This window comes from Equus quagga, chromosome 16 (assembly GCF_021613505.1).
Source record: "Equus quagga isolate Etosha38 chromosome 16, UCLA_HA_Equagga_1.0, whole genome shotgun sequence".
Classification (NCBI taxonomy): Eukaryota; Metazoa; Chordata; class Mammalia; order Perissodactyla; family Equidae; genus Equus; species Equus quagga.
Genome location: NC_060282.1, coordinates 43920516 through 43986405, shown reverse-complemented (window position 1 = coordinate 43986405; position 65890 = coordinate 43920516). Strand labels below are relative to the sequence as shown.

The window sequence follows — 65890 nt, the reverse complement described above, 5'->3', positions numbered from 1 at the left end:
ATTTAATTCATTGTCTGGCCAGAAGGACGCAGAATGAGTAGAGGAAATGTCTTCCTCCTGTACAATATTTTTCCTCTCTAATGTTAGTTCATTGTAAGTTCATTGATATTTTTCTGTAGGTTGTTCTTCTATGACAGGGTTTGCCATCCCTCAGTTGACAGATCCTCTAGTGTGCCTGCTTTTCTTTATTTCCTTCATTGACATAGGTGTAATTAAGTGGCCCCATATTTCAGGGGGAGAAGCAAAATGTGGCCAAGAAAACTGCTCTTCGAAAAAGAACAGTTATTCTGCCAAAATGCACAAACAGCAATTGGAAATTTTGTTTGGGGACCTAGATTTAACTTCTCACTGTGACACTGATTGAGCGTAAAGGTAAGAGGTATTTTACCAGTGTGTTTTTCCTTTAAAACAACCTTCAGTGTCTAATGCTAATGTGAAAATACAATACACATTTTTAACTCCATTTAGATTTTTGTCACTGACAAAAATAGGAAACTCATTGATGCCCGAAAATATCTCCATGTGATTCAGGTAATATCATCTAGGACGAGTCGGTATGAATTTCAAACTCTTGAAAGCGTTAAAGAAAAAGACCCCTCTAATTCCAAAGGGAATGAAGAAAATATGAATAAATCATAATGTTCTGATGTTAAGATATTACTAGAGGTCAAGTGAACTTCAAGCTATGTAGCAATTTCTTATCTGGGTATTTTAGTAGAATTTCATTTCTCTTAAGAAGGAGAAAAAATTTTGCATCTTGTATTATTTTTCAGATGAGGGATACTCATTTGAATTAATATCAAGAGGCATCCCACGCAGAATTTTAAAAAATCATCAATCTGCCATCTTATCCACATTATTTTGTACCTTCAGGCTCTTGATGTAGTTTTTATGAACAGGATTCAAATAAATTGGCTCTTTTTCCTTGGTGGTTTCTTTAATTACTTTGTTATTATCCGAGGAACTGGTTTAATTTAAATGAACACTGTGTTCCTGCTACTACTATCCAGAGAAAACAGACTCAGAACATGCTGTTTTGTAGTTAAAGTGTATTTCTCTGCATGAGGATGCCAGAACCCACAGTTGAAAGGCATCTTCCTATTTCATATAAAGAGCAAATCCAACCTACCTTGTGAAATCAATGACTTCCCCAAAACTCCTATTCATTTCACTAGGTACAAAGAATAAATAGTAAACACAAAGTAATGACTTGCTTTAAATAAATCTGACAGTATTTCATTCAAGCCAAGCAAACCAGCAAATCTATGTGGTTCTTTTCCTCCCAAACATCTTTATAAGAAGTACATTTTAAAACTAATTAGGGGTTGAAGTTATCATGGGTGATTCAATGCACTCCCCCCACAATTTCCCAGATTTTGACATTAGACAAAGTCTTTATTTAACATTTATTTGAAACTGAGATGTTTGCAAAGGTGCAGGATTCCCTCTTCTCTTTGCAGCTTCCATCCAAAGAAAGTATAGCATAAATTTCAGAGGAACCCCCCCCAAATATATATATATATACACACACACAAACATTAAGATGCCATAAAGTATTTTACAGACACCATGAAAATATAAAATTGTATTTCATTTCCTGAAATAGTTAGAGTTTTCAATCCCAGCTCCATCTCTAACTAAAGCCATGTGTGAGAAAAGCAAGTTTAATCTTTGGAAACATTCTATTTTGGACTATTGCATTTGTGATGTTACAAGCAGAATGGAGAGCAGACCTGCCCATCTACCAAGGGATGAGAGGAAATGCAGCACTTGGGCGAAGTGGGGGGAACAGGGGTTCTCTGCCTGTGAACAAACAGCAAACTCATACTTTGTTTCATTTTACACCTTTCCCCTGAGAGTTTACATTCTGTCATACAATAGCCTTCCTTTTTTAAATGTGCAAACAAGTAAGCTGAAAGGTGATCCTTTGCCAGAGGTGACAGCAAAGCCTGTGGCACCAGGAGAGTTGGTATATACCCTTAAAATTGTGGCATAGAATATATATGGCTATGGGAGAGGAGAAACATTGTCAATAATTGTATGTTTCAAGGTCAAACTAGAATTGCTGCCTTTGAAATCAAATACACCTAGATTTAAATTTCATTTCCCCTGTTGCTATGCAAGCTTAGCTCATTTAAACCTCAGTTTCCTCATTTCTAAAATGGGGATATAAATAATGCCTACCTCTTTGGTTGGTATTGTGGGAACTCAGTGTGAAAAAGCACGTGAAAAGCTTAGCATGGCTCCTCGCATATAATGCTCAATATCATCATCATTACTAAAACTGGCTGAGAAAATTCTTGTGATCCCCTGAAGCAGACCATCTGCTATCATCTTAGGCATCTATTACCCCTAGATACTGTTTCTCAAAATGCAGTTCTTAGACTACCTGCATCAGACTCTCTTACAGTGCTTGTAAAAAGTGCAAATTCCTGGGCTCCACCCCAGACAAAGAATCTCTGGGTGTTAAGCTGGGCGTCTCCATTTTAACAAATTTACTAAGTTTGAAAACCACTGCCCTAAATGAGGTCACTTCTTAGCTCATCCTTCAAAGCATGTGACCGTGACACCAAGGCACTTGACTCAGATAGCTACAGTCATTATGGAGACCTGCTGAGCCCCTTTTTACACAGGTACTTATTCAAGTACAGAGTTAATGAGAAAGTGGTGTTAATGGAACAAACTCGACTAAAGTACTGTGCCCAGGACCCCCTGTGCATTTCTTTCCCACTGGTCTTTAGCTAGCTCATTTTATGTGCCCACGTCTCTTTCCTTCTCTCTGCTGGTAAATCCCGCAAATCCTTCAAATCTCGCTCAAAGGCACTTCTTCAGAGAAAACTTCCTGAAAACTGCCTGACCATATTTCTTTCTCTCATTTTTGATTTCCTACGCCAAATAGCATCTGTGAAAGTCTTATGGCTATTAATAATGCAGTACCTTGTTTGTACTGTTTTCTAAAGCATACATTGTTGCTTGTTCACAGCTCATGCACATCTTTGTGTCTCTGCCTCTCCCATGGGAGTATAAATTTCTTAAAGGTAAATGCTCTGTTAGACTTAGACTTCTCAGTTGTCCTTGAGTACTGAGCACACGGCTGTGAAGTTCATTTTCTGGGAAAGTCTCTTGAATGAGGAGGTGTAGACCATCGTGTACACATTTCAAGCTTTCTTTGCAAAGAATGAGAAATGGAGGCCTTGACATTTCCTCTGATTAATCTTAGCAACACTAAGTAGGACAACCAGATATTATATGCCTCCTGATAGAAGGAAATAGGAAATCTACAGCATCACCTACAGAATATTCTTGTTTAAAAAATTGGACCTGAGTCTAAAGGTCCAATTAAAGTCTGAGTTTCTAGATCTAAGTACCAGTTTACAGGAAATATGAGGGATGGAGTAATAAAATATACTCCACCATACAAAGTCAAGAGTCAAATTCAGAGAGTGGGAAGTGCTGCTGTATAAATCGTGAATCAATGGCATAGAATAAAGAGGGAGGAGGAACACTGTTAACAAATACAAGAGATTTTAGAGCCTTACTGTTTGCACTGAATGTGGACCGGGCATTTTAATGAAATGAATAATCACTTTTAAACTTTTGGAGGAGAAAATGGCATACTGGTTATATTTTTACATGCTTGTATCAGTTAGTTATGTATACTGAAATATTTGTAGATTAAATGGATTAGTGTGCTTTAAAATATTCCAGGAAAAAATACAGGAGGATAGACAATGATGCGGGCTTGGTGAGCCCAAGAGGCAAAAGAAAGATTTCCCGGACTCTCAAGGTCTAGTAGAGGTGCTCTTTTATTCAGAGAATAGCATGGGGACAGGAACCCTAGGCAGTGAAGGGCTGCAATGTGTTGAGGGTAGGGCTAATTTTATAAGACATGGGTACGTGACTTATTTTCTACTAGACAAAGGAAAGATGATGTAAAAAGTCATTAAAATGGTATCAGTGCAGGTGGGGTCTGGTTATTGTGTGGTTGTATAACTTTAGCTATGAATAGGGTCATATAGATAGGCATGTAGGCCAGGACGCCTTGGGCTTCTCTCCCTGGGGCAGCCTTGATCCACAATACACAATTGGCAAAGTATTGATAACTGTAGAAGCTAGATGACGGTACATGGGGGTTTATTATACTAGTCTCTCTGCTATTGTATATATTTGAGAATAAAAATTTTAAAAATACGTAGGCAGAAAAATACTTCATACTCATCTTTTCAACGGAATGAGAATAGAAATGCTTGTTTTAAAATAAAAGGTCTTACTTTTAAAGCAGGGAGAGTTTTTTTTAAGCTACCATTAGGAATGTTTTAAATTTATTATTTATGTATATGTTTATATGCTGACTTGTTCCACAGAGGATTTGAAGAGGAAGTTTTTGGAATGGATATAATTGCTACAGAAAACATTGCTTATGCATTTGTTCATTTAGGCCACTTGGAGGAGGCTGCAGTACCAGGGCTCTCTGGTTGCACACACAAAAAAGAAGAAGATAATAATCTAAGGGACTTCTCACCTGGATGATTCTCCCATGTCAATCAGGCAAAAGCTTGATTGAACAGATCGGCCTGAAACTGTGCCCTGAAGGCCAGCGACTGCGTCAGAGCAGAGGGCAAAACAACAGAGTCCCGTGCATCCCTACAGGATCTTTCTTTCTGGTAGAAGCAAGTAAGTGAAGTACAGGCATTAAAGCCCTGGTTGACTGATTAAAAATTTATTCCATTGATACTTCCAAAGCGAATTTAAAGTGGTGTCACAGAAATATGTTCTCAGGGCCCCCTGCCCAAAATCTGACAGGTGCGTGGGGGGGTTGGGGGGTGAGATATGTGGCCACAGGAACGCCTGAACTATGTAAGCACAACTGGAAAGTCAAAATATTTCTATGCACTCCAGAGCACCAGAAAATGTTTCAAATATTGAGAGTTAAGACAAGGTTGAGCTGTTTCCTAAAAGACCAGAATCTAAACTTCATTAGTTTCCCATGCAGCCTGGGAGACAGCTCTGATCAGCTACTGTATTAGAATGAACCATTTGAAATTGCCACTATTTGACCATGTTGACCAAAAAGAATGACAATTTCATGTGGTTCAACTTATATAACTCAATTGTCAGATGAATTATGGGGTGCAAGCTAGAAAGGGGAAGAATGAAACAAAAGTAAGAAAAGGCACAAAGAAGAACTGATAGGAAATAATGACTGACACTAAGAGATAAATAGGACTAAGTCAGAGTTTTTCTTTGTTTTGAGGCTAGAGACCTGAGAATATCATGAAATCATTAACAGAAATCACAGAAGAGGCCAGGACTGGGCTGAGGGGATGATACATTAATCATAGACATGTTGGGTTTGAGATGATAGCAAAATATTTAGGTAGAAATGTCCATTAGGCAGCTGGAGAGATAAAGGTAATAATTTGAAAACAAGATCAGAGCCAGAAATAAAGCTGGCTGCCGAAGGTACAGATAAACATGAGTGAGTGGATATGTTCACCAAGGGAAAGAGTCTAAAAAAAGAACAGAGGCCGAGAACTAAAACCTCACTGGCTAGAAGATGAATTCAGAGAACGAGACTAAGAAGGAGGATTCAAAGAAGCAGGAGAATGCCACGGGTCATGGCGGCCATTGAACTGACACAATTTCTGCAGAGTCCAGGTGGGTTGAATAATGAGGTTCAGGTCAGTGATGCTCCTGTTGACTCAACCTCTTCACAATTAGTTTTTGTTTGTTCATGGGAGGAAAATAGCATATCTGAAATATTTCTGTGATGGCACTGGGGTTTTCCAGAACCATTCCTAAAGTAAAAGTTATTTTCTGTCTCTTTCTCATTTTTACATTCTGTCTGGACATTAACTGCTATTTTTCTTTTTAATTGTCTTAAATCTTATGGCAAGTAGCAAGATGGCAAACTGAGTTGTAAAGAGCAGGTAGTTCCAGCCCCTGCCTGTCTCTACTATTCACATTACATGATTAGTTTGGAGCCTGTCTCAGCTGTCTCAGCTGTCACATCCTCTGCATCATCCAGAGCAGACCGTGTCATCATCAGTGTATCTGCATAGCAAGGGCTCCGCAAAACTTCCCTGATTGGCCTCATTTTCAAGGAGAGTTTTTGTAAGTTAGAGAGATTAGGCTTTAGTGCACTTTTTTCCAGCCCTAGGAGCTACTTGAGTCCTGGAAAAGATGCACATTTTGAAGATTCCCTAAGGTTTTATCATGATTTGGAGGGATGCCATTGTTTAGGTTGTTGCTAGTAATCTCAAGTTTTCCCTAGTTAGACTCTCGCTGCCAGCACACAGGAGGAGGACGGAGAACAGAGGGGGAAGACTTTGCTTTCATTTAACTTGACCTCCAATCACAAAAAGGCCCAGCACGTCTTCCTGAACAACTCAAGCTGGCTTTTCATTCCATCTGACCTCCCAGCAAGAAAGGCTTCTTCTTGAACACCTGGACCCAGCCCCAGCATTTCTGGGCTCAGTCCCAGACCTGGCACATCTCTCAACTACACGTGTCCTGATTTCTGTTCTCCTTTATTTAAATATAACCGTCCAAACTGGAGACAGTGGCTGGGATAAGAAGGAACTAATGGGCCCTACAGAGTGTTTGGTCTTCAGGGTGCCTGGAGATTGTGTTTGCCTAATTAGTTCTGCCCCACTATCAGTGTCGATAACCCAGGAGCATCGTGATTGGTTTGACAAAGTTAATGGATGATCTGCCGTGAAAGCTTGATCACCGAGGAGCCAGCCGCAGCTCCAGCTGGAGGCTGAGTCCCAGCTACAGCCTTTCTGCACTTCATCTCACACTTCTTATTCCTCCACGGTAATCCCTCTTGCAGAAGCCTTGAGCTTCTTTGCTTCACAAAATATAAGCAGTCCTCCTCTTTCCTCCCTTATGCTAAGCCCCCATGGTCTGCAGCTGGCTAAATTGGGAAGAAGTACCATATCTGAGAGTATTCCAAGGTCCTGAAAGAAAGAAACATTTAGAACCCCATTGCCAGATAGACAACAGAGAGTTAAACATCATTTAGCTTCAGGCCGCGCCTCTGAGATTTGTTCATTGTATCAGTGATTGACACAGTGATAGACAGTTCCTCCCAGATCAACAGCACTCCAGGATCCCGTAAATAGGGGTGGCTTGGAAAGTTCATTTCTGTGGATTCTGGATTTTGTTGGATTCTGAATATCATACGACCACAAGCTCCTTTGAACTTGCTTGTGGTTGTGAGTGTGACTGACGAGCATATCACACACAGGTCTCCACAGGCCCTCAGACAACTCTGACAGTAACAAGCCTTTTTCTTCAGGATGACAAAGAACAAAAAAATAGAACAATGTATGTCTATAAGCAGCACTATTTTATACATTTTCTACTTATTCAGTCAGCCAACAATTATTGAATACCTGCCCTGTGCGAGGCACTAGTCTCGTTTCTAGGGATACAATAGTAAACTAGATAAAGCACTTTTCCTGAAGGAGCTTTTATGGTCTAATGAGGGAAACAGGCCTGTGTCTTATATTTTCTGCCACCCTCCGACCATTATTCCAGACATACCATTTATGGGAAGTGGAAGCAGGATAAGAAATGGCTCTGGTTTCTTAACACACAAAGGAAAAAAGATTCTCTGCTTAGTTTTACCCTAGCAGACTGTCTGGAACGTTAGTCCCTGGGATAATTCATCTTGCAATGATTATGGCTAGCCTGTGACTTGTATTTCCACCCTATATCTATAGCTTTGATGTGACTGAATAGTAAGTTCAAACACGGTATAACGACTGTAGAAAGAGACTCTCACCATAACATCAGTCATGAGGAAAATAGACCTGAAATAGTCAATGGTCTTTAGGTGTCTGAAAACTCAACTCAAATTGACAAGGACAAAAATACTTAATGAGCTGAAGAGAACAGAGGTAGTGCAGTTCAGTCATGCTTGGGATATGGGAACTCAAATGATGTCAACAGGCCTCAGAATCTCTATATCTCTTTGTCTTGCATTTCTTTGTATTTGCTCCATTCTCAGGAAAGCTCCCTAAACCACTTGAGGCAAGATGGCTGCCAATAGCTCCCACCTTATATCCTCCCAGCACGAAGTCCATGTCAAGAAGAGTTCCCCCTTCCCCACCCCCAGCAATAGTTTGAACAAAAGTTTGGACACTTATTGGCCTAAATTAGGTCACATTCCCAAACTTGGACCAATGATTTTGGCCAGGAAATTAGATATGTTCATTGTATTGGGTCGCGTGCCCAGTGTGGAGGCAGAGATGGTCACCTAAAGCCACTGAATGAACACTGTAGGGAGATGGTCTCCCAGAGGAAGATGAAATACCATTTTTGGAAGAAAGAAGAGGAAATGTTTGCTGGGTGGCAAAAACCAATAAAACAAAAAAACAGGCAAAAATACTACAAATGTCAACTCCAAGAACTTTGACTAGATAAATGCCAAAGTAGGTTTCTGTGTTCATTTTGCTTCCAAAAATGTATAGGGTATCCATGTAATTGGGTAAAACCTATTAAAGAGAAACTAAGAATAGTTAAATATTCTGAAATTCATAATAAACTTTTAGAAACAGAAAGCCTAAAGACAAAAGAGAAGATGTAAATTGAGGACAGAAGGTCTCAGTGCTAGGAAGACCCGAGGCAGGTTACTAAGGCAGGCTCAAAGCAGGGATCCAGTTAATTGAACTGAAGTGCCCATGAGGCTGGTTCTTAGACACAGACTAAATATCAAAATTGGAGCATTGCACTGACACTGACATAGGCAAGAGTGTGATGAGGGGCTGAGAATCAAAGGGTATAGTCAGATTTCCTGCACTCTCATGTGAAAAGGTCAATATCAATTCTGGAGACATCAGAAGGGCTCAAATGACACATAGCTGTAGGGAAAGTTGCATTTCACAGGCTGATTGGATGTGCATATACTGGAATAAAAAATATAATTCAAAAAATTTCTTATATAACTCTGAATCCAGTTTTTTTTAACCTTATCGTTCTAAGTGGGACTCAGATGTCTTGGTCTTTGTATTTGATGGGACATGGACTCATAAGTCTGGGTCTGAGTCTATGAAATTTTTCGGGTGAGAAATTATCACTTTCTGCTCAAAGAGAATACAATTAGAAGCAAATATCTGTACCAGGAGGTCAACAGTGACCTATTGGCAGGTCAGAGGAGTACAGAGACCTAGTTCTAGGCAGACACAATATAAGCTTCAGTAAGTGGAAACTTCCTGTGTGGCCTCTGGAATGTTGTTCTTGAGACAGTTAGAACTTGATCTCACAATAATTCCTGGATGTTGCCTTCCTGGCAGTGGAGGCAGCCATCTGTCCCAGAGTCTTCAGCAGCCAGGACCTCCTGTTAGCAGACGTTTCAGTGCCCCTCGCTCTTTGGTATCTCAGATAACTCAGAGTAGCATCTAAACCATCAACTATCCAACTCTCCTTCTCTCAGGCTCTAAGCCAGTTCTGACAAGTGCTGAGACCATTTATTCCTTCAGGTTCTGGCAGCTGGAGAACTTAGTTAAGCCCCAAATTCTACACAGCACAGGGACCCAAGTGTAAATCAAGGCATTCCATTAATCTTGAGTACAGTAGTGTTCCCTTATTGGGCGCTTTCACTTTCCAAGATTCATGATTGACTGCAGTTCAAAATATTAAATGGAAAATTCCAGAAATAAATTATTCATAAGTTTTAAATTACACACTGTTCTGAGTAACGTGATGAAATCTCGTGTGTCCCACTCTGTTCCTCCTAGGCGGTGAATTATCCTTTTGTCCAGTGTATCCACTACTACCTGTTAGCCACTTAGTAGCCATCTTGGTTATCAGATCGACTGTCAAGGTATCACAGTACTTGTGTTCAAGTAACCCTTATTTTGCTTATTAATGGCCCCTAAGCACAAGAGTAGTGATGCTGGCAGTTTGGATATGCCAACGAGAAGTTACTGCTGTTAATCTCTTACTGTGCCTAATTTACAAATTAAACTTTATCATAGGTATGTACGTATAAGAAAAAAGAGTATAGAAGGGTTCGGTACTATCAGCAGTTTCAAGCATCTACTGGGGGGTCTTTGAATGCATCCCCTGCAGATAAGAGGAGACTACTGTATTCCATACCATCCAAGGCATATCCTTAGGCTTAATTAGAAATGAGTAACTTTGGGTTTTATATGGCACTGTAAAGTCATTCAGAAAACATATCCTCAATAAGGAAAAAATGATGACAAAATTACTGATGATATAATTTTCACAGGATCTCTCTCTTTTTCTCTTTCTTAATCTCTTCCCTCCCACTTCATGCACACATATTATTTACTCATCTCCACCAAAACAGCTTCTGCCCTATACAACATAAGGGAGCAGAACCACAATTTCCACTGCCTTTTTGTCTGTCATCTCTTGGACACAACCTCTGATGAGAAACGCCACCCATTCAGTCCCAGAACAGTATCTGGATTCTCCAACCTCATAAAAGTATAAGGCTGGTAGCTAACTCCAACTTGCTTGAGCAGGTTAGATACTGAGCTCTTCCTGCAGCTAGTTTCTGAAGCTTTGACAAAGCCTCGAGTCAGTATTTCTCTATAAGTTCCAGTGCCATGATATTATTTGGTAGTAAGTTATCTGTGTCACTCTCCCCAGCAACTGAGTTCCTTCCTGTTTTATGCAGTCACTGGAGGAATCACAAAAATGAGGACTCTCAGCGGCCCCAGGACTGACAGTCACTTAAGGAGTTTGTCATTCAACTTGGGAAATAGTCAACTATGTTTGCAGAGTTGGAGAAATTTTGCAAAAATTTGATTGGTTCAGTAGCTTCTAGGTAACGAAAATTCAAATATAGGTCACTAACTTAAAAGGATAAATGCTAGAGTCATTAGGCAATCTGTCAAATGAGAAGATCACACCTTTTTTTCTTTATAAAAAAGTTATACAATTGATATTCCCTAAAACACTTTCTTCTTCTCACTTTTGATTAGAAAAGTGAGAGTTTGATTTTGCCCTCTGTGAAACCAACACATCACCACACCTCGGATGGTTTGGTAGGATAGAATGGACAGGCAACTTGCCATTGTGACCTAATGATGTCTATCTACATTCATGTACTTATCTACCCTCTATCACCATATTTTAGTACTAGTATGCCAGTAAATTAAAATAAAATCTTATATTTTCTTAAACAGTAGATATCTCCAAAGTAAATAAGTGGGTTTCCAAAGTGTGACAAGGGACCTAGATTAAGCTCATGTCATAGTCACTGGGAGATTTTCAAGTTTAACACAGTTTCTGACACAGAGTCTGTATTTGGCAAATATTTGTTGAATAGTTGAATTGGCCAGCAGTAGTCCAATATGTCTAGGCAGATATGGAGGGCTTGCTGAGAGTCTATTCTTCTCAACAAGGCACTCCAGAAGGTGCTTGATGAAAGCTATTTGCAGAGGGAAGCCTAGGAATCATTTAGGGAGAATTAGAGGCTCCAGGCCCCATAATGTCAGGCATTTATTACTGTTAAAGTGGCTCTAATCTTAGCCAACGCTGACATGACCTGAGGACTCATGGGCTGCAAAAGAAAGACATAGAATGGCTCATCCTTCATCCTTGCCGTTACAGTGATTGTGAAATATACTTTCCATTGTATAAGGAGATAAGGTAGACCTGCATCTGCTTCTTCTTCTGAAAGACTGGAAGCAGCCAGTGCCCTCCCAATCCTCCCCAGGTAGCAAAGAGAGGGATGAAGGCCATTTTGGGACCAGGAAAGACTGTAATGATTTCCTCCAGTAAACTTCCTTTTATGTTCTTATTTATACCCACCAAAAAGTAAAGGTCAGACCACTCATGAAAATATACCCAATTTAAAGCCTAATCTATGAGAGTTGTTGTGTCCTAAAAATTTCAGAAAAAATGAATTAACCATTTGTTAACATTTTGAACATTTAATTGTTGATTGTTTATGCAAATCCTAACGAGCAAACCTTTTGATTTCTAATAAGCAATGACTAGAGGCACACCAGCATCTTGTGTTCCTAACATCTTACCTGGCACGCTACTGAAAGCAGGGACAGTTCTCCTATAACCATAATCTGTCTTCCAAAACTTCCAAACTAAGCTGTGAGCTTGGCAATGAGAATCGTAAAGGAACCTAAAAGAAATCCAGAGTAAGATGACAGAAAACATAGGGTCAGCTTTCTTGGAGATGATCTGGGGCCGAGATATTTTCCTATATAAACCTAGAGAAAATAGCTCTCTTAAATGACTCATGCAGTGATCACAGACACATAGATTAAGACTAGGGTGCATGGCCGCTATTTCCTGGTCATTTGGTCCAGGAGTCTGCCTTTGAGTAGGTCTAGCTTATCAGAAAAGGGATTTTAGATTGGGCTGCCTAGCCTAGTCCAGCATTAAAGAAAAAAAATGAAGTTTTTATTTAGGTCTAACTGGAAGTTGTTTAGTCTGTTAGGGGCCATGTTGGAGAGTGTGAGCATGTGTGGTGAGCGGGGAGGGAATGGAAAGTAGCTAGTGCAAAATGAAGTTTAAAAGATTGAAAGCTCAGGAGATTTACATTTCAGACCCATGCTACACCAGATTAGTGATGTTCAGCTCCAGTGGGACTCAAGAGGGCCACATTAATCTAAAATAAGATGTGAGTCACTCAGGAAGGGTAGAAAGTCTCCCATTTAATCATCACGCCTGCGTAAATGAAACCATGCCACCTTCTGTGATGTTCCTACTACCCTCCAGTGTTATTTCCTGGCAGGAAAGGGCTGATAGAGGACAGGCTTTGAAATTCATACCATTGTTGTAGAGAGAAAACTGTGGACAAGAAATTTTAGAGCTTTGGTGGGGAGGGGGCAGAGGAAAGGACATCTGGGGGCCATACACGACACTGCAGCAGATTTATTCCTCACTGCGCCTGCTGTTGTATCATTTTACCCCTCCAGAAAATGGAGATGAAGTGCTCACTTATTATACCTTACCAAGGGAAGATTCATACATTAATGTAAAATATTTTGAAAATGTCACATAAAATCTATTGTAGAAATACAAGATGTTACCAGTGATTTTTTTCTGGCAGGATATACCAGCAGGGAGAAGCCTCCAAGAGGAATAGAACTGTAGTTTCTAGCCCCCCTTACTGGACAAGCAATGTAAAAACATCAGTTCCTCAGCCTCCCAGCTGCACTGCAGATGTTAGTGGGAGAAAAGGTTGGGGCAGAGCAAATGGTCGGGCTCAGTGCTAGAATTCGCCTTCATAGCCTCATTTCAGGAAATCTCACTGGGTTCCCTTTTAGGCTGGGGGTACTTAGATAGAAAGACTGCCCTTCCTCCCTCCCAAGCAGAGAAAAGAAAAGTAATTCAGCTCATTGAAAAACAATAATATATCTAATTAATTAATTTATTTTTGTAAAGTGTGCCATGGCATTTTTTTTTTTCTTTTTGCCATGGCATTTTTACAACTTGCCTGTGAAATTTTATAACCACATTCAGAAAAACAGCCTCTACTGGAGTGGCAGCTTTAACACAGTAGAGTGAAAGGGGTGGAAGGCAATCACATCGAACCCAAAACAGCAGGAAGCACTCCAGTCAGCAGAATGTAACTCTTGGGTGGAAATTTGTGGCAAGGACGTTGGGCTTTAATAATCCATGTGATCTTAGAAGATGTTACCATCTGATCTTTGATAATGACACAGACACCTTCAGAAAGAGACCAATATGGGATGCTTTTAACAGTGGCTCTCCTCTCTCCTCTGCCACTTGCTTACATGTCTAAAAGAAGTTAGTGAACCGAACCTTTGAAGGACATTTGGAAGACAGCAGATGCAGCTTGAATGTTGGGTGGTTGTTTTTTAATGGACTTGTCAGCAGCCATTCTCATTTGCAATAGAATTCCTTTTCTCCCTTACCCTTTCTCAGGTTTGTGTTTTCCCAGTGCTGTGCCAATGCTGAATAATTCACAGGGATAGAAAAAGAAAACTGTCACTATCACAGTCCCAGGGCTCTCTGCTCACTCATCTGTCACATGGTCAAATGTCACTGGTGCCATTATTTGTGAGGGGTGAGATTAACGCCACAGAGCTACTTGCCACCTTTCTTTTTCTATTGTTAATGGTACTGAACTCCAATGTATTTTTTTAAAAGAGCTGGTTGCCATTTCTGCAACAAATGTCCCACCTTAGGAAATTCAAGTAACTGACCTCCTCATTCTGTCTCACCCTTTCATCTGTCTTCATCTGTTTCTTCTTATCTGGCATTTCTACCCACAGCATAAAAATACAAATCTAGTTAGAACTGTGTTCAGAAATGCCAGTGTTCAAAGTGATCCCAGTTGTGTTGGTTCTGTTCCTTATTAGGAAAGAGAGAAGGAAAAAAAGGCCATCTCGGTTGCAACAATAAGGAGTCACAATGAATCACAGAAGGAGCCGACAAAAGACCCCCTGCACACAGATGGCACTTTGCAGGAGGGAAATCAGGGCCATGGCTCTCTGAGGAATTGCCAAAGTGCAGAAATGTGAGAATTGACGTTTTTTTCCTTTACCAAGAGGGTAAAAGACCAGTATCAATTATAGAAAAGAAAAGGAGAAGAAAATTGTTAAATTATAACAAGTATCTAATTTTAAAGTAATAGAGAAAATAAATGTCATATAGTTTGATGCTGATGGTAATTCATGAAAATGTATTGCTGTGTGCTAAGCATGGACGGGAGAATGCCCATCCCTGATTACAGACCAGTCTCTGCAAAGAATGATGTAAAAATTTTAAAAGTTCCTATCTTTCAGTGTTTCAAATGTGAATATACAGAAATAATAATGATAGCTAATATCAATTAAGTACTTAATAAATGCATTAAATGTATTATTATTCTTAAGCCTTGTAAATATTGCTATTATTATTACCCCCATTTTACAGATAAGAAAACTGAGACACAGAAAGTTTACATAAAAGGTCCAAGTAAATGGTGATAGACCTGAGACCAGCCTATAGAGTAGGACACTAAACTTCCATTTGACATTGTGTATGTATACAATACTGAAGAATTTGGGAAAGACTGAAACATTTTAATTTGCTCTTATGAGCTTGACTCAGGTTTGCAAGCTTGCAAAGACTACATCTTTTCTGCCTCTCCTTGTTTGAGTGCCAATTGACTGAATTAAATGCTTAAGAATTAACTTGCTCCTGGCCTGTTGAGTGAGCTAATTGGAAGTGACTACAATTTATTTGCTTCCTGCTCTTGTTCATGACATATGATTGGATCATGGCTCCAGGTAATTAACAGGTAGGCTACTGGCGCAAGTTATGTTACCAAACCAGCTTTGTTTTTGCCCGCCACCCAGAAAGCCAAACACCGAGAGACGAGATTGCAGCAGAGAGAGGGTTTACTCACAAGGCAGCCATGTGAGGAAGTGAGAGCATGAGCTTCAAATTCGCTTCCCCGAAAATAGAGACTCAGGGATATTTATGGGGTAGGTGGCAAGGCGGTCTGAAATGTGCTGAGAGGTGATTGCAGGTGAGGAGAGGTGAGGTAATTGGTGATCTGTGCAAGCATAGTCAGACTTCATGCCTCTTCGTAGGACCCATCTTCACAAAGTGGCAGCGTTAGCATCATCTGAGGGTGGAGTTTTTAGCCTCTTGATGTCAAAAGGTCGCCTGTTGGACATCTGTGTGGGCCCAGTTGATGAGTTGGTGGTCTCAACCCGCCTGAAGTAGACAAGGAGTTCTAATTCCTCAAAAACAGCTCACACACCCATTACTATGGTGACCCATGCTCCCGGGAGATGTTGTCTATAGGAGCCTAGTGGGAGTCAGATAGCATAGTGCCTAAGCAGCACAGTTAACAAAGGGTGGGTCAAACAGCTAAAAGCTATAATCAGTAATTGCAAAAAGGAAAAAACTTTGATACCTAGATACTTAACCATCAATGACTGATTGCCGATTTCAGTTATCCTGTCCCAGGTTGTCTCCTCACCCGTCAGTGTTTCTTTGTACTTCCTTTGGTTTGCTTTGGGGGAAACCCTGATTCTTATCTCAGGTGATACTTTAGAAGGGTAGATAAAAACCCAGAGCAGCTCTGATCTCATTAGCTGCCTTAGAAGAGCAGAGAAGAATTGAGATCTGCTCTCTCATTCACTGCAGATAAGTGCTCTTAAAGAGCTACAGAGGGAAAATCCCCAAGGAACTTACAACAAAGAAACTTGGGTCATCTTGTGGAGAGATTCAAGCTGAAACTCAGAGCTGTCTTTGTGATAGATAAAGTGATCTGGAGGATCAAGCTTGACCATGAACACACAGCTCACTTTTTCCAAATGCCAAATGAAAACCTGGAATTTCAGGGTAAAGCTCTGGAAACTTCTATCTAGTTAAGGGAACAGAAATTGACAGCAATGCAATCATTTGGGATGCTATCAGGCCTATGAGCAAATGGATGCTGCACTTTGAAAGAGAGACTGCAGTGAACATATTCAGCACATAGACAAGACTACCCCTGGAATCAGTTATTTGCTCCAATTTATCTCTGCTTGTGCTGATGGTGATACAAAGTCACCAGATCTGATGGGAAGTTATCATTATGTAGACACAACTGGAGATGGATATAGGTGTGTGGGAATTAACAAATGCTGCAAATTGGTGGTTCCTTCAAATTGAATCAATCTTTTCTAATTCTAGATACTTAGAGCATAAAAAAAGCTTGGAAAAAGTGGTTGTGCAAATTAATTGTAGGAAACCACTAATAGTTGCCCTTAAAGATATTAATAAATGTAGGTGTTCTCAGGAGGAAAATGAGCCCGTTCTTACAAAACTAAGAACTGCTGAAAACGTTTTTCCATCAAGTGTCCCAAACCCCTTGAAAAATAATATAGGCAATGTGGCACTTCTTGGGTAGGCTCACTAAAGCATGATCCTTTGCATTATGTTGTCCAGCACAATATTACTGTTGCTAAGACCTAGCCAGGAAACTCAACTTGAGAAAATTTGGAAGGGCCCATTAGAGCAGAAATTCTGAGAGCACAGAATGGCTATGTGGTCTTGCTTCAAAAATGTTTCTTCCTGGTTTCTGATTAAGATTCTTCAGCATTGTTCATGGGACTAAACTCACTGTTTTCTAGACTAATAAACATGGATTGATAGAAAACCAATTGCTTAGGAATATTTTAAAGAATCTATGCTGAAAATCATTTCAGGCCCTCTGAGCCCTGTAGTGTGTGATAACAATTCTTTACCTCACTGAGAAAATCCGTGAAAGTCGTCAGTGAAAACCAAACACTGATTCAGTCATTCAGCAAATGATTACCATTGCAGATATTACATGCAAGACACTGTTGTGATGTACTGATGACTAAAGGAATCAGACCCATTCCTAACCTCAAGAAGTTTGTGGTCTACTAGGGAGAAAAGGACACGCAAACTGAAGTAAAATATGATGGAAATAGACCCAGGGTATTAGGGGAAATACCAGAGTAGAGATTTTCTGTGAGTTTTTTTTGTTTTGGGGGAGACTGGACTGAGCTACTTGCCTTTGCACCATATAACCAAGGGTATCATTTTAAAAATGAGTATAACCATGTCTGTAACACATCTACTTCAGAGAGGAAGTATTTTTAAGTATCTTAGCATATTCATGCATGGCAATGAAGGTGGCTTACTAATAGTTAAATTTATAACTCATTGAAGCAAACTTGAAAAGAATGCTAATTTAATAAAATGCCATTGTTTATTATATAAAATCACATAATTCATACTTTTTCACTAATTCATACATGTCTCCCTACAAATTAGTGAGGTTGTAATACATACTTGATTTCTTAATTCAGTCATCAGTGAGCTAGGCTCTGCCTACTCAGGTGTGCAAACGTTTTTGATCAAAAAGATCTTTAAAAAATAGGCTACAGGGGCCTGCCCAGTGGCGCAAGCGGTTAAGCGCACATGTTCCACTTCGGCGGCCCAGGGTTCACTGGTTTGGATCCCAGGTGCAGACTGGCACCACGTGGCAAGCCGTGCTGTGGTAGGCATGCCATATATAAAGTAGAGGAAGATGGGCACGGATGTTAGCTCAGGGCCAGTCTTCCTCAGCAAAAAGAGGAGGATTGGCAGATGTTAGCTCAGGGCTAATCTTTCTCGGAAAATAAATAAATAAATAAAAATAAAAAATAGGCTATAGAAGGTAATTGTATCACTGTAAAATAATTCAGAAACAACTGAATTGTACATTATGTAGGGTGCTTATAAGGGGTCTTTCTGTATTCATAAACACATGTATAATATATTTGTGCATTCACATTGACCCTACAAATCAGAAAGCTCAATTTGATGTATGTGCTATGTTACCATAGGCTTCAGATCCTTCAACACTATTTTGGTTCCATGTCAGCCTGTGAGCCAGCAAATGTGTTCATATTTGGAGTTTCATAAGTATATATTACTTTATTTTACAAAATATTCTTGGTTTTCAATCATTGTCACTAAAAGAATAGGCATTCCAAGAGAATAAGCTTCAGTTTTGCGGGAGTTAATTGTGCGGTAGGATTATGTGGAGCAAGATGGAAATTATACATAGCATTGGTAACGTGTTCCCAGGAATTCATTAACACGTATTTTTGAAATATTAAGGCAGCAACCTTCTTAAAGGTTTTTATAGTAGTCAAAGATCAGTATGGAAATTTACAAACATTCCAGAAGATGACTGGTCAAAACGATGGGAATAAACATTTTCTGTTATTGGAAGATTTCTTTTGTCTGATTAGTAACTTGGATACTGCAAGCTTGTGAAAGGGAAAGTGTTTCCAAACAGATGGAATTCATTTAAATAAGAAAGGTGAGACGAGTGCAGACAGAGGAGCAATGGCTGCTGATATTACCATATGAAAGTACTGCCTAGATCATAAGACTAACAGCCCAGCAAGTCCCTATGATGGCCCATATTATAATAATCCGCTGCTGAACATTTCACACAGCCCATGAGTAGAGTTTTTAAACCTTTCTGATTTTTACTAAGTACTGTTATTACTATTGTTGGTATATTACAGTTATCATTTTACTTCATATAATGGTTCTTGGGCAAATCACCATATAGATGTTAAACACAACTCTACAAAGCAAATACACCACATGCTTATGAAGTGAGCTTCATGTGTTCAAGGTTGCAACACAGTGTTTTTCTTTAACCATAACTGTCATTCAGTAATAGAGCTAACGATCTCCAATTATATATACAATAATAACATAATACAATATAATAATAATAATGTATTAGGATTCTTTCTTTGTAATAGAACGGGAGCCAACTTTATTTAACTTAAGAAAGAAAGGGAAATTTATGATTAAGACAAAGAATTTATAATTAAGACAAAGGTATCAAATGAGGCTAGACCTAGGGACTAAAAACCCACCCTGAATTCAGGCAGCTTCTCTCTACAAATCTGTTTCATCTTTTGTCTCTGTTGATTGGCTTTCTTTGCTTTACATGCTTTGCTTTCATGTGGATTTATGATGACACCCTATGGCTTCTGGGTTTAGGCCTTTGTCATTCAAAAGACCAGCTTGGACTGAACTAGCGTCTTTTGGTCCCAATTCTAAAATCCATGGACGTAAAATCTGACTGGGCAAGCTTGGGTCAAATTTCCTCTCTTTGTCCAAAAAACTCTAACCAACGGGGTGGGATGCAGAAGAACAAATATGACCCCTGAGGCATTCAGTTGTGTAAACAAGGGAAGAATTTAAGGGCTGAAGGACATCATTATAGGATAGGCAGACCATTCCAAATGTGACCATGACAAATTAATAATTTATAGCACTTTATATTTCACAAAAACACTTTTATATATATTTTCAAATTTTACCATATTTGATCATCACAATACCCTTCAGGAGATATCATTATTCCTGTATTTCAGATGAAGAAATAGGAGTTGAATAGACTGTGTAGCTTGCCCCAAAGCACACAACAAGAATTTGGAAGAGTAGAACTAAAACTCAGATATTCTGACTTCAAATTCAGTGCTCTAGAACAGTAGTTTCTGAATTTGTTAGCCTGTGGATAAACTTGAAGACATGTTGTCTTGTTCTTTATTTTTTTCCTAAAACAGGACTTCCAGTCTCTTTCCTGAGAGGGTTCCCCTCCCTGCACCCTTACTGAATAGATCTCATGATCCTTGAATGATTGTCCTACACGTGTTCACAAAGAAGTTTACCAACCAGACCCATCATGAAGTGTCTGCTTTATTCAACTTTTCCTGCTGTTTCTCCACCCATCAATTTCCACTGCCCTTGAAGGGGCCTGAAGACTCTCATTGTTGCCTCTATCAGCAGGGCCCATCCTGGGGAGGCTGAGGGTCTGTCTAAAGGAATTCTCTCTGATGTTTCCAAAGCTGCCTCTCAGTGAAGTTGCAAAGATCATGCTAAGATCCTTGTCAAGGAGATAGTGGCCATCCCTGTCTCTCATTACACTGGTTCACCTAGGCCATGGAGCAGCTATGCTAAAGCCAAGTCCTACCAAATTGATCAAAAACAAATTTCCTCTTCTAATCCTGACCTTATTCTTAATAGCAACTCCAATAAACTCAAAGGGGACACACAGGCAGGGTACATGTTCTGGACATAACTTGCACCTGTCTGTCTCTCCCATGCACTACTTCTCTTTCATTCATTCATACACCCTTCCATCTTCATTCATCCAACAGAACTTTACTTAGTGCTTACTGTATGTAAGAGCGTGTGCCGGGAGTTGGGAGACACAACGGTCAACAGGAGAGTCAAAGTCTCTCCCTTCGCTGGGCTTACTTCTAGTTAAGGGAGGGAGGAGGAAAACAAACAAACAAATGAACCAACAAATGGAATAATTTCTGATAGCGAGGGAAAAATGCATCAGGGTATTGGGGCAGGTAGTCATTGGGGAGGTGAAGAGCAAGGTTAGATGCGGTGATTTTTTTAAGAATTGGCATAATCTATAAATCTGATTTATATGAAACAGATTCATCCTTGCAAAATATGGAGGCAGAAAATTCAGGCAAAGGGAAGAGTGAGTTTAAAGCCTTTGAAGAGGGAATAGCTTGATGTCTTTGAGGAACAGGAAGACTAGAATCTCTGGAGAATGGTAGGAGGTGAGGTCAGAGAAGCAATAATACATGTCAAGTACTATGTTACGTGCTGGAAAGGTGACGTAAACATAGTTCAGGCCCCGTCTTCCAGGAGACTTCAGTCCATAGGGAAATACAGGCAAGAAAAAAAGGCAATTCGAATTCACTATTATCATGTTACAAATCACTCCGAATACAGTGGCTAAAATCAACAAACACTTATCATCTCACAATTTCTGCGGGACAGGAATTTGGATGCTGCTTAGCTATGTGGGTTCTGGCTCAGGGTCTCTCATAAGACTGTAGGAAAGATGTTGGCCAGGGCTTCAGTGATCTGAAAGCTTGACTGGGGTTTGAGAACCCGGTTCCAAGATGGTACCCTCACACAGTTCTTGGCTGGGGGCCTCAGTTCCTTGTCATGTGACCTCCCATAGACGTGCTTGAGTTTTTTCATAACATGGCAGCTAGCCTCCTTGGACAGAGCAATCCAAAAGAGATGAAGAAGGAAAACACAAATCTTTTTATGACCTAATCTTGGAAAGGATACACGGTGACTTCTACCACATTCTAGTCTTTAGAAATGAGTCACTAAATATGGCCTATCCTCAAGGGAAGGGCCATTAGGCTTCATATGGGAAAAGGAGAAGTATCAAAGAATTATGGACATCTTTTACTGTTTTTTGTCTTTTGTTTCTTTTGAGGAAGATTAGCCCTGAGCTAACTACTGCCAGTCTTCCTCTTTTTTGCTGAGGAAGCCTGGCCCTGAGCTAACATTTGTGCCCATCTTCCTCTACTTTATATGTGGGACGCCTACCACAGCATGGCTTGCCAAGTGCTGCCATGTCTGCACCTGGGATCCGGGCCGGCGAACCCTGGGCTGCAGAGAAGCAGAACATGCAAACTTAACCGCTGCGCCACTGGGCCGGCCCTCTATGGACATCTTTTAAATCACCACCCACAAATGTGATAAAGTAGTGCTATGGGAGCAAAAAGTGGCATCCTTAAACCAGCCCTGGAGAATCTTAAAAGTCTTCCCACAGGAACGTTGAGCCTGAGAATTGTAATAAAGAGGAGTTCAAAGAGCAGCCCAGGCAGAAGGCAGGACCAGGGAAATAGCCCTTCAGATAAGAAAGTGTGGCACTTTATGGAAACTGAAGATCAGCATCTCATTGAATCTATAAAGTTACTAACTGTCAGATAGCCCTTCTTTTTATATACCACCAAGAAAGGAAAAATGCTGCCACTTAAATATGATGACCCATTGATTGTAAAACACATCTTCATTTCAGAGGTGTAAAATTATGAAATGAAATAAAAGTGCATTTTAGAAACAATGAAATTGTTAGTTTGGTATTGATAAGGCCTAGAACGAGGTAGGAGAGTGTGGAGTTTGAAGCTGGAAATGTAGCAAGGGCCAGAAGGTGCGGGATCCCAGAAACTTTTAAGTTCATTCTTTACCCTACTGTCAGTGGCAAGTCTTAGAGGTTTTAAACTGAATAGTGAGTAACTAGATAATCATATCAGCATTTTACAAGGATCATTGAGGTTGCAGTGCACAAAATGAATTGGAGGAAGGCAAGGATACCAGTTAGGCATTGATTGCAGTAAAAATCCAGAGCAGATAAGATGGTGACTTGAGTAACAGGTAATGGCAGTAGAAGGATTATGAGATATTTAAGCAAGAATCAAGCAGAGTCAGTGATTAATTGGATGTGGGGGTGAGGGAAAGGAGACCGGGCGCTATAGTATTAAAACATTGCACCACCGTAAATTTGACACACTGACAATATGTAGAGCTTTAATACCTTTCTGATAGTTATTAATTACCATTATTGGCATCATTATTCTTATCACTTAATATTTTATTATCTTGATGGAACTGGCTGAATTCATGTTATTTAGAGAGGCAGTATGATACAGCGAAAAGTACAGGGACTTGGGAGACAAAAGAGAGATCATTATGCAATGCTGGCTTTATCCTGCCTAGTAGCAAGTGAATTTGGGCAAGATGTATGGCCTCTCCAAAATGGTTTCCTCACATTTTATGTGAGGATGCACTACCTCTTCTGCTAGCTGTTGCATAGAAGAGGGTAAGTTTATATTAAGTGTCTGGCTTAGTGCTTCATCGCCTGACAGGCAGTGGGTACTCAATTAACGGTTGCTGTTATTGTAACGTTCACATAGCACTTAATTTGACAAGACAAATGACCATTTAGTTGGTCATTTCTTCACACCAAATTTATGAAATAGTGAAGAAGGTAATGAAAAAGGAAGAAGTCATCAAGGCAGGTGGAGAATAGACGGATTCATTGTTGCTTCTACCCTGGTCTGCCAAGGGCATTACACGGTATTCACCATATATGTTAAAGTCCAAGAGTCTGTGTGCAGGATCTCCTGCCCATGGGTAAGGGATAATTTTGCAAAGGATATAAGATTCTAATTTCCCCACAATTAAGCAGGATGTTAATGGATATTTCATGAATTTTTAAAGACGAGTTTCATTGTCAAGTAAGATTTAAAAATACTGGGCTTTGTTAAACCAGTTTCTTTCCTGCAGAATTTACCAAAGGTTTAACTATTCTCAAGTGTGCTGTTAATCTCCAAGAAAGGAGATAAGATGCAGCATCTTCCAAACTTATTTGATGATGGAACTCTTTTCAGACTGGTTTTCCACAGAACATGAGTTTGGGGAATTTTGCAGTAGACTGAATTTTCTGTTTTTTAAAGATTTTATTTTTCCTTTTTCTCCCCAAAGCTCCCCTGGTACATAGTTGTATATTTTTAGTTGTGGGTCCTTCTAGTTGTGGTATGTGGGATGCCACCTCAGCATGGCTTAATGAGGGATGCCATGTCTATGCCCAGGATCTGAACCGGGGAAACCCTGGGCTGATGAAGCGAAGCTCGTGAACTTAGCCATTCGGCCACGGGGTGGCCCCAGACTGTATTTTCTTGACTATCTGCATCTTGTATGTGTCCTGTCTTTACCCTTCTTTCGAAATAGCCACCGTATCTGAGAGACATAGTAAAAAAAAATGTTCATGACTCAGGAAAAGAGAAGCTTGAAACCACCCAAATATAAGGAACTTTTTATTCCTTAACATTGTCAGAAAAAATAAAAAAGGAGAAACAGTAAAATTGATGGAAAATATGGAAAAATTAATCAGTCTCATTTTATGTTTATTTGTATATAAAATAAGATAAATGATTCCTATGAGTAACAAGATTATACACCCAGGTAAGGTATAAAGAAACTTTTCCATGTGTATATTTAAACCTGTGGAATTTATGAAAATACCAAAACAATGAATGATCATCTTTAAAAATATGCATCCATCCTTCTTATCTATTTATCTGGAAGATATCAGATAGATATACAGGGATATATGAAGCATAACTGCTAATTACAGCAGTATACCTACAACACTGGACTATCACAGAAATCAGGGTGAGCTAAGCAATAGTACTTAGGAAAAAAAGAAATCAAACCAAATGAGTGGTTGGCTGTTAAATTTCATTTTCAAATATCTATGATACTAACGTCATATCTAATATCTGTGATTGAGGAAGGATTGGAGAGTCTGGTCTAGTTAGTACACTGACTCATCCCACATCCCATAATACCTTTGAAGGTGGTCTCGCTTTTCTCCTCAGTCAATCTCACTGACAAGGCTGACTGGCCTTATTCTTGGCATTTTACTGTATGGTTTTCTAGGTTGGTCTATACCTTTAGTAAACTATCATATTTTTGATTTGGTATCTCAATGTATAGACAGGCATTTTCCCCTGACTCCTAAACAGACTTTATGGAATTGACCTTTCTTCCCAGATAACATTCATCGTGCAAAAGAGAGTTGCAAAGAAACCCTCTTGCTCCAAAATCACGTTGTTAGTGTTACAACAGGTTCTCTATATATTTCTAGAAAGATAATGGCTCTGAGTAGCCCACTCGTCTTCTTTGTAAACTCATGGAGTAAGTCTTTGGGTTGATCTTCGAAAGTATATGTACTGTACATTAGATTTTGTCCAACAAGCTCTCCCTGTGTAGTGATCCCTCATATCATCACTACAATTTGTCAGTGTGCTAGTGAAATGAAGATATTGATTTCCCGTGCTCCTTTCACCACCGCTATAGGAGGCTCTTTCTTCAGATACGGGAAATGCATTAAAACCCCATGCTGTCATGATGTAGATGAATGCCCTTGTGTCACAGCTCTCCTTGGAAACTGCATCAAATACCAAGCATTAGAACTGGATTAGGCATCACTGAGACTTTTGAACACCCAAAGATTGCCATTCTCTTCTGTCCCGTATGAACAATGACTCCATTTGCAAATCGAGCCATGGAAATGAAAATGCCTGGGGACAGGAATGCACAGATGCCTCATGTCAGGTCCTCACACACAAAGCAGAGTGGATAGTCATGGGGATAGTGAATCAGGCAACATAATCAAACTGGAAAACTTTTGCCAGAAAAGGTAGAAACCTGGAGGATGTCAGATCCTGAAAATACTTTCAAAATATAGCACAATAAAAAGACACCCAGGAAAAGAAATGATTTACCTGAGTGACTTCTTGACCCATCAGAGGTTCCATTCTCTTGAAACTTCATCCGTTACTTGCTTCTTGATCTCAGCCTTCTGGGATAATGACAGTCTGTGCTGCTTCCTAGTTAAACCTTCACTACTTGCTTACTATCGCTTGGAACTGATCCTCACTCAGGGTTCCTGAAATACCTCTTAAGCGAGCTTATTACCTGATTTTGTATTCTCATTTATAATTTAGCATGACGCTAATTTCAGTTTCTTCCCAGAACCATTTAAGGAAACTTGGCATTTTTGCCACCATACAAACCATTTCTCTCACTTCTTTTTATGATAAACAAAGAGCTTCTCCTTCTGGACAAAGGGATAGTGTCTATTAAGGAGGCTGTAATTCTGCCCGGTATGAACATCTAAAACAGTTTGATAAAAATCCCTTGGTTTCCATTTTCTGCTAATGACTTTCATGAAGGCCCAAGGAGTTGGAAGCCCACAGAAGAGAAGCAAAGAAAGTTTATATGTGTAGCCTTGCAGGCTGTTTAATATATAATGCCAATGGGCACTATGCACATGTGCTGCATTATAATTGGCGTCTACTGTAGTCATGCAGTTCATAATCAGAACTATCATATATGGCAGTTCTATTTATTGCCAGCCACATGATAAGACCAGTGAAATGTTGGGTAGTCATTGCAGGTAGGATCTACCTTTGGGTGAATTTGAATTTTTTTTTTCAGGCATTTCAGGAGGCATTTGTTAATTTAAAATAAGAATTTGTTGGGGCTGCCCTGGTGGCGCAGTGGTTAAGTGCGCACATTCTGCTTCAGTGGCCCGGGATTCACTGGTTCAGATCCCGGGTGTGGACATGGCACCTCTTGGCATGCCATGCTGTGGTAGGTGTCCCACATATAAAGTAGAGGAAGATGGGCATGGATGTTAGCTCAAGGCCAGTCTTCCTCAGTGAAAAGAGGAGAATTGACAGCAGTCAGCTCGGGGCTAATCTTCCTCAAAAAAATTAATTAATTAATTAATTTAATTAAATAGGAATTTGCTGGCCTTCCATCATATTCACCTACCATGCCAGGGTGAAACACATGTTACTAATCTATAACTTCCTTCCTTCTCATCTAAGACCTTGGACAAAATTAAATCATGCTCTGACATATATTTCAAGAGGACTTGGATGATCTAATCTGGGACAAACTGACATCCAGAGTTGTGTTGGAAAATTTGTCAGACTGAACTGGGGGACCAGCCCCTAGGACCAGCACTTCTATTGCATCCTATTCAATCCTTGAAGTTTATCTCCAAAAGTAAGTAATTAATATGGTGGGGAAAATAGATATAATCTACTATGGCCAGGGTGGGCAATTCACAGAAGATTGTGTTACCAAATGGGCATATCTGGGAAGGACAATAACAGCCAAGGAAGCCAGTTAGACCATGTTTTGTCCTTCTCACCTAGACTATTTTTGGTTATGTGCCATGAGATTGATTCTCAAAATTGGGGCTGGAGATTGCAACTCCTGTGAATAGACATCCATATTCTAGTGTTTCCAAAGAATTTCATGAACCTAGGTTTTGCCCTTTAAGAGTATCTGCCACCCACATGGAACCAATCATTTGTCAATTGATTCTCCATTGATCATTCCACCAAAGTGGAGTTATTGGTACAGGAAAGGCCCTTAATAGTGACATCTGGCTGGAAAGGCACATCTCTCTACATTTCTCTGTTAGTAGGCTCTGGGTATGCAGATACTTCTACTATCATAGAGCGTAGTAAGGGAATTCATAACACTAATTAAGCTCATCAAGATTGGGAAAGACCTGAATCCTCCCCCAAGATAACAGGAGAGATTATTTGCAATGCCTTTGTGAGAAATAAGAATCCTAATAAAAAGCCTAAATCTATTTATTCTTTTACCTAACCTCGCAGTTGGTCCTAGAAGAATGTGTGAATTGATTTTATCACAGCTTGCCACTATTTTGGGACCTTGGTCATCTTGGCTTATGGGCCTTCTCACAAAAGCCAATACAACCAAAAAAAATTTAAAGAAATCAGATTTGGAATTCTCCAAACCAGGTCATTTTGGACTACAGACTCTGTTTCTGAAGGACTTGCTTTACCTAGAAATCAATATACCCATGACCTCTGCACACTCACAATGCCCAGTCTAAGGGCTGGCAGAACACATGCATGGATCTCTAAAATGTCTATTGGGCTATATCTCATATCACAAGGATGATTATGACACCTGTTCTTGCTCCACCTTTTCTTCCCTTTGACTTGACCTTAGCAATACAATTCCCACATCAAATTCACCTCTTTTTGTACCTGTTAATCCCTATGATGCCATCTGTGAAATGCTAGCAGTTCTGAATGACAGATTGTAAGTACAAGGGGAGGAGCGGTCAGAGATGAAACTGGACATGAGATGAATAAGATCATCAAGAGCCTGATATGCCATATAGACAGGTTTGGGCTTTATCTCATAAGCAAAAGGGAACCATTGATATTTTCCAAGCAGTAGAATAATGATTGTATTTTCTCTTTGTAGGGATTACTCTCATAGGACTTGAGAGGGCAATGGGGAAAACAGTCAGAAATCTATGGTAATCGCAGTCAAGAGATGTGACCTGGGCCAGAATAGAGGTGGTGGGGAAAATAGAATTGGGAATATATGAGAGGAAGACATGATGGAATTTAGGGACTAATTGGATTAGAGGAATGTGAATAAAGAAAGGGGAGACGTTGGTGCTGACTAAAATTTCTCACCTAGGATAATTACATAATGGTATCATTCACCAAGATAAGGAAAACCTGAAAAGGAGGACATTTTGGGGCAAATATAATAAAATAAGGGTGTGTCTATAGGCAGGTGGAGATGTGTGGTCAGCAGTTGACCATGTGCATCTGTAGCTCAGGAGAGAGCTACAGACTTGGCAGCCATTAGCCTAGGTATGATGGGTGGAATAGTTTGTTTGGGCTGTGATAACAAGATATCAGACTGGATGGCTTAAACAACAGAAATTTACTTTCCCACAGTTCTGGAGGCTAGAAGTTTGAGATCAAGGGGTTGGCAGAGTTGGTGAGGGCCATGAGGGAAGGATCTGTTCCAGGCCTCTCCCCTTGGTTTGTAGATGGCCCTCTTCTCTTCTGTGCTTCACATGGTCTGCCCCCTGTGTGTGCCCATGTCTAAATTTCCTCTTCTTATGAGAACACCAGACTTCTTGGATTACAGCCTACACTAATAACTTTATTTTAATTTAATTACCTCTGCAAAGACCTTATCTTTAAATGCGATCACATTCTGAGGTTTTGGGGGTTGGGACTTCAACACATAAATTTTTGTGGGGGACACAATTCAGTCCATAAAGAGTGATCCAAGCCACAGGAGTAGAGGAGATCCCTCAAGCAGGTGTGAGGAGAGAGAAGAGAGAACAGACCCAGGAAAACATTTGGATTTAAGAGGGGGAAGGAAAGGGCTGGCAGCACAGCCGACTTGGGAGGCCTGGGTAAAGAGATCATGAGGGGAATCAGGAGAACGAGACATTTTAGATGCCAGGAAAGTTTCAAGAAGGGAGTGGTCTCAGAGCCAAATGCCTCTGAGGAACCACATAAGGTGAGACTACATTTGGGAATTGGGAGGTCGTTGGTGGTCGAGCACGTTAAGGTACTAAATGGGCTTATGGGCTGGATTGAACTGAGTTGAGGATTGGAAAACGAGGAACATGGCATTGGTGTGTGTGGAGACTCTGACTCTGAAGGGAAGGAGAGAGACAGAGTTAACAAAGGTTGAGGGAGGGTGGGGATTTTGTTTGTTTGGGTTTGTTTTCATTTTCTAAGATGGAAGAAATTTATAAATTGGGAGTAAAGAGTCATACAAGAGAAGATTGAAAATAAGTTTAGATCTTTCTGAAACATAAGTCCGATGATATCATTTCCCTGCTTGAATGCTTTTGGTGGTTTCCAGTGAACAGAAAGTAAGGTACAAGCTACTTATCATGGCACACAATCTCAACCCCTGCTACCCTTTCTGTTCTTGTGCTGTTCAATTGCCAGCCCTACACTCCAGCTATGTGGAACCCCTCACCGCTCCCTGCTCAGGGACCATTCAGGTCTCCACACATCTGCACCTGCCACTCTCCTGTTGCCTGGGATGCTCGCTTTCCTTTCTCCTCCTGAGAGATTTCCACTCAACCTTCAGAGATCCATATCTAGCGGCACCTCCTCTGCAGAGTTTCAACCGATCTTCTTCACCCCGCTTTCTCCACTGCCCCTGACCTTTGCTCCTGTTGCTTCCATTTGCGTTGTATTACAGAATATATTCCTCTGTACTGCAGTTATTTATATCCACAATTATCTATTCCTCTAGACTGTGAGATCCCCAAGCCTAGGAACGGGGTCTTACATATTTTTATTTTCCAGCACTTACTCTAATGCCTGGCTGCTACCAGTGCTCTGAATTTTGTTTGAATGAATGACTTAATGAATAAATAATTTAAAACTTCATTATACCTTTATGGCTCAGCTGACATCCCAACTCCTCCTCCAAAGAGCCTCCAGCCCCACCCCAACACATGTACACACACACATACATGCACAGATTCCAAATTACACTGAACTTACCTTGTCCTGACCTGCCTTTCAGGCCCTTGTTTGCTTTCAGTTTTATTTTACCTTCTAAAGACCTAAATGTAAATCTTATTTTATCCCTTAATTTGTAAGGTAACCCTTAATCTTAGAAGGTAAAATTTCAGGCTTAAAGCATGGATTGTAAACTCCATGCAGGGAAAAGATATGGTGTGTTTCCTGTCTTCTAAACTACTTAATATTGTGCCCTGAACAGGTGTGTTCTCAAGAGCAAGGTAAGGGACATGAGTCCCATGTTAACACAAAGTAATATTTGTAAGAGGAGTGAGAGAAGGAAGGGAGAGAATGCCCTCTGGCCATTGTAGGGTGAGGGGTAGGAAATAGAGAGGTTCTGAGTTCTCACGACACTGCTCAGTTTGTCTTGGTTGTCTAAGTCTCATCTCAGAAAATCCCTCCTGGTAAAATCAGATTCATCCTACGTGTTTCTGCTTAAATCAGTCCACTGGGGTGCTAAATGAGGCTCCAAGGGCTTCTTTAAGAATCCAACTTATTTAAAGGGACTGTATTTCAGGTGGCATAGACATAGATGTCGATAGTGATTATGAAAATTGAAATTTGTTACCTGCCCATTAAAACTAAAAAGTTAAAATGATTTTAATTAAGTGAACATCAAGTAATTTAAAGTTAAAAATTATTTTCTTTATGTTTATTCTATTTTTTAAATTAAAGTAATATAAGCGCATAGTGAAAAATGAAATATGGCAGAATAACTCAGGATGAAAAACAAAGTCGCCTATTACCACTGCTCACTTCATCCTAACCCATCCCCTCATCCATCTCCCTAGAGGCAATTGCTTATAATTCTTTTCATTCGTTTTAGTTCCTTCAAAGTTTCTGCCAGTCTCCTTGATTGATGGATTCCATCTACAGTCTCCGTATTATCACCCTCAGGATTTATATATTGGCTATGTGTTATGATAACCAGAGGGAGCACACTTATGCCGCACTGATCCAGTACTCCATTCTCACTTTTTTTCAAAAAAGATGCAACCCTGCTCACAATTCCTCCAATGGTTACCTCTGTTTCCTTCAATGACTACTAATTTTGAATAGCACGATGGTATGTTGTTTCAAATCTTTAAGTGTGAGAGATAGAAAACATTTTTTCTCATTTATAGATATTTTTGGTTTGGAATAGAACTTTATTTTTGGCAATTGCAACATCCTATGACAACTTTTGAAGCATACCTATAATGTGAGTAAACAAAATTGAAGTTAGATTAAAATGAGAGCTGGAATGCAAAAATTAAATAAAGAGCTTAAATTGTGAAAAAACAAACTGGATTTCTGAACTTACTTTCCCTTTGATCATTGAAGGTGTTATATGTTACATTTTGATAGCTCAGAGAGTGACTGAAGTTGTAAATTTATAGAGTATCATTCCATTTAAATGAACAACAGGATATGTTTGCAGAAACTTAATGTTTCTTGGAAATTTATTAGCACTTGCTTGTTTTTCTACACTCCCATTGCTATGTTGATTTTCTATCATATGTAAATTCCATTCTTATTTTTAAAAATAAAAGGTGATAAAACTGAAAGTTCTGTTTCACACGTTACAGCTAGTGATGAACGCAGTCAAATGTAGTCAATGCCCATCATTAGGAAGGGTCATGAGACATTTTGGAAAGCCTGAGGGGACAACCCAGGAGCGCAGCAGAAAAGAGGATTGGCTGTTTTTCTCATTTGCTGTTAAGCAGGGATATTGCTTACATCTGCCCAAATTTAAGAGGAGAAAATTTGGACTTGTAGCTTCCACAGCTGCTGACAGGGGAGGATTCTGTGATGTTCTAAAATCAGTGTGGTAAGTGTGGTGTGGGGGACTGGAATTGGCCACCCCAAGATATGTCTCTTTGGCATGAGGATTGTTTGAGGCTGGTTACTTTTAATAAACTGCAGACAGGAAGGCAACTCTGAGGGGTGGAATTTGCTTGCCTTTTGTTAAGAAACATTTACATTGTAAGGGAAATCTCCATCTGCAAAGGTGTCTCCCTCTCTGTACCAGGAAGAAGGGGGGATGACCTTATCTCTAGAAACTCTTATCAAAGCAGAAGGCAAGGACTTAAAGCTGCATAATCTTATTCCTGTTTACTGTGCTTATCGGGTAACCTCCTGTAACTGACTCCTCCCACCCCCAACATCCTCATTTGTCTTTAGCTGAAGATGATATTTAAGGTAGTGGCTTCAGCCATTTTGGTGAGTTGCTCAGCTTGCCTTAGTCTCTCCCATGTATACATGTTATAAAGCTGTGTTTGATTTTCTCCTGTTATTCTGTCTCATGTGAATTTAATTTTTTCTCCGGCCAGAAGAACCCAGAGAGCGTAGAGGAAATGTCTTCCTCCCCTACAGTGGGAAGGGGCACGAAGGGGTTCCTGTCCCCAGCACGTAAATGAACTAGAAACACTCTTGGAATACAGAACAGACTTTGCTGCACCCAGGACCCATCTCACTCCCTACCTTGAACTTTCAAGTTCTTGATGCCAGATACAGGTTTAGGACACAACTGCACTCTGGGTAGTGGTTTGATGGATGATCTTTGCCTGCTCATGCAATTCTTAGTTCGGTGTCTCACTATGAAGTTTTAGAAGTTCTTTATTCTCAAATCAAGGTCAGAATGTGATTCAAGTTTTTGTGATGCCTTCTCTCATCTTTAACATCAGAGGTAGAATATACAGATTCACTCCTCTACATTTGATATTAACCCTGAATTTAACTGTCCTAGGATCTTTTCTTTCCCTCTTAAAACAACATTAAACAAACAATTTCTAGTGGGAGATTCTCCTTAAGATTTGGCTCTTAGGAAGCTACTTGTATAATTTAAGGTGTGTATTATGGGCATTTGTGGGGTTTTTTGGAGGGAGTGGCTGTTTGACTTAAACCTAAACACATCATTCAGTGTAGTTCAAGGTGTAACAGCCATCTGTCATATAAAGCCAAAAGTAAAAGGCTGAACTCTTTAGAGATTCCACAATCCTATTTCATAATTAGTTTTTCTCCTTTTAGGTTTGGATATGGAGAGGAGAGTTTGCATTTAGAACACAGCCAATACTTTGAAGTGGATCAAAAATCTAGACTTTGAGAGGCCCAGCTGGTTGTTCAGAGCAGGCACCAAAGCTGGAAGCAAAATGAATCCAACCAAAGCAGATGCCAGATAAATCGAGAGGCAGGAGCCTGGTACCAATGGCAGGTCAAGCAGGAATGTAATTTTGCAATTGAAGAATGACCCTGGTAGGTAGCCCTGCCATGTCTGATCCAGGTCTTTGTGACTCCAAAGGCACACCACACCATTTCCTTAACCGCATTGCAGCTAAACACCCACAGGGGATGAAGTTCAGATCTTTTTTCTTCTGCTGACTTTGCTGGGTGTTCTATTCAACAAAAAATACAATGACAAATGCCGCATTATTATATTGAGTGGATAAACTATGGGTCCAAATGAATGAGAAATGCTTCAGCTAATGTGATAAGCTAGGTGGTTTGCAGCTTTGACCTTTCTCTGCTTTGCTGGAAGTGCTTGATTTGAACTCACTGAATCTGAAAGAGCCACCCATAAAACCATTCTTTTGTGAGTCATCACATGGCAGTGGTCAGGACCCTCTTGAAGTTCTTACTTGAAATCTGACAGCTGCCGTCATGGCCTGTAATTCCCTCATATCAAATCCACGCTGAGTATTTCCTATTGAGCATCTCCACACCTACACCAACCTTCCTCTTTCTGTCTAATTCAGACCCAAACACTTCTCTGAATGAAGTCTTGTCAGGCAGATGATTCAAAAGCCTGTATTCATTTTAAGATCAAATAAAATGGTTTTAAAGGAATATCAGAATTTAAGATAAATCTTGCTTTTAATATATGACTATCAACTGCAAACAGTTATTAAATACCTATGATGAATAGGCATTGTGCTGGGTTTTAGGGAGACAGAGATACATAAGACATGGTTTGAACCCATAAAGTAATCTAACTAGAGAGAGAAGAAATCTTCATTAACAAATAAGTAACAAGAAATAACAATAACAACATAAATGGCAACTGTAATGGATGATGTGATGGGCCACCCAGATTCCGCTTCAAGAATGAAGGACTCCTTTCTCCAGTTAGTAGGAGTGCTACCTCTGTTAAGGAAAACAGCCTTATCAAAGGGCACACCTGCTTCTGGAGATAGCCCACATGCAACGACTGATGGATTTATTCAGGGGTATCAGTTCTGGCCCCTGTACCCAACTATGATTCCTCGGAAGTGCCATCCCAACATCAGAACTCTCCAATTCCCTGATCACTGCCCAACTCCTCCCTCTGCCAATTCCGCTTCTTCCTCTTCCTTTCAACGGAGTTGATTGGTCCCCAAAGCATTCCTAATAAAAGTCCTGAAAGATAATCTCCAACTCAGAGTCTGCAACAGAAGCTGATATTGGAAAGACGCATATTAATCTATTCAGATACTTGAAAGATCTTTCTTCTAATATGCACTGATTGCCAACAATTATGATGGTATGGTGCATGGTTTCTCTTGTACAGTGAGGTGGTGTTTGGTGATTTAATAATTCTTTGGAGCTGTTCTTGATAGTTGTCAGTCCCAAGATAGATAACACTTGAAAAGTGTCAATTAAAAAGATACCTGGTTTGGTTTGATGCAGAAATTAATTAAATGCATTTTATTAATTTGTATTATATGTAAATTACACATATAATACAATGTACATAGATGCATTGAAGTTAATCTATTAGTTATTTCTTGATTTCCCACTACCTGTGTGTTTAATATTTGACCAAGGAACATAGGCAACAGAGAAATAACATACTTTTTCTCCAGAAACTTACATTTTGGGGTGTGTAAGATGATACTTACACACATGTAATTAATATATTATTAAGTACAGTAGGAACAACATTCGAGTAAAGAATTCAGGTAAGTCTTCCTGAAAGAGATTGGGTGAACGTAAATTTTGGAAAGATAGGTACAATTCAGATAGACAAAAAGGTAGAAATTAGCTAGAGTTTTGGGACAGAACTGGAAATATAGTATTTGTGGGTGAAATGGGCAGCCTTGCTCATCCTAGTTCTGGACTCATTCTTGAAAATAAAAACCATAATTTTTCATTTTGGTGTGGTGAGGGCCCTCACCCTCTGGAAATACGTTTATAAAGATGTCTTCTGAGAGCTGACGCACTGAATCTATTCTCCACCTTCCACATTTCTTCTCCTCACTGCCACCCACTCTCACATGGATTCTGATCCATCCCAGCCACTTTTGACAACACTTATATGCATGTTGATGTCTAAGGATTAGATTTACTTCTAGATTCATTGAAATGTTTACTTCGTTTTGTCATTGTTGTTTTTATAATTGTTAAATTCTGGTTACTGTCTCTCCATGATTTCTAGGTGTTTAAGGAAGAAGATGCTGAATTTTGTGGACACACACATAATAGAAATTCTACAAAAGCTATTTCAAAGGAAAAATGTTCAAGGTTTTCAAATGAAAGAGGAGAAAGGAACATAAAAGTGAGAAAGAAAGGAGCCATATTAAGTTAGTGTTAACCAAGAGCAGTAATTATTTTGTTCACATTTGATTAATTCATTTTTAATTTGCATTGAAATGATAAATAGGCATTTTCCCTTACTTATTCTTTTGCATGTAAATCAATTTTAATGTGATTAATATTTTGCCTAAAAAGCTGAAAACATAAAAAGTACACACAGATAAGAGTTCTTGCCCTCACTATGTCCCACTACCCTTCAGATTCCTTCATTTGTGAAAATATTAACATGATATAAAATGGAAACATTTTCTTTAAAAAAATATTTACTATCTATAGCTTTCCAAAAATGTTCAAGCTTCCCAAAAATGTTCCCAGAATGATCACCTGGAAACCTTTATTGGCCATTCCATCTGTATTTTACACTATCCCCGTTAATTCTTTGAAATGCTTTCTGATGACTAAATGGGTGCTAGACACTGTCCTCCCCCTCACATGCCCAAGTCTGTAGCAAACAGAGTATTCACTCTGTTCAATGTACATGCCTGCTCCTGGGCATATGTTGATGCCACTCTTGAAGCTTTCTGTGACCTCCTAGACCATTTCAAAGTCCTCTTTTCTTCAAAATCCTTTGCTGGCTCTCCTTTTCCTGCCAATTCAAAGAATCATCTTTGCAAATATTAGATACATGGTAAATATTTCAGTAATTTATTGAATAATCTCAATACAAGTGGGCATCATGTTCCCTGGTCTGGTCATAGTGATGAAAATATTTTTCTCTATGGCTGGTTGTTTTGGATACTCAGTCTCATTATAATAATTAGCTTTTAAACCATCAAAGCATCAGTATAACTCATAATGGCACTTTTTCTTCAAAATTGCTTCTAAGTTCATGCATGAAGTCTTGAAGAGCCACTTAAAACCCAAAAATTATGTAATGATAATCACCAAGGAAACAAGTGCCTGGGTGTTATTTGAGGAAGGAAATAGGAAGGCTGATTTAGTTTGGAATATTGTGATATAATAGAAAAAAATAATATTACTATGTGATTGTTCACAGTATCTTTTTCCTCCCTTAATCTCTAAGAACTCCATCTTGCTAGGTTTATTTCTAAGGCTCTGACGTGTAGAATTGGGGTAATGCATAAGACGGAGAATAAAGAAGCCTGATGTGATTGATTCCCACTGGAAAGGATGGAGAGTTATTTATAGATAAGACCGTGAGGTGTGGGGGGAAGACAAGCACTATCTAGCATGTGCCGTACTTGAGGAAGAGTTTGGGGGAGTTTCAAGTATGAGAGGGAGAATTATTTGGTTAGCTGCTACTATAAGATTTCAAAAGATTCAGAAGATATGTTGACGAAGGGATTAAAAAAATTTTTTTTTCCTGTTTGTTATTTCTGTTAAGGAAATTCTCCTTTGGTCTTTTGGTAGGGACTGTGCTACTTGAACCACTTTTAAAATCTTTTTAGATGTCAAAATTATTTTTTCTTTCTTGAATGTGCCAGTTTCACAAGAGTTCCATGTAGGTTGTTGTGATAGGGTTAATGGAGATATATCAAAGGAAAAAAGTCTTACAGACGTTGAGAGGTATATGACTTGATTTTAGATCAGAGAAGGCTTGGAGAGCTTTATGAATCATTTGTATAGTTGTGGCAGCTGACACCAGGAAAAGGAAAGAGCTCTTTGAAGAATGTACAGTAGGAGTGAAAAGCACAGGGGCTACAGCCTCAAGTAACATGGTTACCTAAACCAAGACTTGGTGGCGCATACAGACGTTAACATTAGCTATTCAGGAATGAAAGGGTAAGGAGCACTGTAGTTGGCTGAATAGGAATTTAAACAAAATAGGCTTAGTAAGAGTAGCTGAGAAATGCAATCTTACTAGAATAGCCTGAACATTTGGAGTGTGATGTCAAAGAAATAGAGGAAGAATGAGGAAGCAGAAAAACTGTAGGTAAGAGCTATGATTGTCTCCTAAGAAGTGAGTGGTGCTGACAGAAAGTGGCTACCAACTATTTGTCTTAATGGGGCAACTCTGGCAGAACTTATGTCAGTCTTTGTATGGAAGATCTTTAAGTGGCAAGTTGTTGGGATGGGGGTAGGGGAAAAGGAGGTTTTGTCAGGATCTGGGGACATTAGAAGGACAGCCGCAGGAATGGCAGATTAAGGGCCTCTGAAAACCTACTTCTTTATAAAAGCAAGGAGAACATTGACAAAAATTGTCAAAATCAACACTTCCACAACTCTGGAAATTAATCAGACTTACAACAATCTGAGGAGGGTTTATTCAAGAATCTGGAGGAGCAGGGTTGTGCCCTATTCAACTCAGGAATTCTCTGAGTTTCTCTCTGGAAGGACCACTGCTATTCAGTGTACTATACAGGCTCTGCTCTGTGCTTGGTAATAACAAAACCCCTTGGGTCTCCATCTACCTCTCTCTGAATTGTCCCCTTTAAGGGTTTTACTTGGGTTTAGATAAGAGAGCTCAAGAGAGCACAAGATTCTATGAAACTGTGATAATGGAATCCAAAATAAAGAAGTGGTGGGGATGAGTTGCTGTGTATGTCTGTACAGAATAAATATAATATTTGTAAGTTGCAAGAAATATACTTTATTACAAATAATTTCATTTTGTTTCCTCCTAATTCATTTCTATTCTGAGTTTTCTGATGAATGTAGTGAATAATCTTTGAAGATCCATTTAAATCCAAGATTTTTATGACGTCACAATTCCAGAATGGCATTAGATGTTAATATACTACTATTTTTTCCCTCAAAATTTCTAAGATGCTTCATATCTTTATAAAGTGCTTTTACATGTAGGATCTCATAATCCTCAGGAAAGTTTTGGGAGGAAGGCAGCATGATTCCCGTTTTAAGGATGAGCAAAATAAGGTTCAAAAGGACAAGGCAATTTGCCTAAGGTCACCGAGAGTGAATGGTAGTCAACATCTGCTCCTCACGTCTTCTTCTCCTTCTCTTCTCCTTCCTCCTCCTTCTTTTTAAATATTTTTCGTGTAAAGTTTAAGAAGGACACAGTCAGAATCATCACTCAAGCCAAGAAATAAAACATTCCCAGGGCTCCAGAGCCCCTTTGGTGTCATCTGTCAATCGTTATCCTCTCACTCACCCCAAAAGGTAACTACTATCTTTACAGATATGGCAACACCTCCTTTACTTTATGTTTTTACCACCCAAGCATTCATCCCTAAAGACTTTGACTGTGTTTGTATTTAATATGCGTAGAATCTGTATACATATATGTGTGTATAAAAACATATGGGTCTGCATGCATGTGTGTGTACATAAACATATAGCTTGAGTCTGATATTTTTCACTCAAACTATGCTTTATCACGTTTAGGTATAGCTGAACTTTCTAGATTTTCCTTGCTGTCTACTATTGATGGTATGTGTAGTATATGAATGTACCACAATTTATAGATCCATTCCATTATTGATGGATATTTGAATTGTTTCCAGTTTACAGCTATTTCCAATAATGCTGCTGTGAACATAACTCTATGTGTCTCATGGTGCACTTGTGCACACATTTCTATTGAGTATATGCCTAGAAGTGGAACACTGGGTCATCAAGTGTGCACATCTTGAACTTAAGTAGAAAATACAAAACCATTTATGTATCCTCTTTAGTGAAGTGCCTCTTCCAGCTGCTTGCCCATTTTTCTATTTGTCTTTTTCTTATTGATTTATAGGAGTTTTAAAAAACTATTCTGGTTACCAGCTCTTTTTGGTTGTGTGTGAGAAACATCTTATCCTAGACTGTCATCCTCTTTTTACTCTCCTAATGGTGATAAACAGAAATTCTTCGTTTCATTAATCTTTTTCGTTATGCTAGGTGTTCTTTAGCATGAGACTATTAAGTTATTTTCTAATGATGATGATTATTATTATTATTAAACTAGAAGTTTCATTACTTAGTCTTTCACATTTAAGTCTAAAATCCATCTAGAATCTTTATTTTGTTGTCTACCATGTGAGGTATGGTTTCCAATAGATATCCGGTTGTCTCAGGATGTATTTAAAAGACTCTTAAGCGCTATCTTTTACAAAAACTCAAGTGTCTGCACAGATGTGGGTATGTTTCTAGACTCTCTATTATGATCCAGTGGTTTGTTTATATCTTCTTGCACCAATATTTCACTGTTTTAATTATTGTGGCTTTATAACTGGTCTTGATATTTGATTGTGTAGCTCTTCTAACTATTCGTCTTCAACAGTGTTTTGCATATTCTTGGCGCTTAGCATACCCATATGCAAATTGAGGAGTTCCTTAATTTTCACAGACTACATACACAGAGAAACTTAATGAGATTTTGTTTGGGATTACATTGAATCTATAGATCATTTGAGAAGAATTGACATCCAGATAGTATTGAGTCTTCTAATCCAGGAATTAGTATTTCCTTCCATTTATTTAGATCTTCTTGTATTTTGCTTGAGAATGTTTAATAGTTTTCTATATCTAGGTCTTACACATTTTAAAGGTTTCTTTTCTTGCTTTTTTTTTTTTTTTTGCACTAGGAATTTGATAACTTGATGCTATTGTAGAGTGTCAAAAAATTAAGAATTTAAGATTTTATTTTTCCAAATATCTGCTGCTGGTATGTAGAAGTATAATTGACTTTTGTATGTTGACTATATACCCAGCAACCTTCCTAAACTCACTAATTCTAATATTTAATCTGTTTTTCTTGTTTGTTTTTCCATGGACACAATTATGTGATCTGTGAATAACAAAGATTTTAACTTTTTAAAATCAGGCTTGATATCTCTCATTAGTTTTGAAAATGTTTCAGTCATTATCCTTTCAAATATTGTATCTGCTCCATTTTCTCTTTCCTTTTCTTCTTGGACTCTGGTTACTTATATTATATTATATACTTTTATCTGCCATGTCTCATAACCTCTCTTCTCTGTTTCCCACCTTTTTGTTACTTCATGCTTCGTTTTGGATATTTTCTTCTATCTGGCAGTTCACTAGTCCTTGCTTCTGTGGCATCAAATATGTTGTTAAATCCATCCCAATATAGGTAATTTTTAATTTCAGTTCTAATATTCTTCTTTGGTTCTTTTTTTTTTTAAAGATTGGCACCTGAGCTAACATTTGTGGCCAACCTTCTTTTTTCTCCTCCTTCTTCTTCTCCCCAAAGGCCCCCAGTGCATAGTTGTGTATCAGAGGTGTGAGTGCCTCTGGTTGTGCTATGTGGGACGTCACCTCAACATGGCCTGATGAGCGGTGCCATGTCCGTGCCCAGGATCCAAACTGGCGAAACCCTGGGCCTCCAAAGAAGAGCACAAGAACTTATTCACTTGGCCACGGGGCTGGCCTCTCTTCTTTGGTTCTTTTTAAAAACTTTTATATTCTTTTATCATAGTGACCAAGTCTCAAGATTTTCCTTTACCTTCTGTCTGAATTTTAAATATTCTATCTTTACTTAAACATTAGGCTAGTAATTAAACCAGATTTTAAATGTATTTTGCCCAGCTTTTCAAGTAATCCTTATTGGAAAGGTTGCTCTGAATTTCCCAGCCCTCCATTACTGGAATCAGAAGTCAGCCATCCTTGGACTTTTTATCTTCTCACATCTGCCTCCTTTTAGACACAATGCCTGCCATTCTGGACCTTTCATATGGCTAGGGAGATATGGTGCATGCCCATTGAGGAGTTTCAGAGCACTATAAGACAATTAGTGATTAAATGCAAATATGGATGATATAGACATTAAGTGCTTTGGAAATCAAGGAAAGGTAAAGGATTCTGCAATAGATTTATATAGCGGGGAGGATATGTAGGATTTAGAAAAGAGCACAAGATGGAAGGAGGCCATCTGAGTGGAGAGGGCTAGATGAGAGTAAATATAAAGCTAGGCCAATGAGAGGAATGAACATGGATGGCTGCTAGACTAGGGAGGATCTTGTGGAGCAGAGATTTTGTCATGTCCAGGGAAAGCGAAAAATATGATTTGGAATTGAAAGACCATATTAAGAAAAATCTTAAAGGTTAAACTGAGGAGTTTGGAGTTTCATTTTGAGAACAGTGGCAGACTATGAGAAGTTTTGAAATATTGATTGACATGCAAAAATTATAGCAGAGGTCTTCCTGAAAGTGATGGATAGAGTTGTGATGGAAGAAATTAGAAAAAAAAAAATTGAGCAAGAAAGACTTTGCTTGTTATGTACTAGAACCCCAGGCCTAGGGGAAGGCCATGCCCAATGGTGGCACCAAGTGATAGCAAGAAGCAATGGCAGATAAATGAAAACCTATGTCCATGCAAAATTTGAACATGAATCTTTATAAAAGCACTATTCATGATAGCTAAGTAGAAACAACCCAAATGTCCATCACCTGATAAACAGATAAATAAAATGTGATATATGCATATAATGGGATATTATTCCTAACCCACTCTAGTTCTTTTATTGTCTAGGCAAGGATAAGAAAAATCCCAAAGGTGTAATATTTCCCAACAATTTGAGAGTAGAGGTCTAGATCCAAAACCAATGTAATTTTACAAATAAAGAAATGTGTCATTAACTGCACCAAAATTGTCTTAGTTCATCTCTTTTACAGATCTGCTGGGGTAGAAGTACAAACAAAGGAAAGACAAGGACTAAGAATGAAGATGTCAAAAAGCCTACTAAATTCAAAAGGGCTTAAACAAAGAAACAAAAAGAAATTATTAGTTCAAGTAAAGTTTTGAGCTTCAGGCACAGCCAGATTAAAAAGCTCAAGTGATGTTAAGATTCAGTCTCTTTCTGTGTCACTGACTGTGCTTTCCTCTCTGTTAATTCCATTCTTAGGCAGGTTCTTTGTGCATATTGTCTTCCAGAAGTTCTAGGTTTGCTTCCTGAATAATCCCAATAGAAAGAAGGCTTCTTACTCCCAATAGTTCCAGTAAAAGGTCCAAAAAATGTCCTTATTGTCCTGGGATGGTCATAGGCTAGTCTCTGAATGAATCACTACGGCCATGCTCTGATTGGCAAGTCTGGGTCACATGCCTGACCCTGAAGCTGAGTGCTGGTGTCAACTGCACAAGAACCAAATGCACAGAGAGTGGAAAGCGTTAGAGTTGCCAGACTTAGCAAATGAAAATACAAGATGCCCAGTTAAATTTGAATTTCAGATAAACAATGAATGTTGTGTTAGTATAAGTGTGTCCTATGCAATATTTGGGACACGTTTACATCAATGTGTAATTTGTTGTTCCTCTGAAATGCATATTTAACTGGGAGCCCTGTATTTTATCTTGCAATACTAAAGAGGATGCTTCTATAAAGGAGAATTGGGATCCTCTAACAGAAGGGGGTAAAGGTGCTCAGTGGGCAAAAATGCAAAGATCTTCGAAGAGTAGGCTAAAAAAACAGCCGGTATATCTCTTTGTCCTTCTGAAATTCCTACCGTCGGACATATTGAAGTTCAGTATAGTCAAGGGATAAACAAATGTCATGCTAACTGTATGCCAAATATGTAATCCAAATATTTAAAGCATTTGGAGAGAGCATGAATTATTCCAAAATTTGTCACAGTGATTCGTTCACCTACAAAGTCACTTTCTTTCTCCCTGAATGTTGTAATAAAGGACTTTGTTTCCCTAAATCTGAATGTTCCGGGAGGTTTTGCTGAAAAGAAATGTATCAATTCCAAAAATACCCATTTAACTCAACAAAGAATTGACTAAAGTACAAAGAATCACAGGTAAGTGTAAGTAAGCTCCCTCAGGCAGAAGTTAGGGGAGAATTTGGTCATTATGATGTCCTGAATCCAGATCTGATCCCTCATTCAGAAAACATAAAATTTCAGTTAGGCTATTTACATAATGCAGTCTACAAAATTAAATTCCAGGTCCACATCACGATTGGAAAAATAGAGCTCTACAAGTTTTGCAACTATAACACACTTGCATAAAGTGTTCCACAACAAAGGCGTTTTGCAGAGGGATAAAATATGCCAAGTGGAATAAATGGAAGGATAAATAAAAATGTGCCCATATGTGTGCATATCCAAAATTTCATATAGAGAAATATTTATTCTTACTTATTTCTTATAGGAATATAAATGTGATTTTAAGAAGAGGTAATTTTACAAATTATAAATGTTCCATTTAGCTTATTCAAAATAAAAAAAGCATTTTAATCAGGCTTCAGACCCCTCCCTCGAGCTAACCCTGGACCTTCCCCCAACATCTATCTACACATGTTCCGGCTGCAGTGTACCTCTTGGGAATCAATGGGAAGAGCTAAGGGGACTGAGGCAGATGCCCCACATCATATCAAGGCATCTATTTTCCTTCCTTAAAAGAGTAGCGACACTATTTGTGGTTGCCAGTTTTCCACAGATAATCCATATCTCCTCCTCTTTCTCTTTCTTCCTTCTCACACCTGTGTTTGTGAAACAACCTTAAGATTTTTTACAAAAACAATGCATAGCAGCTGGGGGGTGTTTGTTTCACATACCTTCTGGCAAGTGTGGCTCCACAAATGTCCAATTCTCACTTCCCTCCTGCCAGTCTACAGGGAATTCTCTGCTATTCGTTGCCTTATTTGCGAACATTCCTTTGCTGTGTATGGGTGTGTGTAGGGTGGGTGCTTGATGGGGAGCAATATGTTCTTTGGTTGCTGGGTTTAGCTATTATCATTTGTGAGAGGGAGACAACTTCCGGGGGTTCAGTGGAACCACACCACCTTTTCTAAAAGGGGAATAGATCGGTACATATTAGAAACAGTCATTGGCTACAAGGGAAACAACCAACATCTTATTTGCATTCATGCATATCAACAATGCAGTTAGGGCAAACTTCTTAGAGAATTAGATTGAGCTGGTAATTAAAGAATTGTGCTGTGCATTTTAATGTGACCACAGAGAAGTAAATTATTAGGAATTGCTATATTCTCCCACTTTAGAATAAAATGCCCTGGGACCTTTAAAATGAAAATTCCCTTAAAATTTCACTCGTACTAGGGAACTGATAAAGGCAGAAACTACTTGCTTATGATTCCAGTAGCTCAAAGCTTCACTATATTAAGCTTCCCCACAATGGAGATTCTTCTTATAGTGCTGGAATGCAGGATACACAGTGAGAATTTTCCATGATGTGTTGGAATTGTAGCTTAGGCCCCCAAAGCTGAGGAAATTAAGCAAAAGTACTTCCACATTCTAAATAGAAATGGTAGGTAGCCCCATGTTAGATTTACTAAAAACTCATCAGAATTCATATTAAATAAGCAGTGCCCATCACTCCCGTCAGCCACCTCCATTTAAAAGGGGAATGAAAAGAGTCACTAACTTTGAACATTATGGACCTAACAGCTGTGGTGTTTCCCCCTTTATTGTAGCCAAATGAGAAAAGGTTAAGAAAGCTGCCTTAGAAGGGTCTGAATAAGGGAAAATGGAAACCTCATGCTTGGATGGGCCATGTAGTTGCTGCCATGAGCCTGGAAATAAGCATTGTGAGAGATATGTGTCCCTGGCATACAGAGACTGGTGCTTGTGTTCCACTTGGTGAGTTCACGAAGCCTCAGATTGGCTGAAGCTATGCATGAAAGCAAGGGTGCAAGAGGGAGAATCCTGCACTTGTGCCAGTTGGCTCAGTGGACTGTATCTGTTACATTGGTTCAAGCCCTTGTGATTGGACCCTGCCTCAAAGGGAGGCCAGTAGAGCTTAGCAGATACCAGCAATAAAAGGTTGAGAAGTGGGGGGTTTTAAAGGTCAGCCAGAGTGTGCATCACCCATATCAGGGAATTATATGAGGAGGTCCCTGTGTGTTTTAAGGGTATCCAGGATTTGTTTTAACCAGGTATGGGAAGACACACATGCATGGTAATGACTGTTATGAGTAAAGAAGTTTATTATACTCACAGATCCCTAGAAACAGGAAGCATGCCACACAAAGAGGCCACATAGAGAAGTACCAGAGTGAATGACCTCTCTCAGGAGGCAGAGGGAGTGGGGAAAATGTGAGCAAGAGCCTTTATTCTGGTTTCCCTGGGAAGTAACAGGTGAAGCAGGGTAAAAAGGCTTAGAATAGACTAGTTTGACCAATTTCAGCAGGCTCTGAGGCATAATTGCTGTCCCTAGTTGTCTGGTAGTTGGCCCTGGAGAGATTAGGGCAGGTGGGTAGTGGCCTGGAGCGCGACATTTTGATAAAGAGGTGGTGAGGGTATGGGCTCTGGATTGTTAGTTTGTATTTGAAAAGAGTGCTTATGGGCAAGTTCTTTACTATCTCAAGGAATTGGCTGATCCCGGGAGGGGCAGTCCCTCCAGGGTCAGCAAAGCCCCAGATGCCAAAGCCTCAGGATACAGAAAATAAAAGATATGGGAAATACACTGTAGGTACCTCCCAGAGAACGCATATCTGAGCTCCAAGAAAACCTGGCATTGTGATGTCTGCCCAGTGCATGGGAAGGCATGATGGTGAACTGGTGTCAGCCAGAAAGAACTACAGCCGCACCAGGGGCGCAAACCTTTATCCTCTGCTCTCAAGTCACTCTCCCCAGATGGAGGAAAAACAAGCAGAGTGGCAGATACATGGCCAACCACTGTCAATAGATGTTGGGACCCTGCTGGACACATTGGGTTTGGAACTGTAATTTCCAAAATTATTGAGGTTGTTTATTTAAAATCGGATGCATACTTCACGGCTTTCCAGCCTTTACATATTTAGTTTATTTAAAGTTATTTATCATCCTAGCTTCCCAGTTTTTTACTTTTCATTTTAATTCTCTTCATCGAGTGTCTAATATATGTCTTGTGATAATTTTTTTCCTTTGGTAAAGATACAAGGGTGGCTTTTTTTTCTAAGCCCTTACATACCGGAATATTTTTCTGTTGTCTTCATACACAAAATTTTGCCTGGGTTTGAATTTGAATCAGAACTGCTAATATGGCTGCATTTCTTTTTGTGGAATTTGCTTCAGGAGAGAAGGAAGGCTGGAGACTGTTCCTAATGTATACTGTTTCTTAGGCAATCTGCTTTTCTAACTTGATTCATGTAGAACTTTTTTTTTTTCTCTTTTATCCTTTTAATTCAGAAAATATTTCCCATCTATGTCTTGCAGTGGGTCAATGTTTATTGATTTGGCCTGATACATGATGACACAGTTCGATCAGCTGGCTCAGATTTCTTTTGTCAGGCAAAGTTCTTCTATTAAAATGCTTGTTACTTTTATTTCATTTTCTCTGCTTTTTAATTGGAAAACTTCCAGTATTCTTAAGTTGACCCTCTTTTTGTTTTCCATATCCACCCTTCCATCTTGTCATTTTTTAGTCTCTATCAATCAGAAATGTGTTCAGATATAAATAACAGAATTGGTACCACATTGTGGATTAAACAAGCAGAGTTGCTTGTTTCATGCAACAAGAAGGCCAGAGAGAGATAGGCAGGACATGGCTCGTGCAATAGTTATTAAATAATATTAATGCATTAGGCTCATTCTCTTTCTTTGTTCTTCCAGCCTTAATGTGTGGGTTTGTTGCCTCTTAGTTTTAAAATGGTTGTTGCAACTACAGGCATCGTAACTATAAAGAGGGAACAGAGTGCAGACAGCAAAAAGGCAAAGTAGGCTTTCTTCCAGCAATGTTTAGCTTTTTATTTGGAATGGATATAGGCGAGGACTATCTCTGAGCCGTGTTGGCCAGAATTGGTCACATATCACCCTTGGCTGGTAAGAGGCTGGGAAAGGAGGCTGCGGATGGAGCTGCTCAGCCAGCAGGAGTGGCTGCTGCAGTGTCTTCATGCTCTCCCTCTTCACCCTGGGAGAGGTTTTCGAGTTGGTCCTTTATGTAACTGAGGCAGTTTTCTAAAACCAATATTATTTTGTATTCCCAATGCAGATTTTAACTGATTTTTCTTTTTGGTTTCCATGATTTTTAATTTTTATTTTATTATTATATTTTTTTTTGTTATTTCAAGCATCTGCTTTTTTATTTCATTCTGCATGTCAGCCTAACTTTTATGAGCTTATTCTGATCTCTTTATGAGTTCCTTTTTTGTTATTATTTTTCTATACAGATCATCATTTTGCCTGTCTTGTTGAAGAAGTCTTTTTTTTTTTGAGGAAGATTAGCCCTGAGCTAACATCTGTCACCAATCCTCCTCTTTTTGCTGAGGAAGACTGGCCCTGAACTAAAGTCTGTGCCCATCTTCCTCTCCTTTATATGTGGGACACCTGCCACAGCATGGCTTGACAAGTGCCATGTCCGCACCTGGGATCAGAACAAGCAAACCCTGGGCCACTGAAGTGGAACGTATGAACTTAACCGCTGTGCCAACAGACTGGCCCAAGAAGTCTATATTTTTAAGCTTCCCATAATAAACAATTTATAGCGATGCAATTTCCTCTGAGTCTTTCATATAATACTCTACTTTTCTTATGCCAAGTACTTTTACCCCAAAGTCTCCATGTTATTGATTTGTATTTTTGAAAATTCTTTTTTGATTTAGGATGAATCTACATGTATTCCTTGTTTACCTTTCCTCTGCTTTTAATGTCCACTTCAACGCTTGTAGATTATTAGTCCCATTTTCATATTTCATGTTGTGGATGAATTAATGAATTGATGATTGACTTCCCCACCCCCAATCCAATTTCCACTATCCATTCATTCTGTTGATCTGAGATAGGAACATCTACACCTCTGTTCCTCAGTTTTCAAGTGTGAGAAGAATCTATCTTCAGTACAGATGATTCCAGCAATGCCTGACACATGGTGAGGTCTCAATATATACAATATAACCATCATCATCATCATCATTATTATTACAGGAAAGATTCATGCTAATCCAAAAATCACATACATAAATGTAAAATCCCACACTGAGATAAAAGGAAATGAATACCATCTCATGAGAGTACAGAACAAAGGAACCTGATGCAGCCAAGAGGAAGGCAGAGGAAAGAGGTGGTTACGCCTGTGACTGTGTCACAGAAGGCTCGCCTAAGAAAGCAACACTTGAGCTGAGCTGAGACAGATCAGCCACGAGTATTTGTCAGCAGGTTTCTAGCAAACAGAATTAAATAAAAGGCACTGACTGATTCAAGGAATTGAGAAGGCCAGGCCAGGTCAGGCTTTAGGCATGCCTGTGTCCAGGTAATCTGTCTCTCCATCATCTGACTCTGCTACCCTCTGTGTTGGCTTAGTTCTCCAAAAGACTCCAGAATTCTCAGACAGACCAAAAGTGGGTCCATACTCACTTCCTACCATGTCTGCTACCCTAACAAGAAGAAGGCTTCTCATTCCCAGTGATTCCAACATAAGTCTCAGAAATAAGTCCTGTTTGCCTAGGTGGGTCAAACGCCCTCTTCCAGGAGAATTGCTGAGACCAGAGGAATGGAATGTCCTGAGTGACAAGGTCTGGGTTCTGTTCCCTTACCTGGAGCAAAGAGTGACTGAGAGGGAGAGAGGGCTCTCCGAAAGTGGGGAAGCTATTACTGAAGAAAGAAATGGATTCTGGGCAAGGAAAAACAATAGCTGTAATACAAATGATTAAGGTCATATGTTGTGAAGAACACTTTGTGCAGAGGGAAGAGCACTTACAGCCCAGCAAAGAACAGTGTCCAGTCTCCATTTTCCTCCTGACTCTTTGTGTGTCTGTCTGCCTTCAGTACCTTCAGTGTACTGTCTATTGAGGGCTGGGGTCTTTGAATGGTTGTAGAAAAAGAAGTTCCAAATCTGGCCATGTCTGAATACCCCTGAGCAAGTATAATGTTTGTAATTTGTGTGGCCCCTGTGTCTCCAAGACAAGGTCAAACAGTAAGGAGAAGCCTTTCCTTTCATGATACCTGTCTAGCTACATGTTTTATTTCAGAGAATAAAGTGTCTATGGGACACTGATTATGTTCAGCAAATGAGCTCAAATCAGTTTAAGAAAAGTGAAAGAGGAACTAATAATTCTGCAACTAGAGAAAATTTCAGACTCTAATAAATTGCTGACTTCAGTTTCTAGAGTTATGATGTTTCATCTTTTATGTGCCATCATGAATTTTTAAATTGAGAGCTATGGGAGGCTTTTATTTTTCAGGAACTGGATTAAATAGCCTGATACTATTATATCCCTGATAATTGCACAAGACGCATTAGAGAATCAGTCAACTCTTGGTGACCAATTGGATGGAGGGACTGTTGGAGAGATGTTTGCTTCTGGATAGCACTACTACTTGGTATGGGTTAGTAGAGGGAGAGTTCATCATGGAGTCAACAGTTAGGGCAGATTTACACTTTCAATGGCCCTTTCACTGTAAAATTTTATATCTCCATTATTCTATATTTAAAAGAATGAATTTGTACACATCTATGGACAGCTTATCTTCGACAAAGGGTCTGAGGGCATACAATGGGGAAAAGAAAGTCTTTTCAACAAATGGTGCTGGGAAAACTGGACAGCCATATGTAAAAGAATGAAAATTGACCATTCTTTTTCACCATTCACCAAAATAAACTCAAAATGTATGAAAGACCTAAAGGTGAGACCTGAAACCACAAGGCTTCTAGAAGAAAACGTAGGCAGTATACTCTTTGACATCAGTATTAAAAGGATCTTTTCAGACACCATGTCTTCTCAGAGAAGGCAAACAATAGAAAGAATAAACAAATGGGACTTAATCAGGCTAAAGAGCTTGTTCAAGGCAAATGAAAACAGGATTGAAACGAAAAAACAACCCACTAACTGGGAAAAAATATTTGCAAGTCATATATCTGACAAAGGCTTAATATCCATAATATATAAAGAACTCTCACAACTCAACAACAAAAATTCAAACAACCCGATCAAAAAGTGGGCTGGAGACAAGAACAGACATTTCTCCAAAGAAGATATATAAATGGCCAATAGGCATATGAAAAGATGCTCATCATCGCTGATCATCAGGGAAATGCAAATCAAAACTACACTAAGATATCACCTTATACCCATTAGAATGACAAAAATATCTAAAACTAATAGCAACAAATGTTGGAGAGGTTGTGGAGAAAAAGGAACCCTCATACAGTGCTGGTGGGAATGCAAACTGGTGCAGCCACTATGGAAAACAGTATGGAGATTCCTCAAAGAATTAAAAATAGAACTACCATACGACCCAGCTATCCCACTACTGGGTATCTATCCAAAGAGCTTGAAGTCAGCAATTCCAAAAGTCCCATGCACCGTAATGTTCATTGCAGCATTATTTACAATAGCCAAGACATGGAAGCAACCTAAGTGCCCATCAACAGATGATGGGATAAAGAAGATGTGGTGTATATATACAATGGAATATTACTCAGCCGTAAAACAGAACAAAATCATTCCATTTGCAATAACATGGATGGACCTTGAGGGAATTATGTTAAGTGAAATAAGCCAGTTAGAGAAGGATAATCTCTGTATGACTCCACTCATATGAGGAATTTAAAAATGTGGACAAAGAGAACAGATTAGTGGCTACCAGGGGAAACGTGGGGTGGGGGGTGGGCGCAAAGGGTGAAGTGGTGCACCTACAACACAAATGACAAACATTAATGTACAACTGAAATTTCACAAGATTGTAACCTATCATTAACTCAATAAAAAAAATTAAAAAAATAAAAGAATGAATTTGTAAAACAATGAGCATTTAATTCAGCCTGTGGATAAATTGCTTGACCTGCATTGTGCATGACATGCTTTCTCCAGTTTGCCACTTATTTAGTAAGAAGAGAGAAAGGATAATTTACAAGACAAAATAATATGATATGTTAAAGTAAGTAAACAAGGAGGCCATTAGATTGAGAAGGCTCTAATGCCTTGTTAGGCTATGTAAGCAAACCGCAATCCAAGCCAGAGTCAATTCTTGTGAATGCACTGGTATCCAAAAACATGAAACTAAAGAACAACAAATCACAAAGGGCCAACTAGGCTTTCCCAAATAAGGAAACTTAAACTATGGCCAACCAAATGATCTCCTTGCTTTGCTGCCTCCTCTGTTCTGTAAAAGACTTCCCCCTGGCTTCTGTGGGCAGAGTGCTCCTAACTGCTTTCAGTTTGCTGCTGCCCAATTCAAACGCATCTTTACTCAAATAAACTCTTGAAAATTTCAGTGTACCTTAGTTTATCTTTTAACAGTTACAAGTTAAATTATCATGCAAATAATTTGAAAAAAACAGGCTCTATAAAATTTTTGCAGGTCATAGCATTTACCAAGTCTTTGTGAAGGATTTTACTCAAGTGGGTCCATTTAAAACAGAGAACTCATGAAAAGGTAAATGGTGTAGACTCTTTCAAGTCCTGCTTAAAAGAGGGCATCAAAGACCCCATCTTCGTGCTTCATGGAATACAGACTGTTGCCATTTAACAGCAATAGAGGGACTCAGGGTACATAGAAATGGTGAATGAGGCTGGAGACATAGGATCCACATGTCAGATCTCCATGAGGGGCAATGCGGAAGCACCTCGCAAAATGAAAATCTCCCCATACAATTCAATATTATTGTATATATTTGTCCCACCAGGTTAAGTGAAGAAATCTGTGCTCTTTTCATTCTCTCAGTGTGGAAGAAGCAGTAATAGCCTGCTGTCTCTTTTTTATTTATAACTTATTATGAAAGTACATTTGTAATGCAAACTAAGGAGGTGGTGTATTAACACTTACTGAGTACGAACACCCACCATGTGTCAGGCACTATCCGAAAGAATACATAATTACTCATTTAGCAGTTACTAAAAAAATTTAGGGCAGAATCGTTAACCCTATTTTATAAAGGAAAGACTTAAAAGCTCTGAGTAACTCATTAATTTGCCCTAAATAACATAGTAAATAGCAAGAATGAAGGGAAAGGTTATCGTACGTCTGACAAGTTAAGTGGAAAATGAAACATGAGAGTTAGGAAAACCAGAACCAAGGAAGTCAAGAACAAACATCGTTTAAAGCATTATTGTGATAGATTTAACTTAGAAATTCTGTGATCCAGAACCAGAGAATATACACAGATGTATTTCTGATTTTTAGTTTATTGACTGATATATTTGGTACTGACTTTACATCATTCAGCCCTGAAGGATGGGTAAAACAAAAGGAATGTCACAGGGCATCCTGGTCACTGATGCTGAGAAGGAACAGCACTGCTCCTGTACGAGGCTGCAGAGTCAGCCTGTTCCTCCATGCTATCCATCAGACCTCATTTTGTTTATCAATGGCAACATCCATGCTTCTTAAATATCAAATATCCACTATATCCAAGAAGCAAATATCTAATCCAAAACTTAATGCAGATAATTACTGAATCAGATATCCCTGGGAAGCAATTATTTTTAAACAGCCATAGCTGTTTTGATTACATGGACATTTAGGTTCTCTCTTTGCCATGTTTGTCTTCAAAGGAGAGAAGGTAGGATCAAAAGGAAAATGTAGTATTGGTTTCATAATAGCGTAAGAGAGATATCAACAATCCAGGGTATAAAGTGAAACCAGAATCACTTTAGGATCCTAGTCTTACCTGGAAAACATGTAAAGAAGCCACCACTGTTGTTTTTAATCGTTGAAGAGAGGCCCTTTTTCTTTCTCCTTTGCCATTGGAAAATAGTTTTATAAGTTGCAGATAGCTTCAATGCCTAAAATGTACTTATACAGTGTGGGGACTTGTACTTGTCAGAAAACTTCACTCTGTCCTGTTTTTTTCCATCTGTAAAATGAATTCAACAGTGTTCTGTGATCTGCAATCCTAGTGAATAACTTTTTGTACTATTCAAATCAGTTGGGCATGATGAAGAATGGTTGAAAAAACCATACAGATTAGACTGCACATCTGATTTTTCTGGCAAAACTCTGAAATAGGTTTTTAATTTCTGAAACTTACTCTGTGAACTCCCACAGTAACCCCTATATCACTTACTGAACCATTCTTCCTCGACATATCTCATTTCCTCTCCTTCCTTCCCTCGGTCACGCACCATCTCTCACCACTCACTTTCTCTCTCACTGGATCTTCTCATTTCTGGCCTTCTTCTTTTTGCATTCTTTCTTCTTTGTTTGATTCTTACACCATTTGTCCTCCACTCTATTAAGCAAACTATTACATATAATTTATCTATGTTTAAAATACCGACTTTATTTATGAAATAAGCATTCTGGTGCTAATTTTTATTTTAAATATTAGGTGAGTTGTAAATCTTATATTCTCTACTAAAAAAGCCCCTCAATATCAATTACACTAGAGTGTGTGTATGTGAAAGAAAGCAATACCTGACTACTTTTTCTTGGATTATTTTTCCCCATGGACAGGGGTGTAAGAAGGTGGGGAAGCAGAGGAAGAGAAAGAGAGGAAGATTAGAATTTACCAGTATTTAAAAATACATACCAGATTTTGGCAGATTTGGGGAGTATTCAGTTTTCCAATCACTGTGTAAGCACTGTGTTGGGACTGATGATGGCCTGATCTATATTTTCACCAATTTTCTCGCCATTTGAAATTTTCCACTTTTCCTTTTGATTATTTGTGCTTAGATATTAAGAATACTTCAATTTACACTATGATTCAGATTATACTATAAGCCAATATATATTGAAACTATTGGGAACATAAATTAACAGAGTACTTATTTAATACATGTATTGAAATTTAACAATACTTTATGTATTAAGGTTAATTTTTCAAAATATTGTAAAAATATGGTAAATTTTTAATTTATGCTTTAATACAAAAGTAATTATATTACAACTAATGAGATTAAATTCATTTTGTGTGCTATTAAATAATTATCAAAATCTGTGTTTTGCTTTTTAGCAAAAAAGAAATATATATCAGTTTCTACCTTTAAAACCTCTATATAACAAATGTGGCATTTCACGTTAAATAAAAACTACTCTCTAATATTTTACAATAGTATTTCTATTAGCATATATATATATATATAGTCTACATGGAAGTAAGATTGATATAATTTTTAATTCCCAACAGATCATTAAAATTTTATATCTTATACATTTTGACAACTCTCAATCTTATTTAATGCAAAATACAATTTGAGAAGTACAACTGAAAGAATTATTACTTTTTATTCCAGTATTTCTTATTAACTCATGAAGTAAATCAAATTGTCAGTTAATTCAGATGTATAAAGTTTGATAAAAGTTGGTCCCACTTTTGGCAGTAAATTCCCAAGTGTGGCATACCCTTTGGAAGTTTGGCTCATTTATGATGTTTCCTCCTCACAATGTGTAGACTGCGTGGTCAGGTTTCTTAGTGTTCCAGGCTTGTTTCTGGCTCCTTCAACTGTTTCAATGGTGCGCTTCCTTCCTGCTGTTTTCATTCCAAGTGAAGTCCTATAAAAATGTTGGGGTCTACCCTCCTGAAGCTGGTGCCATACTGCCCATGTGAGCTGTTTCAGCAGCCAGCTTTACCACCTTCTTTTGTACTTGGTACTCTGCTCCCTCCCTTATTTTTTCCATCAGGTACCTGCCTTGTAACCAACACAAATGTTACCTAAATGCCTCTTTAACTTTGGATGGATCCATAGACTGCTCCATCTTCATTTATCCCCCGCTGAATGGTCTATTACAATTGTAGTGGTTAAAACCAATGGGGAGCTTATGCCGTGACAATTACTGAATGAAGTGTGTCATAAATCTGTGAGGTACCTGCATTTGTTATTGCTCTTTTATAAATGATAACACTTTTTGAAGGTCACATGGTTAGTAAGCAGTGGAGCGAAAATTCAATACCAGAAGCAAGATTTTCACTTCTCTGCTAAATTATTTTCTTAACTGAACCATTCACTACAATCAACTAAATATATTGCTTCTTATTAAAAACCATGTTGATGATGATAATTAGAGTAGGGAAATGGTTGTAAAAGGTCTTTGAATACAATAAAAATGTTCTACCAATGTAGGGTATAATAAAATAATAATTTATAGTCTCCAAGCCCTTTTATATCATCTCATTTAACTTACTGTCAGAAAATTCTACTGATTATTCTAACAATATGATTAATTGAGAGCTTTCTGTATAAACCATATATGGGCTATCAATTTCAAAGAGTTAGGAAAAACAAAAAGTTTATTTCAGGTCAGGGTTACTTTAATAGGATTTCCTCTTTCTTTGGTGGTAGGGGAGATCTGACAGGAACTTAGGGTCATGAGCTCAGAATCTACTTAACTATATTATTTTGCAAAAAGCATGCATTAATCAGGCAGCACCCATAATCAACACAAAAGAATAGAAACAAGATTTACTATTAAAGCATTACTATTGATTCTTATAAACACTAAAATAATACTCCTTCTAGGCCCATTACACAGGTAATAATAACCATTCATTTAATTAATACTGACTCACAGTGAAAAATTCAATCTGAGTACTTATAACGCCCACATTAATATCAGGAAGGTTCATTAGAATTAATACCACAATAAATATAAAATGAATTAGTAATGATTGCACCATTATTTTAAAGCATTCCTATTTGTACTCCTGTATTTACTTTAATCACCATTACTTTAAATAGCAATTAGTAAAAGATGGGCTGGGCATATTTAAGTAGGAATAACAAGGCATATAAATATAACCCAGTGCAAGCCTCGTATATTTTATCTACACTCACGTATCAACACACTCAATAGTATGGGAGGTTTCTAAAAATGACATATTCTTTATAATATTAGTGAGGAAAATAAAACCATTTACAATTTGGCTTCCTCCCTGGTTTTAAATTGCTCATTCCTTCTCAATCGCCACATTCTGATTCAAGATGCTAGCAGAGTGCCTGGCACCATAAATAAATATTTGTTAAATACTTTCTGTGCTGCCACGATATATACTCGCCTAGAAGGATGACTGGTTACACTTGGGTGTTTAATTTTAACGTTGATTACAAACACTCTGTCGTTGATTAGTTATATCATGGATTCACTATATATATAACCAATACTGGATAGAAATTATTTAGTAGGGGGAGAAAGAGAGAGGAGATAAACACTCCTCTGTGTCTGCTGGCTACCATACTGAACTGGGATAAGGAATATAATAAATCACTTTTCTTTTTCAGAATGGGTCCTTTGGAGGAAAATTAAGGAAAGAAAGTATGAAGGCCTTTTTTACGTTCTCTCTATTCTCATTTTTTTATGGCTGACTCATGATCTTTCAGGAAGTTAGGAAGCTGTTCGCCTCAATAAGAGCAACTCAGATAAAAGAAGGCAAGGGGGAAACTACACCAACAGAACTCTCTTCCTCTCCTTTATCTCCTTGCTAATGATGGGCCCTTACACATTGGCTTTTGCAGAATCTTAAATCTTGATCATATTTGGATTGCAGAAAGCTGAATAGAGTGGAAAGTGTTTAAGTTGCTATTAATTTAAAACTTATCTGCATTTGCTCTTAAATACTGAATAGTCAGATACCTGTCTTTTCATAAATTATTGACAAAGTGATAGAGGGCGAATTCCTTGAAAAGAATGTCACAAAGGGCTTAGCAAGTTGGAGGGGAACATATGAGGGTTTCTGATGGGTGGGAGAGGATGTTTCTATTTGAAAATCTGGTTCTATTTGGGGTTCACATGCTACATGATAAGTACAGTCGACGATCAAAGTTCTGTTCCATGTCAGAGTTCTATCCTTGCTTTTAGTTGCTTTAATTTTCTGTTTTCTTCACTTGTGTGACTATTTGTCCAGCAGAGAAGCTAGGAATTTGCTGACTGTGGAGAGAGTGACTGTAAGTGTTTGAAAACACTAGAAGCCCTGAAAACCAGAGAAGCAATGAGCAAGCTAGCATTTATTTGAAAGGTAAACATTAAGTCCAGTTAGAGAAACAAAACACAATTTATTATCCTATTGATCACTGAGAGACTAATGTCTTCCCTTTTCCTAAAGACATTTATCCAATAAACTTTGCATGTACCGCAGCAACAACCTGTAACCCACTTACAAAGGTGTCACTAGTTTAGCGTTTACCAACAGTAAATGACTTGGAAATGGTATCCTGGGTGAAGTGGTTTGTATGGTTCACAATCCGGCATAAAACCACATGAGGGTCTTTCCCACCTCCAGCTTGAGGCCATTCTCCATCTCTGAAATAGAGAGGAGATGGAGCATTCTGGGCAGTGAAGTAGACTCAGAGTGTTCCTTCCTTTCTATTCTCAGTTTACACTTCCAGGTCAACACTCTAATCTGATCTGAGAAGAGTCCACCATTTTTTGAAGACTTACTTTGTGCCAGAAACTTTGTTCTTTTAATCTTTTTAATGACTTAATAACATGTTAGTATATCCATTTATAGGTGTGGTTCTATGTAATAACTCAATAAAAATATTATACTGTGATGTTACAAAGAGAAAACTTTTAAATGGGTATCCCCATCACAAAAAACCTCTTTCTATTTAGTCATGAAGCGACATAACAAAGGAAATTCACAAACTGAAGACTAAAGTTTAAAAAACACAGGCAATAAAGGACACCCACTACCACCACAAATCTCACGGAGTCACCTTGTCAGGGACCTGCTGGAAGTTATTTGTAACTTCATAGGATTCTAGCCCTGCATGTACGCATGTGAAGTGGATAGACTCTTCTCACCATTCTTGTCAAAAACATTTATTAAACACTAGGTCTAAATACAGAATCCTGTGCTAGGTACTGAGGGAGTTGCAAGGCTGTAGCTGTAATACTTGAGAACACAACCCTTTCTCTCTCATTTTGGATCAAGCTATTGTCTCTTTTCAATTTGCGTGATAACTTTTGAGAACACTTTTGGAGATCATAAATTACTGGGCACTCCGCCACCATCTACTTTGATTGTAGCATAGTGGAAAGGAGAGTGAGAACAAGGGAAATGGATAGATGAGAATCTAAATAGACGATGCTCTAGTCTGAATAGACTAGGGAGAAAGAGAATGTAAGAAGAAATCAAAGGAAGTGGAAGGTTAATAATAATAGTCATACCTAATCTTGATTAGAGCTTACTATATACCTGGCACAGTGCCAAGTGCTTTGCACACATTATCTAATTAAAGCCTCACAATATTCCTTTCATTTAGGAACTATTTTTATCTTCAAATTACCAATGAGAAAGCTGAGGGTTAAAGAAGGTTAGTATCGAGCTTAAACTAGCTAGTAGGTGGCAAAGTCAGGATTCAAACCCAGTGCTTGCACACTTAATCATCATGTGTCAGGAAACAGAAGGAGAAAAAGAGAACCTGCAATTACTCGTGCAAAGAGCAAGTACGAACCTGTGCTCCTAATGCTACTGGCATGACATGGAGTCAGGAGCCAGGGTTCAGGACGAGCCTGGCTCCCCTCAGGAGCGCAGCTATCCAGGTAGCTGTTGCCTCTGTTGTTTTTTGCAGCCATGCTGGTTGACTCTCCCTCTCTCTCTGAAGTCGGCCATAGATATTAATGGGGAAATTGTGGGTTATGCAATAAATGGCTTTGGAGCAAAAATGTTTTTTAGCAAAATTTTTATTGAAATATAACACACATACAGAAAAGGAAATAAATCACAGGTGTCAGTTCAATGAATTTTCACAAAGTGAACACACACCTATGTAATCACACCTATGTTACACATGTGTAAACTTTGTAACCAAGAAAAAAAATATTACCAGCTCCACTAGTCCCCCTCATCTCCAGTCACTAATTCCCTTAAAGTGTGACCTCTAACTTGACTTCCAAAACTATGGATTAGTTATGCCCACTTTTGAACTTCATAAAAATGGAATCACATGCATTTTGTGACTGGCTCCTTTTTAAGAAATATTTTGTTTGAAAAACTTATTCATGCTATAACAACCAGCAATAGTTTATTTATTCTATTAATGTATAGGACCTGTTGTATAAATATATCATAATTGATTTGTCCAATACACTGTTGATGAATATTTGAGTTGTTTACAAGTTTGGTGCAAACTGGAGAGAAGTCTTAGAGCTGTCCACGGTGGGGAGTTCGATAGGAAACAAAGCAAGAAACCTAAATGGTTATACCCTCAGCAAAAGAATGAATGAAAATCAGCTAATTGCACAGAAGAAACAGCAGAAATATTGCCTATCTACACCTTGGCACTGGGTGATAGGAAAAATAAATATAGTCCCTGAGAATTTGTAAATACAACTTGGTTTTCTTGTATTTTAATGATTTAAATTCACACTGTCACAACTAACTTCCTAGAACCTCAGGCCTTCTAAATATAATCTGCAAATCCTCAAAACTAAATGAGTTAATTAATTAATTAATTCACACTATCTGTGTAGTCTTCTTTAGGGGAACAATACTTCAATCCAGAATCAAAATATTCCCACAGATAAAATTCTAAGGAATATGAGCTCACAGTTGAGAATGATAAAAACGCTCAAGGGAATGAAGTCCTATAAGGGATTGCCTACAGACAGCTACTGCTCCTCTATGATTAGTATTTAAAAATATGAAACAGTTCACAAATAGCAAAACAGAACAATATTTTTAAAAGATCACTTAGATTTGAAAAAATCCACATAAAATTTTATAAATTAAACATATAAAAACAGAAATCTAAAACTCAATGAATAGGTTGAAAAGGAGACTGGACAGAGCTGAAGATATAATTTCTAAGCCAGAATATTTAACTCAATAATTTACACAGATGTTAGCACAGCAAGACAAAGAAGATGGAAAACATAAAAGAGAGAGTAAGAGATATAGAGAATAAAATGAGTGCTCACATACCCAATGATGGGCTTCATCCAATCCTTTGAGGGCCTAAAGAGAACAAAAAAGCAGAGGAACTGTGAATTTGCTCTCTGCTTCAGCTGAGTCATCCACCCTTGGACATTGGTGCTCCTGGTTCTCAGGCCTTTGAACTCAGACCTGGACTGACACTGTCTGCCCCTGGCTGTTGAGCCTGAGGACTCTGATGGGACTTACATCATTGGCTCCCTTGTTCTCAGGCCTTCAGGATTGAACCATTGGCTTTCCTGGGCCTCTAGCTTACAAATCTTACAAACAACAGATCATGGGACTTCTCAGCCTCCATAATCACATGAGCCAATCCCCCAAAACAAATCTCTTTCTATATATCTCTATACATCCTTTTGGTTCTGTTTTGTTGGAGAACTCTACTACAAATAGTACACAGTGGTTAAAAATAAGAACTATAATAAATGCATAATATGAATGCATCTCAAAAACATAGCATCACAGAAGAATGAATATGTACATATAATGATTTAATTATATAACTAAAAAATGGGTCAAATTAAAGTGTTTTGTTTTAGATTTATACGTATATACATGTAAATTCCATAAAGCAAAGCAAGAAGATACTTACAAAAGTGCCCTCTTGTGAGGGAGAGAAAAGGCACAGAATGAACAATGAGGTAAAAAAAGACAGAAAAGAAAATGGCAAGGGGTGTAGACTTCAAAAATACTAGGAGCATTCTATTTCATAAGCTAGGTGATGGTTACCTGGATGTTATTTTTATTTTTTTTTAATTGTATACATGAATAGTATATGCTTTTTTATACTTTAAAGGTTTAAGAAAATGACTGTGTGCCAGTAGAGCAACAAAAAGGAAATGGAAATAAGAATTATGAGAAAATGAACTCTATAAAAATGAGAAACAGTGTGAATGTGAAAATTACCAATTATTAAGCTAATCTTTGGCAAAGAAGAATTTCAACATGCTTCGCTATCCATGAACATTAGCCCTCAAGTAAAGAAAATGAAGAAACAGAAGCAGAAAGAGTTACTCTGACGCCCTAAAAATGAAAGCATATCAACTAATAAATTACTGAGATATTTTAACTTTCTCCTTTGTTATTTTTACATGGATGACTTTATTGTACTTTAAAAAAATTATACATGTTTAATAAAAGTTCAGACAAAACTGTAAGGGACAAACTGTGAACTAAAAATTGTAAAGCATTACAGAAAATATCACCACCCAGAAATAATGATTGTAAACATTGGACAATCATATGTACCAAAGGAATACTGGGGAGTTAGAAAAAATATTTTTATAAGGTGAGATGAAATTGTAAATGCTATCTCCCCTTAAGTTAAAAATCATTGAAATTAATTTTTTACATGTTTAATAGAAAAAAATGAAGCTAAAATAAATATTAAAGTAATGCTGAGGAGCCGGCCCCATAGCCAAGTGATTAAGTTTGCCTGCTCTGCTTCGGTGGTCCAGGGTTTCTCTGGTTCGGATCCTGGGTGCAGACACGGCACCAGTCAACAAGCCATGCTGAGGTGGCGGCCCACATAGCACAACCAGAAGGACCTACAACTGGAATATACAACTATGCACTGGGGTCTTTGGGGAGAAGAAGAAGAAAAAAATGATTGGCAACAGAGGTTAGCTCAGCTGCCAATCTTTAAAAAAATAAATAAAAGTAAAGCAATGCTGAAATTTAAACAAAAATTTTTTAGTCACAAGGAAAACTATTTTTCAAAAGTTCTTATACGATTTAAAAAAATAGATTGTGAAAATCATCAGCTTGTTGGGATAATTCTATCTTCTTACTTGCATGCTACATTTAACCTCTCACTACGATGTGCAAAACTAACAATCTTAGATTTCCTCCCCAGTGCCCCACTTCTTGATTTTGGATAGTTGGAATATTATTTTTATCTTCCAAATTTTACTAATTTACATTTTAGTCTCCAATAATTATAAATAGCTACAGTTGTTTTACCACTTTACCATCTATGAATTCTTTTTTTAAATTTATCTTTCATGTGGCTTGAATATATGAGGTGCTTTTTCCCTCTTTATTTCCAAGAAGAATTTATTATTTCTCTTTTTCTGAGTCCTGTATGTTGCAGAATATCTGCCTATTGCCTGTATACTTAAATTACATCTTGGCTAATATTTTTTTGTTACACTTTATTTTTCCTCAAACTGTTTAAGCATTGCTCCATCACATTCTAGTATTGACTCTTGTGTAAAAATACAAAATCAATCTAATTTCACCCTTTAGTTATTGAATTTTTATAGATGCAGGCAAAATTATTTCTCTACTTTTGCCATTCATTTTAGTTAACCAAGATATGGTTCTGTGTAATTTTTCAGAGTTCCTGAGATGCAGAGGAGTTTTCACTCTGTAGATTCAATGTTTCTGTTCATCTCAGGGAAGTTGTCCTTCATTTTAACTCTGTATACGTTTTCTGCTCAATTTATTGGGTTATTCATTCTGAAGATATCAGTGATACATGAGGTTGAATCTCTTTTCCCATCAAATCTTTTATCTCTACTGTAATGGCTTTATTCCCTTTGCCTTTTTCTTTTGTTTTCATTGTGATTATCCTGAGTTAATGTTAGTAAATTAAATGTTATTGTCATGAATCAATTTATTTTGCCTCTTTCTTTCTGTCTTTCTTTCATCTTTGCTTTTCTCTGTAGTTTTGTATATTCGTTCTCAATTTGTTTTCTTGCCTCTTCAATATCCTTCTCATCTCACTCATTTCATCTTTGAACTCTCATTGTATTTCATAGGGCGAAGTGTGTTAAATTCCTTTTGCTTTTCTTCATAACCAATATTCTATATGCAGGGCTTTTGTGCCATTTATTATGTTCTTTTCATGCTTAACACGAGAAAACATACTGACTATAAAAGTAAGAGATTCTGTAGAGCTTCTATAGGGATCACAAAAATCTAGAAAATACAAATCATGTTTTCTCAATAAAACTTTCCTTATTTACAGATATTTTTAACAGCTTCTATTTGCTATGACAAAGTATGATAGTCTCTGTGGTTTCTTTCCTATTGATCTCTACCTACTTAATTATCTTTTCTTCTGACTTACAAGTTGAGGACTAGGCCTTGTACTTGATGCAATAGGAGATGGAAGTGTGTGTACCTGCCTCTGCGTGTGTGTGTGTGTGTGTGTGTGTGTAGGGGATGATGACAGAAAGTTCACGTTGGCACTTTTCTCTCTCTCTCCCTCTCTAGTCAAATGGCCTGTGCTAAGATGGAATCCACATAGTTTGAGTGTAACCAATCCTGAGAAAGAATAATTTAGGGACTGTAATCGTTAAACTGTTAAGAGCAGATTCTGTGTCAATTGAAGATTTTCTTGAAATTTTCTTTTGTAAGATCTTGTACTGAAAACAATGTTGGTTGACTACTATTCGATGCTGAATTTCATGTTAAATTTACCCATTTTTCCTCAGGCATAAAAAGTTATTTTTAGTATTTTTTAAATTTTTGGTGAGGAAGATTTCCCCTGAGCTAAGATCTGTTACCAATATTCCCTTTTTTTTTTTTTTTTTTGCTTGAGGAAGACTAGCCCTGAGCTAACATCTCTGCCCATCTTCCTCCATTTTGTTGTGGGATGCCTCCACAGCATGGCTGATGAGTCAAGTAGATCTGTGCCCAGGATCCAAACCTACAAACGTGGGCCACAGAAGCCAAGGGTGCAGAGCTTTGACCACTCAGCCACAGGGCCTGCCCTGAAAAAAGTTTTTTAAAACTAAGATTCTTGAAATCTTAAAAGGAATGGAGGCAATATCCTAAACATGAGTGTGAAACTACTAATGTAGAGTAACCTTTTCTGAAGAGTGAGACTAATTCTTTATCACAGCCCTCAACAGGTTTTATTTTGAAGGTGCTTAGGATGACCCCTAAGTCCCATCTCAAATCCCCTAGTATTCCTTTAGTGCATTAAGAGATGTTGTTGAAAATTCTGAAGTTTCTGTAACTGAAGTTAGAATTCTCCCCACAATATAACATGACTGATAATTTTCTGAAAGTAGGATTTGGTAAGGATCAGGGAACATCTAGAGAACTTGGCACTTTAATTGGAGGAATCGTCTGAGGGCACAAGACCACCTAGGGGCGCATGTGGCAACTGACCGTTATTTTACAAATTGGTCAAGCCTGGTCTTGCTTCTCTGAAAACGATTTTCCCGATGTCAACTCTGCCTGTGTAGGACATACCCAATCAATGAATTTCAGCTGTCATCATGATCAACATGGATCACTGAACAATTGACTAAACTGTGATGATCAGTATTGATTGTGAATGTGTCTGAAATTAAAATATTGGATATACTATGGACTATTCATTTTCATGAATGTAGAATACAGTCATTGAACCATGAGTCTTTAATTCCCATGCTGGTCACCTCATCTTACACAAACCAAAATGTTCATTTTCCTCTATTTTTCTTCTAAAAGAAGGAGAAATTTAAATGGTTACAGAAGAGATGTGGGCAAGCATCTAAGATTTCTTGAATTCAACATTTTTTCAAAGAGAAAACAAAACATGTTCTAAAAAAATCACACATACATGGTGATCATTCTTAACAAAATGTATATGATATATGCTTTAGGTCTCCTATGTAAACTCTGTGAGTGTAAGAACAGCATTAATTAATTTACTCAACAGCTGTTGATTAAGCAGGCATTATAATGTATTGGGCACTTTCTACATACAGAGATTCAGGAACTTTTCCAAATGCAGAAATAAAATGGTATCATGCCTTCTGTTGCTCCCATAGTCTATCAGGGAGAGAAGAACATGATGAAGTAATCGCATCAATAAATGTAAACTTTAGAGGAGTTTAAGTCCATTGTCAGTGAGGTATCTGGTACAGTGAGTGAGGAATGGGGGAACTGGTGAAATGAGGCAGGAAAGTTGAAGTTTGCTAGGAAATGATAATTAGCTGATGCATGACATTAGAGTAGGATTTCACTTAAGAAATTAACTATGCAAAAAGAAAGATGGAGCTGAGGTGGATGCAAGAACAATCCAGGCACAGGAAATAGTGCTACTGCAATTAAAATGGCACAGCACATTTGAGAATTTGAGAGAAGGCTAGTGTGGCTAAGCGTAGAAAGCAAGAGCAGGTAAGGTGAGACATGAGGCTGGAGAGGCAGGGACAAGCCAACACAGAGGCTTAGAGTAGGATGACACATGTCCCAGTAAGTCTAAGACAGTCTTTCTTTAAGCCTACTGCCCAGTGTAATTAATAATAACACACCTTTTCACTCTTAAATGCATACCAATGTGCTCAGGGAATTATATGATCACCCTACTTAAAGGCCATATTAAGGATTTTAGTCTTTATCCTAACTCCCAAGAATGGGAAATATTTAAAACGTTTAAGCAAATAAGAGACATGATCACATTTTAGGCTTGAAAAGATCACTGTACAAATGTGCAAAAGGTTGATGAGGGCAACGGTGGATGCAGGAAGACCAGGTAAGAGGCTGATGCAGG

General features: G+C 38.4%; 1 long non-coding RNA gene across 1 annotated transcript; it reads left to right on the top strand.

The window, feature by feature from the left end:
- Window positions 1–5532: 5532 nt before the first annotated feature.
- Window positions 5533–48076, top strand: LOC124227767 (uncharacterized). Its single transcript, XR_006885549.1, has 2 exons — window positions 5533–5658; window positions 47759–48076. It is a non-coding gene; the product is annotated as an uncharacterized LOC124227767 (long non-coding RNA).
- The last annotated feature ends 17814 nt before the right edge of the window (window positions 48077–65890 follow it).